The sequence below is a fragment of the Sycon ciliatum genome, chromosome 2 (genome assembly GCF_964019385.1).
Source record: "Sycon ciliatum chromosome 2, ocSycCili1.1, whole genome shotgun sequence".
Taxonomy (NCBI): Eukaryota; Metazoa; Porifera; class Calcarea; order Leucosolenida; family Sycettidae; genus Sycon; species Sycon ciliatum.
In genome coordinates this window covers 35,340,989-35,411,753 of record NC_088644.1, presented here as the reverse complement: position 1 = coordinate 35,411,753, position 70,765 = coordinate 35,340,989, and the positions used below count along the sequence as shown (strand labels likewise).

The following is a 70,765-nucleotide window of genomic DNA, read 5'->3' as shown; positions in this document are numbered from 1 at the left end:
ATGCAAAATCTCACTAAAAGCGCCATTTCGTTCTTATAAAAGCACGGATGACCACGATTGGCCCATATGTTGTAGTCTTCTGGACGCGGAATCGACTGGTTTTGGTCCGAAAAGGCTGCGATGTGGCGTTCAGCCGTTATTCCCAATCGAACATGGCTGGACAAGCGGTCACGTGCTCGTGCGTACACCAGTCACCTGGTTACTGTGCCTGCAGGCTACAACTTACAGCATATTTGGGCGAGTTTCTGTCACTCGAGTTGAATCTTGGTGTGAAATTTGTCGCCTGCTGTCGTGGTGACCAGGTGACTGGTGTACGCAGGAGGATGTGACCGCTTGTTCAACCATGTTCGATTGGGAATAAGCGCCGAACGCTACATCGCAGCCTTTTCGGACCAAAACCAGTCGACTCAGCGTCCAAAAGACTACAACATATGGGCCAATCGCGGTCATCTGTGCTGTTATAAGAACAAAATGGCACTTTTAGTGACATTTTGCATACAAATCCCCATCTAGTAGGGCGCAGTCACCCAGTTTCGGTGGAAGTGCGTGAGTTCGATTGGGAACAAAGGAGGAAGGGAGCGTCTCAGCTTCCTCGGACCAAGACCATTCGACTCAGCACCCCGAAGACTACAACTGGTGAAAATTTGATTTTAGGCTTAACTTCCCCTTTAATAGTGGCGGTCAATTCATCAGCCTTGCAAGCTGTTGAATGGTGTAATCCCAGCACAAGTTGCTATGTCTAACATAGCTGTTCGCTATCATCGCTTCCGCGATGGGCAGGTCTGAGGTCTGAGGTGTGTGTGTGTGTGTGCGTGTATATGTTTGTAGGTGTATGTGTTGCTTGTTGTTTGTTTGTATTCTTAATTTAGAGTGGGAAGTCCAAAACAGGCCCTAGCCTAATAACAATGGTCCCACTAGTGAGGGAATGCTGTATATCTGTGCATAAGGATCAGTGAGTGTAACAGCAACTAGTAGGGAAAGAAAAAGAGAGAAGAAAAACAACTCAAAACAGGAGTTGCAACTTGCATGTGTGTGTGTGTGTATGTGTGTGTGTGCACGCACAGACGCACTCTCGCTTATGTGTGTGTGTGTGTGTGTGCAAAATGCTGCACGGTGGTATTTGAGGGTGATCGTTAACGTTGTTTAGTCCAGGCTCTGTTGCCTGCGTGTTGGTTCGGCAAAACTGCTGAGATTCAGTGGCGTGTTCTGTTGTAAAACTCTGTATGCAGACAAAGCCTTGTCCTGCTGTGTGCAGGGAGAATCTCATCCTGAATGAGCTGATTCGCGAGTACCTGGAGTTCAATCAATATAGCTACACAGCGGTGGTATTGGATGCTGGTGAGCATATCCTCTGTGTTTCCTATTTTTGAAAATTGCAAGAAGTGCTTCCTCTTGCCCTGGGACTCCTTCCAGGTTCATGGTCACTGTCTGCAGGCTCAACACAGCAGCAAGTAGTGACATGTTTAGGGATATCATGAATTGCCAATTATGTTGCTGAAGGGGGAGGGGAGAGGAGGAGGTGGCATGTGTGTGTGTGTGTGTGTATGTGTGTGTATGTGTGTGTGTGTACATGTGTGTGTGTACGCGTGTGTGTGTGTGTGTGTTACATTCAGTTTGTAGGATAGAGCGACCGCATATATGAAATAGTGTTCTCCCCCTGGCCCCCGCCACACAACAACGCAAACTCTTGATTGTATCTTCAATACTGTCTTATATTATATTATACCAACAAATGACGAGGGCGCAGGAGGAGAGAGACAAAAAGACTAGACTGAAAACGACGACGGGAAAAGACACGAAGAAACAACAGAAGAACAAGCAGTCATAAAGCGACGACAAATCCGGACGACCAATCAGGGACTAATACGTACAGAACACATGACCAAGACCAAGACAACCAGACCACGAACGAATCACACATGACTCTCATTCCCAGACCAAACTAGCACTGCCCATGTACAGCATTCACTTGACAGTCACTCTCACACAGACGGAAGCAGATCCTCACACTCTGACAACGCGTACTCTTGCTTGCACCACATGCCATAAACGTCACACATCACACGTACACTTAGACCATATATGACATCAGACACTGGACTCTGCCAGACAAGAACCAAATACAACAACATGCGTAAATCATAATCGAACAGAAATCCGCCACATATAGGCACACATGTAGGCATGATGCCGGGTTGATGCATTTAACTGTGGGTGTACTTGAAAGTGGACATGCAATGTACTCGATCGCTGTCGTAGTGAGTTTACTGTCTATCTGCATGCTGATGCTATGTTTGTGTACTGTCTATCTGCATGCTGATGCTATGAGACAAGAAAGAATGGCTGATGCTTGTGGAAAAATGTGCTGCGCTTGCGTAGTTGTTCTTACTGCGATACGTTCTAACAATAATGAGATGCCTTTTGTCGGCTCTTCTGCCTGGATTTCGTTGACAGATGCGTTAAGCCCATGGATCCTTCCATGAGTGACATGCGAACTGTAACTATTATTATTATTGTTATTATTATTATTATTGATGCTATGTTTGCGTACTGTTTGTCTGCATGCTGATGCTATGTTTGTGTACCGTAGAGAGTGGGCACACTGGGGAAAGGATGCACCGTAAAGTGCTCTGCCGAGAGTTAGGCTACCCTGACGAGATGGCAGAAGCAGAAGGCAATGGTGCATCTACAGCCATGTAAGCAATAAATGTGCTGTGAAAGGTTTCGTAGGAGCGCGCCCTCTATTGCCAACATAGAAGGACGTGGTCTTGGAATAATATTTTGCCGAATTCTGCATGTGTTACTGCAGTAGTTTAGGGTCAATATCTACTTCAGTTGCAAAGTTTACCTGTTCTGGAATCACTGCACATTAATTCAACATCAGAACTTGTATTCTTTTCACCTTGCTCTTGTTTATTAGTTTGCTGGCCGAATTATCACATCGATTGCTGTCATAAACCCAGAAATACAAGTAACCAGCATTGGCCATGAAACTCTCATGCGGCTTTGATTTCCCCCAGACCTCTCCTGTACTCTGTACTGGCAGCGCTACTCCGTGGAAAAGAGGAGAGTAGAGTGCAAGCTGAGCAAGATGCGGAGGCAGAGAAGCGCAGCGAAATCCACGCCGTGGCGAATATCACCGGTAAGTTCTGGCAAACTGGGTGTGACTCTGGACCACAAGCTCTCGGTGTGAGTGTGCTAGCACTGCATTGTAATCCCATATTTCAATGTACAGTTGTGGCAAGTGAAATCCGACACTTGGCATAAGGGACTGCACCATGCAGTCTGCAGCCCCTGCAGCCCTGCATGCGTGCAGTACATGTGTTACATACAACTTTATCCGTCTGATGACAAAACTCGTACTCATCACAGTCAAGGTTCAAAAGGTGCTGACAAAAATGAATGGAGATTGGATACCAATACTCCTTATGTGTACTATATTATTTTGTGAACTGTGTGTATCTACGCTGTGACCTTTCGATCTGTTTGGGATGCATACGGCTCTATAGTACAAATTAGGTGCAGTGCATTACATCATTGGTGTCCATTTGTGGCGCTGTCCCCTATGGCAAGTGTCGGATTTCACTTGCCACAACTGTACTTGAAAAGTAGTCACACGTCTGAGGGAGTAGACTTAGACTGTCCATAGAATGCTTTGCCTATTCCAATGTACTGTGACAAGCTAAGTTACTCGATTATGTCCAGAAGTGCTCGATACTGCAATGGCGGCGCCAAACCATGCAGCACAGAGTTATAGCAAACCTATAGCCTTGTTCCGCTGCTGACTTGTGCACTGGTCATATATGGATACTTGAAGTGCAAGTGCAGTAGTGTTATGGTTCTCACTTGGCTCGAAGCTTGTATATTTATTCAATGTGACCTTGTTCCGCTGCTGACTGGGGTCTGTTCTAATACATGTATTGATAGTTCAGGTGCAAGTGTAGTGCACTGGTTCTCACTGGACTCTGGGCTTGCGTTACTTGTATCCCGTGCAGGTGCAACGTGTCAAGACCCCATTGTACTGCAGAGACCGCAGTGAGCTGTTAACAGTTGGCTGGGCACCGCCGAGGCAGACTCACGGCGAGCAATGTTCAGCCGATGGAAGCCTTTTCCAGTTACTTGCTGCTTCCAAGGATCTTACTAACGCCGAGCTTCAAACAATTTGACGTTCACAATCGTCGAACGTTGCCGCTGCTACCAAACAACGCAATAGCCTGTTACACGTGACGGAACAGTGAGTGCAACGATGGAGACGCTGCTATGTATTATAGAGACAGAAGAATTCCGCTTCATGCAGCGGCCGTGCCCCAGTGTACAGTGTGCAGGGCCATTGCACAGCCTCGGCCATGTATGTAGACACCGTCCTCGCTCCATGGCATTGCTAGGCGAAGTGTTTTGTGCAGTCTATTTTTGTTTCTGTATTTTCATTGACAGCCTGGCAACTGTATACATTTATGCACAATCACACCCTAGGCAGCGATGAGAATTTTCCTGATCATGGGTGCTGCTCCTTATATTATTTTTGTACAAATTTCCACTGTTTCATTTTCCAGCGAGTTGAGTGTGTATTGCTTTCTGTTGTCTGTTATCATTGTCACAGTTAGTTTCATTACCACTTTCAAGAGAACGACTTGTGCTGTGAACATCGTGTTTTTGAGCGCAAGAATATTGCATGAATAAGAGCCTGTTGTCTGCGATGACTCCGTACTTCATTTGAATGCTGTTGTCGGTTTCATAGGGTTGTGATCACGTTAAAAAAAAGTGACCGTGTCGTCAAGGTAACAGAGTGCTCGACAATGTCTACATGCACTGCGTTCCTTTCCAAACTCATGACTGTACATATAGGTCATGGACATCAAGTAGTTCCTTGGCCTGGTTTGTAGATCTACTGGGGCTTGGACCCGCTGGCATGTACATGTACATGACGTACACCAGCCCCTACTCATGTACACCAGCCCCTACTCAGTAGTTGGTAGACTCTATGCTTGTCCTAGTCTCAGTACTATTGTGTTTCAATATTATTTTATTTTCGAGTTGTGTATGTGAAGAATAAGAAAACACACACACACACACATACACGCACATACACACACACACCATTTGACCACTTGACGCCCATCGCCGGAGGCGATGTTAGCGATGCTACAACAGAAGCCATAGCAACTAACTTGTGCTGGGATTTCACCATTCACTAATGCTATTCAGCCTCGTCTACACCACACAGCCATGATTTATATTATGAAGTAAGTATAAATAATAATTATTATGTTGTTTTTCTGCCCAGTAAATCCCCCCGCCCCCCCCCCCCCCCCCCCACACCCACACACCATGGCAGTTCTTCAACTTCTTGCACGGTCTGCCACATGTACACCATTCATTGTAGTTTTTGTACATAGTTCAGCGAGCACTGATCTACAAACCAGGCTACTGGCTAGCGTTAGGCTAGCTAGACAGCCGACTGGGCCTGGGTCACGTTTTTCAGTGCAGGTGCAAGGACGGGTACGGGTAGCAAGGTAAAATACACGTGACCATGGTGACGCCTTGTGACTCTTTTTCGGATTTTCTTCAATCTCTCCTGCCTTTGCCTTCGGCGTTTGGGCCGAAACTGGCAAAAGTAACTAGTTTGGCTTCAGTGGAAACTGAAGAATGCTACATCATACAGAACAATTATTTTTCTCTTTCAGATACTGTTAGTAAAAGTTAGTAATCATGTACCCATAGTCATAATACATGTATTAGCAACCTAGATAAGTTTACTGCTGCTCCATTTCGATAGCACGAATACAAGGTCAGTCGTGTTGAGTGCTGTGGAGAAAGCGGTCATGCGGTGCCATCCAGTGTTTCTGCCTGGCGACGAGCTTGTACACGCCTGCGATCAGCTAGAAGATGTTGAACGGCGCAAAGCTCAATGTGCCGCTAACGCTTCACAGCACAAGTCGGACGAACCGGACGGAGTGGCCGCATCGGGTGGGATTGAGCCACAATGTAAAAGGCGACCGAGCCAGGACAGTACAGATGTGGTGAAACCCCTGTTTGGATTAACCTACACGAATAAATCCAAGTATGGAATGAAGCTCTGGCCAAAAGGGAAGTCTGTAAAAGTGTGTTTTATTGGTAGTCATCCGAAACGTGATCAAGTGCTACACTATGCCAGTGAATGGAGCCGATATTGTAGTATTTCATTCGTTGAAGTGAAAGATCGAAGCGACTCGGAAGTGCGAGTGTCTTTCAAGGAAAACATGGCCTCGTACTCCCTGGTGGGGACGGATGCACTGAGGGTAAGTCATGCCACAGTTCCCCGTGTGCAATAATGATACGTAAAAATGTATGTAACAGTTACACATACAAGTAGGTACAGTCATGTAGAGTACAGTCAGACCTCGCAGTACAGTACAGTCAGACCTCGCAGTACAGTACAGTCAGACCTCGCAGTACAGTACAGTCAGACCTCGCAGTACAGTACAGTCAGACCTCGCAGTACAGTACAGTCAGACCTCGCAGTACAGTACAGTCAGACCTCGCAGTACAGTACAGTTAGACCTCGCAGTACAGTACAGTTAGACCTCGCAGTACAGTACAGTCAGACCTCGCAGTACAGTACAGTCAGACCTCGCAGTACAGTACAGTTAGACCTCGCAGTACAGTACAGTCAGACCTCGCAGTACAGTACAGTCAGACCTCGCAGTACAGTACAGTTAGACCTCGCAGTACAGTACAGTCAGACCTCGCAGTACAGTACAGTCAGACCTCGCAGTACAGTACAGTCAGACCTCACAGTACAGTACAGTCAGACCTCGCAGTACAGTACAGTCAGACCTCGCAGTACAGTAGAGTCAGACCTCGCAGTACAGTACAGTCAGACCTCGCAGTACAGTACAGTTAGACCTCGCAGTACAGTACAGTTAGACCTCGCAGTACAGTAGAGTCAGACCTCGCAGTACAGTACAGTCAGACCTCGCAGTACAGTACAGTTAGACCTCGCAGTACAGTACAGTCAGACCTCGCAGTACAGTACAGTTAGACCTCGCAGTACAGTACAGTCAGACCTCGCAGTACAGTACAGTCAGACCTCGCAGTACAGTACAGTCAGACCTCGCTTAACAGCGCACATCCGTTTTCCACAAAAATATCCGGATCGGCGAGGGAACTGGATGTCGAACACACACACTGTATGTATGCATGGCGTTTGCTGTAAATCGGTAACCAACGATTTTCTTCCGGATGGTGAGGGATCCGGATGGAAGAGGACCGGATAAGCGAGGTCTGCCTGTAGTGCCCAATGAGGGTCCCTATCACTCTCAGATGCCGTCTTTGCTTGCGCTCTTCAACTTCTTCATCCCGTACATTACCCAGTTTCCGACACCCAGTTTGTTTTCAAATAATGTCAAACTTCTCAGAATTCATGGCACATATTTGCGTATCGGTGACGTAAGTTGCTGCAGTGTGTCGACATGTCAGGCCGGAGGGGATGACAAAGATCATACCGGATATCGGTGGCCACTGCCGTTCAAAACGGTTACAAATATCATCACTGATCATTAACATTTGCATTGGCAAACGTTTCTCGTGCTTCATAACTGCACTGCATATAGATTGTGCCAGAGGATGTGATCCTATTGTACCATGTACAGATTTCTGTTGGGCAACTTCTATGATGCACACAGCATAATTATATGACTGTACGTTAATGTATTCTCTCTTTCACTCTCTCTCTCTCTCTCTCTCTCTCTCTCTCTCTCTCTCTCTCTCTCTCTCTCTCTCTCTCTCTCTCTCTCTCTCTCTCCGACATCGCTCACCCCCCCCTCCTCCCCATCTCTCTCACTCACTCTCTCTCTCCCTCTCTCTCTCTCTCTCTCTCTCTCTCTCTCTCTCTCTCTCTCTCTCTCTCTCTCTCTCTCTCTCTCTCTCTCTCTCTCTCTCTCTCTCTCTCTCTCTCTCTCCATCTCTCTCTCTCGACATCGCTCACCCCCCTCCTTCCCATCTCTCTCACCTCTCTCTCTCTCTCTCTCTCTCTCTCTCTCTCTCTCTCTCTCTCTCTCTCTCTCTCTCTCTCTCTCTCTCTTCTCTCTCTCTCTCTCTCTCTCTCCCTCTCTCTCTCTCTCTCTCTCTCTCTCTCTCTCTCTCTCTCTCTCTCTCTGGTCGGAAGATCCACTTTTCTGAGGTACTGTATGTGGGGCTCCGTTTATTGAGGTGCGTTGAAATTTATTCTCTTTATCTTATTATTCTTTTCTATAATTTCCCCATATGAGTTCCTATCAGTTGCTGTGAACCTTGAGTGGAGAGCGCTTGCTCGAGCGTTGAACCGGGTTCTTAATCCACCATACCCAGTTCACAAGGCTGGGCGGTTGTGAGCAGGCTTTCATTTCATCTTTTCTTATTAGTTCTTATTATTTCTGCTTTTCATCTCATTACAAAATTCTGCGCTTTTTCTCCATCTGCGCATAAAATCTAGACTGACAACCTGCTTGTTAATTCATGCACCTGCTTTCAGGCGTAAAAAACCCTGTTGTAGAGGTCTCAGTCCTCATTTGTTAGACTTACCTGTCTTTATAATGTAACTTACCTGTCTTTATAAATGTAACTTACTCTCTCTCTCTCTCTCTCTCTCTCTCTCTCTCTCATTCTCTCTCTCTCTCTCTCTCTCTCTCTCTCTCTCTCTCTCTCTCTCTCTCTCTCTTTCTCTTTCTCTCTCTTCCTCTCTCTCTCTCTCGCTCACCTTCCCCGGCATATTTGTTTTCAGGTTGGTAAAGGTGAGCGCACGATGAACCTTGCTGTGATTGACAAGTCAACTGTACTCCACGAATTTGGTCACGTGCTCGGTCTACTGCACGAACACCAGTCACCCATCAAGGGCATTGTGCGCTGGAACGTGCCCCAGGTGATGGCAGAGTTCAAGGGGCCACCAAACTACTGGGATGAGGAGCAGATCCAGAGTCAAATCCTGGACCGGTACGAGGCTGACGGTGTTACGGGCTCTACATACGATATGCAGTCCATCATGCACTATAGGTAAGTGTCTCCATGTAACTCGATGCTTTACTTTTTATATTAAATAAAAAAAAGAAGTGCTGGACTGTGTATTTCAGTATAAAAAAAAAATAAAGAATGGACTCGGATGGAGAGCCAAGGATACATCTAAATTAAATTAAAAAAATGGACCAAGTAACTACATGTCCAAGTTACGCTATAATGACCACTAACACCACCAGGTACTAAACAATCAGCTCATGCGATGGAATTGCACGACACTGACCGACGGTACTGACGTTCTACAACTAACTAGCTGATTGTTTAGTAATTGGTGGTGTTAGTGGACATTATTTATAGCATAACTTTTATATGTAGTTACTTGGTCCATTTTTATTTAATGTAAATTTATCCTTGGCTCTCCATCCGAGTCAATTCTTTATTTATTTTTTTATTTTATTTTTCTTTCTGAAATACACAGTCCAGCGGGGAACGGAATGGGAAGACTGAACCAATGGGGAGACATGACTATGCAGCGGGAAACCGGCGCAGCGTGTTGGTGAATTGGGCCTACCTCCCCCGACCATGGGTGGTGAATTGGGCCTACCTCCCCCGACCATGGGTCTCGGGATCAGCGGCAGGACCAAGCACCATATAGGCTGGATTATGTTCATGCTGCGAGGTGAAATCATACTAAATATATTGGTACTGAATCTTCGAATAACTAGCTGTTTCAATCGTGTTCTTTATTATCAGCAGGGCTCTTAGTGTCTGGTTGAACAGATTGCGGTGAAGTCAAGTATTAGTAAGTCAAAGCATTTGCCAATCGGCTAAAGGCATCGTAGTGGGAGTTCAGTGCTAAAACCAAGTTCTTGACTCGATGCAAGGATGAACAAATTATATTATATTTATAACATATTAGTAAAACAGAGAGGTTGCAGGCTGTCCAAGAGTGAAAACACTTTTTCCGTTCTCTTATTGTTTTTATAACTTATTAGTAGTTTGATTTCTTGACTTCTGTCCGTGTTCTGTACGTAAACTGTTGGTTGTCGTGCACAGCTTTGCTAAAGAGTTGATATTGAGCATTGATGGGAGGCCGCCACTGGATTCTGATATTCCCGTGATATCAGAGCTTTCACCGACGGACAAACTCGTTGTTGAGAAACTCTACGGTCCTCCTGGCACAAAGCCAGCACCACCAAAGGAAGAACCGCAGACTCTACCTGAAGATGCTGACAAGTCAAAGAGTAAGATTACCCTCCCCTTTAATAAAACTTTCATCTCCATTCCTGAGACAACTAATGGCGACTGCTGGCACTAAGAATAACCCAGTTAACCCAGAGCTCAGATTGATTTGTTGAACTGATCCCTATGCAGTCAAGTCAACAAAAAGGGATGTCTATATCGGCACAAAGCATCCAAGTCAGCGTCTTTTTACTGCGAGACGGGGGCTTTCCACAAAGGCAGATGACTTTGAGGCGAACCAGACAGAATTCTGGCACTCTCTGTATTGCAGTTTATAGCTCTACAGGATGGTCAGGTTCAGCCATTGAGCAGCAGCAGCAGCAGCACTGCTAATTTTTGAAACTTTGACAATAGGCACTGTCTTCAAAATCCTTTGCTTAGCATGAATGAGATCTTACGCACTAGCTGCGCATCGCTCAATGCTGGTTTAGTGCGCTGAGCTGTGAATCATTGATATTTGCAGTAGAAGCACTTTCCGTTGCAATGGCCGTAAATCGTCCCAAGAAGTTTTTGTTTCGCTGGCCTATGAACAGAACATCTTACAAAGGCATTGATGAGGGAAGTGTCCCTATATATACAATTTTGTAATGTGTTTGTGAATTTGCTCCTACGTGCCTGATATTCATGAGTCTATGATGTCACACAGTCCCTGTGCACATGGTAGAACAAAATAGCTGGCTGCATCACCGCGGCTTGATAGAGTATATCAGCTGCTTGCTCAATTCCGTACGTACGATATCAACATGCTGATTGACTGCATCGAACCAGGACTGGAGCTTTGCGAGTGATTCGCACCAGTCTCGGAGAGATGATAAGGCCCAACTTCCTATTATTTTGCACTTTGCTGTTTCCTCTAGATCACATCAGCCCTGGAGAGGAAATGAAATTCACGTTCACAAGTGATCCAAAAGAAGTCAGAAAGTACACAATCGAGGTATGTGTGTGATAGATGTGTGTTTTCATGGGGGGGGGGGGGGGGGAGGGGGAGAGAGAGAGAGAGAGAGAGAGAGAGAGGTAGGGAGGAAGGGAGGGAGAGAAAGAGAGAGAGATGTGCTTCTAGACGTTCTGGGTACTTCCTCCGCGTCATTAAAATTGTCCCTACCCAGAGCGATTTTTCGAATTTAATTTGTCCACTCGAAGGGCAAAGAAATCAGCTAGAAATTGAGGCAGAGCATTGTCGACGGACCAAGCTTTAGTTTGTGACCTCCCGCTTCGCTGCACTTGCAGCTAAGGTTGACGTCTTCATCAGAGTTTGAGGCAGACCCTTCAGCACGGGCGTTCAAATTCAGGTCTAGAAACTTCGTTTTCATGCGATCCATGCCTCCAGGTGGCAGGCGATTAGGGCAAAGTAGCAATTTTTCAAGTACACTGCAACGACCTTCCAGCGAGATAGGGTAAGCAGTTTCGCAACTTCTGTCCTTGGCAAACGCTTTACTGATGTTGTTGGTGTTTTCAGACCTACTACATTCCCAGCAACATGCGCCACACGTAGCGCATTTTAGGAATTTGAGAACACTTTGTCCTTGCCATCGTCAACTTCAGAATTTAGAATTCAGGAGAGATACCAGGATTATTATACCCAAGCTTGCAGTCTTGATATATGCACACGGGAAAAATGTGGGACGGCACTAAAACCAGAAAAAAACGATACGCGCTCTGGGGCGGAATAGTGAGGAGAGCAATGGATTTGTTTGGTGCAGAAGAGAGCTCCGACAAAGTCTGAGACCACCACGGCTTCAGTAAAACGTAGACATTGCGCAGGAAGGGTCGCATTAATGTTCGAACACAGAAAACAGCGATTCTGACTGTCTGACTAAGACGAGAAACTCACAAAAATTGCGATGTGCGAAGCGACAATTTTAATGACGCGGAGGAAGTACAAGTTAATTCCGATAAAAGAGTCCCGTCAGCTTTGAAAACTAGGTTATGGGTGGATAAAACCATGGTTATATGGAGAAGTTCAGCCCGACCTGCACCTACAGTCACTCCTGCCCGGGCAGTTTAACAACCTCATTGAATGACGGGATGCAGCATGCATTTGGGACTGCGGAAATGTACGCTGCCAAGGCGGAATATCGTCATGAATGCGCATGTGGGATATGTACGCTGCCAAGGCGGAAAGTTGTGGTGCGTTCACGTGTCAAACAGGCTGGCCCGGCCAGGAGGTTTCTCGACTGCCTTCACTCAGGGTCCCAGTCAGCTTCTTGGATGTATGTTAACACACTAGGAATGCCCGCGACCCCAGATGGAGGCGGAATAGCTCGCTTTCCGGGTCTCATGCGGGTGAGAAATGAGCATTGCATGTGCAACCGTTGGGGGGGGGGGGGGGGGCGTTAAATGTGTGTTCTGGACGATTTTCCGGTGTTTGTTGTTTTAACTGCTTAGACGACTGGCGATGAAGCTGACCTGGCACTCACCCTGTCTGGTCCTGACATTGAAACACGTTTCATCGCTGCAGCCACTGATGGTGGTGAGGATGGTAACCCGCGTGTTGTGGACCATCTTCAACCCGCCAAGACCTACTATATTGTGATCAGGGCCTTTGCCAAAGGCGGAGCGTTTGCGCTGAGGATATCGCCGGTTTGTCTAAATATCAAAGATTGTACGAACTTAGAAGTTGCGACTTCGGCGGTTATCGTCATGAAGTCAGTCAAGTCAGTCAAGTGTCAAGTTCGGCAAGAAGCGTGTGTTCCTAGAACAATCAACTTCATCAAAGATTGTATTATTTATTTTATGGCTCAAATCTGAGTCAAAGGTTATTCTAGTACTTGAAATAGGTATATTCAAAAAGATTTTTCCAGATCTTTTGTTGACAGTAGACCAAGAGTGCTGTCCAGCGCTGTGGAGATTTTCCTAGTACACCGTTGGTCGTGTAGTTGCAGCATAGCTGAGGTGACCGACTGGGTTTACTGTGTTTGCCTTGACGAATGAGTCTTGCCGCCAGTATGCAGCCTTGCATGTGTCATAGACGAGAATGTGTATGTGGGTAGGTAGACGACTGATCACTGCTGCCAAGGCCAAGGTCAAGGGTTGTCGTCCCCGTGCTACACATGTTACATGTTGGCTCTCTGTTTGTCTTCACCTGGACGCATGTACAGTTATTAAACCTGTCAAGGCGACCACTCGGATAAGGCGACCACCTGTCCCAGGAGATCACTGCAGCCAGGACCAAGGGATGCTATTTCCAGTCAAATGCCACTGGGATAAAGAGACCACCTTGCTACAGAGACCCCACTTTGAAAGTCCCTTGAGCAGTCGACTAGACAAGTTTCACTGTATCATCATCTTCAGCCAATGTTTGGTTTCCTTCTATGTAGATACATGCAGATTAAGCCAGACATCTCACTTACAATAATGTTCCAAGTGCCAGTTGAGTTCTAATACGTTCACCATGCATGCATACCATGACATGAAAATATAAATGTGTCTCCGTGCTCGCCATGTTATTTTATATAGAAAGAAAGCAAACACAGCAATCATGGCAAAGCGGAAAATAGATTTTTTTTACAGAAAGTGATCACAGTACAAGTATACCTGTTGTATAGGGCATGCACAAGGCGTTAGGGCATCGAAGTGGGCTAGCCAAAATCCGCACACACTAAGTAGTTTATTGCTCATTATGTAGCATATACTGTAACACGTGTAGTTTTCCTCACTGTTTATTTCTATTGCATGATTTGCATCAGGAGATCCCCTCGACAGGCCATCGCCTCTGGGAGATCCTTTAAATAAAAATACTTCTTTGAAGTAATTATAAATAAAATAGTTAGTTGATGATAATGTAACTATGGATGTAGCATTCGTAGGCCTTGACGGATTATGCTAGCATAATTTTTCGCATAATTCCTTCCAGAATCGAATAATCGCATAATTCGAGGCAAATTGCATACGAATCGCATAAAATTGTAATAATCCGCCTGTTCGCATCAAATTCCATACAGTTGAACATGTTCTACAAGTACAAGTACAAGTAGATGCACTAGGATAGTAGGAAGTAGGTTTACGACTCCCTTGGCCTTGATGATATGTCCAGTCCACTACAATCAGTGATGGTCGTAGCCAGGTCGGACGATGCATTGACCCCGTTGAACTTTTGCTACTAGTACTACAGTACAACCTACTCTACAAAAAAATTCCCTTGTTATTTTGCACAGAACCATTTTGCATTAGCAGCGTATGTGAGCATAATGCGGCATAATATGGTAACTTTTACCATAAAAACAGCATAATTCTGCAATTTTTTCAGCAATGCGAAAAGCATAATTTCACGAAAATATTAGCATAATCCGTCAACAAGATGGTCAAGGCCTAAGCATTCGACGCATCACCCAGTGCACACTAGTCACAGAGCAGCACGCATCACCGTTGTTACAATAGCTTCACGCCTAAATAGGCAATCATCATACAACTGATAATGGTTCAATAGTGCTCGCGTCCTTAAGGGGGCACATCACCCAAAAATTCGCTGAAAAATCGAATTTGTAAATTCATATTGAGTGCTACGTCAGTTGAAAGAGCATGAATAGCTGCAAATTCTCTGAAAACTGTGTCCCTATCTGACCAGCCGTTCAAGAGTTATGGCCGAAAATGTGCCCTTGCAAGGAAAGATTTTTTTGTCGCATGCTGTCATTTGTCCAAAAAAGTCCAAAAAATCACGTTAAAAAACCACGTATTGGGCTGCACGGCGGCGGGCGAAGCCCGCCGCCGTGCAGCAGGACTTTTGCCAGCACCCTCGTGACGTTCCAGATATGTGGCTTGATTATTGTAGTTGACGTTGATTTAGTGACTTTGGCAAGTTTGAGTCGTGTCAAGAAGTCAGGTAGGATTCAGTACTAGGCAGTAGTGAAACGTTAGTGGCAGTCTTTGCCGGTTTCTGAGGGCATCCTGGATTTGGTGTGCAGCGCTGTGGAAATGGCTTGCTGTGGAGGTCCCAGCACTGGATGTTGTATCAAAGGTACGACCTCGTAGCACGTGCCAAACCTAAAAAAATTCAAAAATTGACTTGGGTCTGTGGGAGTCCGTGAAAGAACGCCCACTCGTTCCGTTGTGACAGATTCCAGGGCCACGTTGAGGGGCCGTACCCCACCACCCATGGCTGCTTCTGGACTTGTTTTAGGTTTGGGTCCCGCGCACGGACAGAATGGGCACGAAAATGTGAAAAAATGTAAATGCATTTGTTTGGCTCCTGGGTGGCTCGCACACCGTAGCACTATGCCGGAAATTTGAGTTTTTCCGGCCTGGAAAGCCTGTCAGTGAGGCGCAAGAACTTGTAAATCATGTCCTGAGGGCCAGCATAGTGGCAGGAGTGTGTGGTCAAAATTTCACTCAAATCCACTGAGAAACACCAAAGTTACGGTCAATTGAATGCCATATGAAATTTTTGGGTGATGTGCCCCCTTAAGGGGGCACATCACCCAAAAATTCGCTGAAAAATCGAATTTGTAAATTCATATTGAGTGCTACGTCAGTTGAAAGAGCATGAATAGCTGCAAATTCTCTGAAAACTGTGTCCCTATCTGACCAGCCGTTCAAGAGTTATGGCCGAAAATGTGCCCTTTTTTTCCGCGAGTTTCCCCTGGGACAGAAAATGTCACTTCATAGCTGTGTGCCACAGTGTGGTGTAGACCAGGCTGAATAGTGCCTAGTCACTAGTGGCGGTCAGGATTCCAAGCTGTTGAATGGTGCGTTAGTTGCCATGGCTTTTGCTACTTTTCACCAGTTGTAGTCTTCGGGGTGCTAAGTCGAATGGTCTTGCGCTAAATCCATCAGCGTTCCCTTTTTTCCCTAAATCCCAGCGTGATTTAACCCTAGTATCTCTGAATTGTCGCTCTGTTGTCAACAAGTTGTCTGAGCTCTGCGTTATTGCCGAATGTGCTAAGCCTGACATAATCTGCCTAACAGAGACGTGGCTCTGTCCCTCGAACCCGCTCTCACTGTCAGGCTATATCTGCATCCGCAGAGATCGACCTCCGGAAGACAATCGGTAAGCACATTGTAGCCGTGGGTATGGGGGTGTTGCCGTACTTGTCCGTTCGGACTCCTTTCCTTACGTCTCCCCTCGTGCCGACCTTCAACGCCCTGGCTGCGAGTCTGTGTGGCTTGAACTTGGCTCCCCCTCTACTCAATCTCAGAATCACATCTTACTATGCTGCATGTATCGACCACCCTCACAGAGCACAATGCAATTGTCGTACTTTTGTGACATGTTTGTTGAGGCATTACAGTCAGTCTGTTTAGATTCTTATGATCTGTTAGTGACTGGCGATTTCAACGCCCACAACTCAAGCTGGTGTCCCACCGAGTCTACCTCGAAGGCTGGTGATCTCCTTAGCACAGTATTTGCTGCTCTTGGGCTCCACCAGATGGTTGACTTCCCCACTCATTCCTCGCCTAATGGCTCTGTTTCGTGTCTGGACTTGGTGATCACCAACCGACCACGCCTCATGCGCTCAATTGATCAAGCACCTCCCTTGGGTATGTCTGACCATATACAGATTGTTTGCACTTTATGTTACGCCCCTATTTCGAACTACTTCCCCAACTCTTCCACTGGTCCTCCCTCTTCACTGTATCGCTTCAAACAAGTACCTTCGCACCTTTGGCAATTAATCAACGCTGATTTAGCTGGCTACAACTGGTCCTCTCTGAACTCGTACACTGATGTTAATGACGCACTTCATCACTTTGATTGTGAGCTCCAGTCCGCCTTCCGTCGTCACCTCACCTCATTCGGAGCCACCCACACTGTGACATCTCCACGACCCCGCATGCAATCTCCACCATGGGTTACTGCTGGGCTCAGGTCTGCTGTAAAACGCAAGCGTGATCTATATAGTGTGTACAAAAAATATCCGACAGCAGTAAATCATGCAGCTTATAACCGACAAAGGAATGCTGTAAAGCACCTGTCTCGGCAAGCACATCGTCAATATATACGCTCCATCCAAGCATCACTAACGTCACCGAATCGACCTACACTCTTTCAGTTTGTGCGAGCACAGCGGCACACTTCCGGCCGTGTCATGCCCCAAACGATGATAGCATCCGACGGTACGGTCGCCACGTCCCCCAAGAGCATAGCTGATATTCTGAACACTCAGTTCACCTCATTTGGGCTGGCTGATGATCCTTCGTGGCGCATTCCCCCTTTTGCCCCAGTCGCCTTTCATATCTGTTCCGTTCCGTACAATCACTGTCCACGGCTGTCAAGAAGCGGCAACTTAGAAAGATGGCGTCGGTTCGAGATGGCATGGTAACCGCGCACGTGCCGTGGTCCATGACTTGCTCATGTATGCACGCAAATGCAAGTCACAAACTCACAAAGATCGTCTTTGCATTTGGAGAAAATATCTTCGACTCTCTTTGGAGGTTGGCGAGGTTTGCCTAATCTTTACTTGATTGCGATGCCGGTATGTCCTCTCAATAATTAGAACAAAGAGAGCTGATGATCGCTTCATTGCTGAGCAGAAGTAACAATCAACTCTCCTCATGTCCTCAGTGCCAAAGGCAGACGGCTGCAATTCCACAACGAGCATTTCACGATGATGGAAACAATAATCGTGTACTAGTACACACTTGGACCATTTGGTCATCCCTATTCTAGCCGCTAGTCCGTCCAGCAAGCAGATATTGACTATTACGATAAGTACAACTGCGTGAACGAGGGCTCACCAAGCAAATTCAATTCAAGACGTGACTCCAGTCAAGAATTAGGGTCTTTACTCGAGAACTTCACAAATACAGGTCAAGGCACCCCACAAAACTGATAGATGGCACGAACGAAAGACAAATAGGCTAGACAAAGTGTCCCAAGTGATTGAAAACAGCAGATCTACCAAATAAGACAGCTACATGTGCCTAAACAACGATTCCCATACAGTCCGAAGTAGTATCAGGCAGAATGAAAGCCTTGGAAGTGCACAAATACAGCCATGACCGCCACAAAAATTGGACGACCGCCACAAAAAAATTCTCATTGCTCTACCTCCTTGAAGGGTGAAAGTTACCAGTTATCCTATAGCGATGTCAGTTTATGCCTGTTGGAACCCCCCACAGCCCGCACGAAATACCTTTCAAATAATTCCAGGATGCAATTGCAGCTCCAGACAGGACGAAGAAGAACACCGTGAAAAATAACGGCAACGATGCCCAAACTCTCGGGAAACGGCTGAAGTCTTCCTGAAGATGTTAACATTGAATAGCCATCGATTACCAGCGTGGTTTGGTGACTTTAGAACTGTTTTGAGACTTAGAACGAAGCGATATCTCAAATTTGATGGAATTGTTACCTGTCAAATGCGTGGGCGAGCAGGCCAGCTGACTGGTTATGCATGAACATGCATGAGCATGCATTGATTTTTCAGGGTTCACGTGCAGAAAACTAAGTTGCCGCGATCCAAGTGCAGCTAACAGCCGTGACATGTCACTACGTTTCAAGTTCGGAAATATCTGAAGCGCCTGAAATGTGGAAAGTCTCCCGGCTCAGATGGGATCCCGAATGAAGTGCTGCAGTCTCTTGCACCATCAATAGCCTATCCTCTCGCCATTATTTTTTTTAAATATGTCATTTCGAACTGGTACATTCCCACAGGATTGGAAATCCGCCATCGTGACACCGCTTTACAAGAATAAAGGCTCCCGTGCTTGCCCGGCAAACTACCGCCCCATCTCTCTGCTGCGCACAGTTTCCAAACTTTGTGAGCGTATTGTATTCGATTCCCTCTACCTGCACATCGCTCCGGCTCTCTCACCAGCTCAGTCGGGATTCTGCCGTGGTGACTCAACTCAATACCAGGTGACTCGACTTGTCCAAGACATAGCGACAAAGAGGAACTGTGGGGAGCACGTGGGAATGGTGTTTTTCGACTTGGCTAAGGCATTCGACACCGTTTGGCATCGTGGCTTACTTGCCAAGTTGGAGGTCACCTTCCGGGTGGAGGATGCTGCCTTGCGTTGGATATCCTCGTATCTGTCTGCTCGTTCTCAGGCTGTTCGCTTGTCCTATTTCTTGTCTGATCCCCTCCCTGTAACGTCTGGAGTGCCCCAAGGTTCCATTCTGGGTCCTTTGTTATTCTTGCTTTACGTTAATGACCTACCTTCAGTTGTCCCCGATGTTAGTTTGTATGCGGATGACACTGGCCTTATCTGTTCTGATTCCTCCCCTGCACAATTACTCTTTACCATGCAGCATCGCATCAACAGCACTGTCATGTGGATGCAAACGTGGAAACTCCAGCCCAATATAGACAAGACAGAAGCCATGTATATTTCTTCATCCCCTCCTGATCAACCATTATACTTCCCTGACTCGACTATGCCTATCCGTGTTGTTACTCAGCACAAACATCTAGGTGTGATGTTTGACTGCAAACTCTCTTGGGCTGCACATGTCAACTGTGTATGCAAGCGAACCAGTTCAGCATAAGGGGTACTACAACCACATTGCACTCATTTGCCCATCCAGCGTAAACTATTATTTTATCAGTGCTATATTCTCCCTATATTCGACTATTGCGATACCGCTTGGTGTGGCCTTTCTGACACAACTCTGAACCAATTAGAAGTCCACCATAGATTTACACTTAAAATTCTTTACAACAAGGATCGATGTTTTCCTTCGGATGCCCTTTATCGACTTGCACACACTTCTCCTCTCTCCGTTCGTCATAAGCACCATCTCTGTACACTGGTTCATAAAATATTTCTTCATAAAACCCCTTCACACATGATGAAGTACAATTGGTTTTCGACAAACTCAACCCGTAACGCGCTCATCCTGCCTCTTGTTAATGGCACAAGGATTCAGAGAATCCTTCAGTAGTCTAGACATTTGTCTTCACCATGCGGTCTGGCCTTTCGGTGTTCTTTTGCAATGAATAATAACAGGGTAGTCTGTGTAGTTTTCCTGTGGATTCCCGGTGGATTTTAGAATTGAGATGTGCTAGACGCATCAGAATTCAGAGATTGTGTAGGTACTGGAACGAATCGAGCAAAAACGGATGGGCTCGTGCGAGAAATTGAGAGTTTGAATGCATGCTTTCAGAGCGTGATGAAGGCAAGTAACTTAGTTACGTAATCATGGTAATGAAGGCGCCTAGGCAGCGCGCCACGCGTACGCATGCACCCATAATCACAGTTGCATACTCTTGCCGTTATGGACTCTTGGTAGTAGTACTAGTAGTCTACAGTCAGTACAGACTAGAATTAGCGCCTTGTGGTGACAAGGTGACTCATTTTCGGATTTTCTTCAATCTCTCCCCACGGCTGTCAAGAAGCGGCAACTTAGAAAGATGGCGTCGGTTCGAGATGGCATGGTAACCGCGCACGTGCCGTGGTCCGTGACTTGCTCATGTATGCACGCAAATGCAAGTCACAAACTCACAAAGATCGTCTTTGCATTTGGAGAAAATATCTTCGACTCTCTTTGGAGGTTGGTGAGGTTTGCCTAATCTTTACTTGATTGCGATGCCGGTATGTCCTCTCAATAATTAGAACAAAGAGAGCTGATGATCGCTTCATTGCTGAGCAGAAGTAACAATCAACTCTCCTCATGTCCTCAGTGCCAAAGGCAGACGACTGCAATTCCACAACGCTCATTTCACGATGATGGAAACAATAATCGTGTACTAGTACACACTTGAACCATTTGGTCATCCCTATTCTAGCCGCTAGTCCGTCCAGCAAGCAGATATTGACTATTACGATAAGGACAACTGCGTGAACGAGGGCTCGCCCAGCAAATACAATTCAAGTCGTGACTCCAGTCAAGAATTAGGGTCTTTACTCGAGAACTTCACAAATACAGGCCAAGGCACCCCACAAAACTGATAGATGGCATGAACGAAAGACAAATAGGCTAGACAAAGTGTCCCAAGTGATTGAAAACAGTAGATCTACCAAATAAGACAGCTACATGTGCCTAAACAACAATTCCCATACAGTAGAGAGTAGTATCAGGCAGAATGAAAGCCTTGGAAGTGCACAAATACAGCCACGACCGCCACAAAAATTGGACGACCGCCACAAAAAAATTCTCATTGCTCTACCTCCTTGAAGGGTGAAAGTTACCAGTTATCCTATAGCGATGTCAGTTTATGCCTGTTGGAACCCCCCACCGCCCGCACGAAATACCTTTCAAATAATTCCAGGATGCAATTGCAGCTCCAGACAGGAGGAAGAAGAACACCGTGAAAAATAACAGCAACGATGCCCAAACTCTCGGGAAACGGCTGAAGTCTTCCTGAAGATGTTAACATTGAATAGCCATCGATTACCAGCGTGGTTTGGTGACTTTAGAACTGTTTTGAGACTTAGAACGAAGCGATATCTCAAATTTGATGGAATTGTTACCTGTCAAATGCGTGGGCGAGCAGGCCAGCTGACTGGTTATGCATGAACATGCATGAGCATGCATTGATTTTTCATGGTTCACGTGCAGAAAACTAAGTTGCCGCGATTCAAGTGCAGCTAACAGCCGTGTCCCGATCCCGGCCCTGCCTTTGGCCCTTTGGCGTTTGTAAAAATAATGTAGTTCAATTAGTCATGTACATGATCACTGTAGAAACAGTTTTTTTCTCTTTCAGATACTGATAGTAAAAGCAAGTATTCATTTTACCCATAGTATTAGCGACCTAGATAAGTTTACTGCTGCTCCATTTCGATAGCACGGATACAACGTCAGTCGTGTTGAGTGCTGTGAAGAAAGCGGTCATGTGGTGCCGCAATCCAGTGTTTCTACCTAGCGACGAGGTTGGCGATGAACGCGATCAGCTACAAGATGTTGAACAGCGCAAAGCTGAATGTGCCGCTAACTCTTCAAAGCAAGAGTCGGACGAACAGGACGAAGTGGCCGCATCGGGTGGGACTGAGCCCCAAGCTGAAAGGCGACCGAGTCAGGACAGTACGAATGTGGTGAAACCCCAGTTTGCATTGGCCAACAAGGATAGAAAGAACCTCTGGGCGAAAAAGAAGTCCGAGGCTATAAAAGTGTACTTTACTGAAGATCATCCGAAACGTGATCGAGTGCTACCCATTGCCAGCGAATGGAGCCAACATTGTAGTATTTCATTCGTTGAAGTGACAGATCGAAGCGACTCGGAAGTGCGAGTGTCTTTCAAGGAAAAGGAGGGCTCGTACTCCCGTGTGGGGACGGATGCACTGAGGGTAAGTCATGCCACAGTTCCCGTGTGCAATAATGATACGTGATCATGTATGCATACATACAAGCAGGTACAGTCACAGTGTTACCAAGTGCCCTCTACCCCCATCCGTATTGCCCAGTGCCATTTTGCGGAATTTTTCAGCGTTTTCCGTACTCGTTTTTTCAGGTCAATATTCTCACTGATTATTAGTGTAATTTGGAAAAAAAACAATACACACAGACTTGCACATGCATGTCCATTGTCACACCGGCTGCACTTGCTGAATTTCCTGTAATTTCTCACCTGTATACTTCCTCCGCTAAGCAAAACTTCGTTGCATTTTTACACTTCAGTCCAAACTCCAAAGCATTCTATGACTACCAAAACACTTCGCCGAGTGGAAAACAAAAACGCTTTTTCCGGCATAATTCGATTGAAATCCGTACTGCGGACAAAACATCTTTTTTCCGTAAAAATACGGACAAATACGGGCAGTGGTAACACTGCAGTCATGTAGAGTTGTGCCCAATGAGGGACGCTATCACCCTCAGATGTCTTCTTTGCTTGTGCTCTTTGAACTCTTCATCAGGCGCGTGCACCGGGTCAAAAAAAGGTGGTTTCCAAAAAGTTCCGACCCCCATTTTGCAATAAGCTACTGACTGGATAAGGGAAGGACTTGGTGGGTGTCCAGTGTTGATTGGCGATCGCCACCTTTGTTTTATAAAGGGGCAGTGCGTGGACAGAGTTTCCACCGACAATTCTCGTCATCATAGAGTGTGCCAACGTCGGAAAAGTCATAATCTTCACCAAAAGTCAATCTTTTTGCAGCGGGCTCGTCATCAGTTTCGTCCTCTATTGTGAAACTTGGCTCGTCACAGTCTTGAACTTCAACTTGGCTGCTGCCTTCAGCAGTGCCGGTGGCGGAAGAATCCGACTCTCCGTCAGAAATTTCACGCTGTTTTTTTCCCAGAGAGCCGACAAAGTCTTCTGCTGAAAACTCATTGCCTTTGTCCTCAAAACCACAAACCTGAACAGTAATTTTACTAACAACACAAACAGCCGCTCGTACTCCAGTCCAAGACCAAAGCACCCACTTCAAGACCAAGATGAAAACACTGGTTTCCACTTTGGACATACATACATGTACAGGCGCGTGCTCGGCGATGGGCACGGGGGGGCACGTGCACCCCCCAAACATTTTCAATCTGGGTAATTGCAATTGTAATGTATGCAAATATGCTCTAAAATTCAAGAAAGGTTGCAAACAAATTGCAGAAAATTGCCGAGGGGGGGGGGGGGGGCTCCCCTCGGCTCCCGTGCACCCCCCTAGTTGGGGGGCCGAGCACGCCCCTGATGTACATGTATGCGACATGCCTACTGTCCACGCTTTGTCTTTGATGTCCTTGCACAAGCACAGTACACTGACAGTCTGTACAGCGTAGTCGAGTCCAGCAAAAAATACTGTATTTTCATCGCGCGTGAGTGGACATGTCACTAGCGCCGGTACCGTAGACTAGTGGCTGTGCCTGAACGCAACGTTACGTATAGCTCAGTTAGCTACGTACTGTCATGGACATGGAAATCCGGTCGATTGACCGGGGCCGGCGCCCTCAGCGCGTACAGAACGCTGCGTGAAGGGCACATGTTGATTCGATGCGACTATCACGCTGCAGCGCATAAATTGCATGTGTGTACCGCTTATCCACGGCTGCATGGCCAGCACCCTGGGGCCGCTAGACGTGCGACCGGATTTCCATGTCCACAACAGTAGGTCGAGCGCCAGTCACGTAGATGCATGCATTACGCACACTGTGACACTCTCTCTGTCTCTCTCTCTCTCTCTCTCTCTCTCTCTCTCTCTCTCTCTCTCGTTCACCTTCCCCGGCATGCGCGTTTTCAGATTCCTAAAGATGAGTGCACGATGAACCTTGCTGTGATTGACAAGTCAACTGTACTCCACGAATTTGGTCACGTGCTTGGTCTACTGCACGAACACCAGTCACCCATCAAGGGCATTGTGCTCTGGAACGTGCCCAAGGTGATGGCAGAGTTCACGGGGTCACCAAACTACTGGGATGAGGAGCAGATCCAGAGACAAATCCTGGAACCGTTCAAGGCGGATGATGTTACAGGCTCTACATACGACATGCAGTCCATCATGCACTATAGGTAAGTGTCTCCATGTAACTCAATGCTTTACTTTTTATATTTCAGGTGTAATCCTGATAATTCGAATCTCCAAATGCCAGGAAAAATCTTCTGATTATCCGGACATTCTAATTATCCAAACATGAACCCACAACACAATATGTATGTCAAAATGCTCCCATGTTCACGTAGAGTTGCGCTATGGACCTTAGATACAGATTTCACGGATACTGAACTGACCAGCACAGCCTGCTCATGCAAACTGAACTGATCATTACAGTGTATAGTGAACTTCGAATTACACTTTGCTTACTTCGAATTATCAGCACAAATCCCACACATTTTCTATGAAAGTGAAATCCGTGGAACTTCGAATTAACCGGACATGTCCGGTTCGAGGTTCGAATTATCAGAAAACTTTATGTGGGAATCGAATTGACAGAAATCAATCCTGGAAACACTTCTAATTAAGCGGTATGTTCGAATTAAGCCATATTCGAATTATCAGGATTCCACCTGTAAATAAAAAAATGAAGTGCTGCACTGTGTATTTCAGTATAAAAAATAAAATAAAGAATGGACTTGGATGGAGAGCCAAGGATAAATTTATATTAAATATAAAATGGACCAAGTAACTACGAGTTACGCTATAATTATAATGTCCACTAACACCACCAGGTACGAAACAATCAGCTCACGACACTGACCGACGGTACTGACGTCCTACAACTAACTAGCCGTTTAGTAACTGGTGGTGTTAGTGGACATTATAGCGTAACTTTTACATGTAGTTCCTTGGTCCATTTTTTATTTAATATATATTTATCCTTGGCTCTCCATCCGAGTCCATTCTTTATTTATTTTTTTATTTTATTTTTCTTTCTGAAATACACAGTCCAGCGGGGAACGGAATGGGAAGACTGAACCAATGGGGAGACATGACTATAGAGCGGGAAACCGGCGCAGCGTGTTGGTGAATTGGGCCTACCTCCTCCGACCATGGGTGGTGATTTGGGCCTACCTCCCCCGACCATGGGTCTCGGGATCAGCGGCAGGACCAAGCACCATATAGGCTGGATTAAGTTCATGCTTCGAGGTGAAATCATACTAAATATATTGGTACTGAATCTTCGAACAACTAGCTGTTTCAATCGTGTTCTTTATTATCAGCAGGGCTCTTAGTGTCTGGTTGAACAGATTGCGGTGAAGTCAAGTATTAGTAAGTGAAAGCATTTGCCAATCGGCTAAAGGCATCGTAGTGGGAGTCCAGTGCTAAAACCAAGTTCTTGACTCGATGCAAGGATGAACATATTATTATATTTATAACATATTAGTAAAACAGAGAGGTTTCAGGCTGTCCAAGAGTTTAAAAAAACACTTTTTCAGTTCTCTTATTGTTTGTTTAACTTATTAGTAGTTTGATTTCTTGACTTCTGTCCGTGTTCTGTACGTAAACTGTTGGTTGTCGTGCACAGATTTCCTAAAGGGTTGATATTGAGCATTGATGGGAGGCCGACACAGGATTCTGATTTTCCCGTGATATCAGAGCTTTCACCGACGGACAAACTCGTTGTGAGGAAACTCTACGGTCCTCCTGGCACAAAGCCAGCACCACCAAAGGAAGAACCGCAGACTCTGCCTGAAGATGCTGACAAGTCAAAGAGTAAGATTACCCTCCCTTTTAATAAAACATTCATCTCCATTCCTGAGACAACTGCTGGCGACTGCTGGCACTAAGAATAACCCAGTTAACCCAGAGCTCAGATTGATTGGCTGAACTGATCCCTATGCGGTCAAGTCAACAACAAGGCATGTCTATATCGGCACAAAGCATCCAAGGCAGCGTCTTTTAACTGCGAGACGGGGGCTTTCCACAAAGGCAGATGACTTTGAGGCAAACCAGACAGAATTCTGGCACTCTCTGTTTTGCAGTTTATAGCACTACAGGATGGTCAGGTTCAGCCATTGAGCAGCAGCAGCAGCAGCACTGCTATTTTTTGAAACTTTGACAATAGGCACTGTCTTCAAAATCCCTTGCTTAGCATGAATGAGATCTTACGCACTAGCTGCGCATCGCTCAATGCTGGTTTAGTGCGCTGAGCTGTGAATCATTGATATTTGCAGTAGAAGCACTTTCCGTTGCAATGGCCGTAAATCGTCCCAAGAAGTTTTTGTTTCGCTGGCCTATGAACTGAACATCTTACAAAGGCATTGATGGGGGAAGTGTCCCTATATATACAATTTTGTAATGTGTTTGTGAATTTGCTCCTACGTGCCTGATATTCATGAGTCTATGATGTCACACAGTCCCTGTGCACATGGTAGAACAAAACAGCTGGCTGCATCACCGCGGCTTGATAGAGTATATCAGCTGCTTGCTCAATTCCGTACGTACGATATCAACATGCTGATTGACTGCATCGAACCAGGACTGGAGCTTTGCGAGTGATTCGCACCAGTCTCGGAGAGATGCCATAAGGCCCAACTTCCTATTATTTTGCACTTTGCTGTTTCCTCTAGATCACATCAGCCCTGGAGAGGAAATGAAATTCACGTTCACAAGTGATCCAAAAGAAAAAAGAAAGTACACAATCGAGGTATGTGTGTGATAGATGTGTGTTTTCATGGGGGGGGGGGGGGGGGAGGGGGAGAGAGAGAGAGAGAGGTAGGGAGGAAGGGAGGGAGAGAAAGAGAGAGAGATGTGCTTCTAGACGTTCTGGGTACTTCCTCCGCGTCATTAAAATTGTCCCTACCCAGAGCGATTTTTCGAATTTAATTTGTCCACTCGAAGGGCAAAGAAATCAGCTAGAAATTGAGGCAGAGCATTGTCGACGGACCAAGCTTTAGTTTGTGACCTCCCGCTTCGCTGCACTTGCAGCTAAGGTTGACGTCTTCATCAGAGTTTGAGGCAGACCCTTCAGCACGGGCGTTCAAATTCAGGTCTAGAAACTTCGTTTTCATGCGATCCATGCCTCCAGGTGGCAGGCGATTAGGGCAAAGTAGCAATTTTTCAAGTACACTGCAACGACCTTCCAGCGAGATAGGGTAAGCAGTTTCGCAACTTCTGTCCTTGGCAAACGCTTTACTGATGTTGTTGGTGTTTTCAGACCTACAGTCAAACCTCGTTAGGACGAACACTGATAAGGCGAACTTTCCATTAGTACGAACTAAGGCCAATCCTATGGTTGGCCAGGCATCAATTCAAGTCAAAATTATTCGTTTACGACGAACTTCTGTACAGCGAACTTTCGCGAAGACGAACTATTTTCAAGTGTGATTTGAACAAAATCAGTGTGGTCATGTACATGTAGTACAAACTTTCGGTCCACGAGCGTGCGCGTGCGCTGGCTGCCTTTTTTCTTCTTTGTTTTCAATAGTCGAGGTCATATTGTACGTACAGTGCAAATTGTTTTCAAGCGTGTTTTTAACAAAATAATCAGTGCGTTGTACGAACTTTCGACACAGTCGTGATTCATTGCACTTTGTCATTGTACTTACCTGTTTCTGGCTTATGCTAAGAATAACATGCTTCCCATGTACACCAGCATGCACCTTCACGTACATGTAAATACAATCCATATGATATGCATATCGATTTTTTGTCAGATCTGGATAAGAAGAACTCCCGATAAGACAAACAAATGTGTTCAGTCCCTTGAAGTTCGTCCTAACGAGGTTTGACTGTACTACATTCCCAGCAACATGCGCCACACGTAGCGCATTTTAGGAATTTGAGAACACTTTGTCCTTGCCATCGTCAACTTCAGAATTTAGAATTCAGGAGAGATACCAGGATTATTATACCCAAGCTTGCAGTCTTGATATATGCACACGGGAAAAATGTGGGACGGCACTAAAACCAGAAAAAAACGATACGCGCTCTGGGGCGGAATAGTGAGGAGAGCAATGGATTTGTTTGGTGCAGAAGAGAGCTCCGACAAAGTCTGAGACCACCACGGCTTCAGTAAAACGTAGACATTGCGCAGGAAGGGTCGCATTAATGTTCGAACACAGAAAACAGCGATTCTGACTGTCTGACTAAGACGAGAAACTCACAAACATTGCGATGTGCGAAGCGACAATTTTAATGACGCGGAGGTAGTACAAGTTAATTCCGATAAAAGAGTCCCGTCAGCTTTGAAAACTAGGTTATGGGTGGATAAAACCATGGTTATATGGAGAAGTTCAGCCCGACCTGCACCTACAGTCACTCCTGCCCGGACAGTTTAACAACCTCATTGAATGACGGGATGCAGCATGCATTTGGGACTGCGGAAATGTACGCTGCCAAGGCGGAATATCGTCATGAATGCGCATGTGGGATATGTACGCTGCCAAGGCGGAAAGTTGTGGTGCGTTCACGTGTCAAACAGGCTGGCCCGGCCAGGAGGTTTCTCGACTGCCTTCACTCAGGGTCCCAGTCAGTTTCTTGGATGTATGTAAACACACTAGGAATGCCCGCGACCCCAGATGGAGGCGGAATAGCTCGCTTTCCGGGTCTCATGCGGGTGAGAAATGAGCATTGCATGTGCAACCGTTGGGGGGGGGGGGGGGGGGGGGCGTTAAAGGTGTGTTCTGGACGATTTTCCGGTGTTTGTTGTTTTAACTGCTTAGACGACTGGCGATGAAGCTGACCTGGCACTCACCCTGTATGGTCCTGACATTGAAACACGTTTCATCGCTGCAGCCACTGATGGTGGTGAGGATGGTAACCCGCGTGTTGTGCACCCTCTTCTCCCCGCCAAGACCTACTATATTGTGATCAGGGCCTTTGCCAAAGGCGGAGCGTTTGCGCTGAGGATATCGACGGTTTTTCTAAATATCAAAGATTGTACGAACTTAGACGTTGCGACTTCGGCGGCTATCAACATGAAGTCAGTCAAGTCAGTCAAGTGTCAAGTTCGGCAAGAAGCGTGTGTTTCTAGTTGGAACAATCAACTTCATCAAATATTGTATTATTTATTTTATGGCTCAAATCTGAGTCAAAGGTTATTCTAGTACTTGAAATAGGTATATTCAAAAAGATTTTTCCAGATCTTTTGTTGACAGTAGACCAAGAGTGCTGTCCAGCGCTGTGGAGATTTTCCTAGTACACCGTTGGTCGTGTAGTTGCAGCATAGCTGAGGTGACCGACTGGGTTTACTGTGTTTGCCTTGACGAATGAGTCTTGCCGCCAGTATGCAGCCTTGCATGTGTCATAGACGAGAATGTGTATGTGGGTAGGTAGACGACTGATCACTGCTGCCAAGGCCAAGGTCAAGGGTTGTCGTCCCCGTGCTACACATGTTACATGTTGGCTCTCTGTTTGTCTTCACCTGGACGCATGTACAGTTATTAAACCTGTCAAGGCGACCACTCGGATAAGGCGACCACCTGTCCCAGGAGATCACTGCAGCCAGGACCAAGGGATGCTATTTCCAGTCAAATGCCACTGGGATAAAGAGACCACCTTGCTACAGAGACCCCACTTTGAAAGTCCCTTGAGCAGTCGACTAGACAAGTTTCACTGTATCATCATCTTCAGCCAATGTTTGGTTTCCTTCTATGTAGATACATGCAGATTAAGCCAGACATCTCACTTACAATAATGTTCCAAGTGCCAGTTGAGTTCTAATACGTTCACCATGCATGCATACCATGACATGAAAATATAAATGTGTCTCCGTGCTCGCCATGTTATTTTATATAGAAAGAAAGCAAACACAGCAATCATGGCAAAGCGGAAAATAGATTTTTTTTACAGAAAGTGATCACAGTACAAGTATACCTGTTGTATAGGGCATGCACAAGGCGTTAGGGCATCGAAGTGGGCTAGCCAAAATCCGCACACACTAAGTAGTTTATTGCTCATTATGTAGCATATACTGTAACACGTGTAGTTTTCCTCACTGTTTATTTCTATTGCATGATTTGCATCAGGAGATCCCCTCGACAGGCCATCGCCTCTGGGAGATCCTTTAAATAAAAATACTTCTTTGAAGTAATTATAAATAAAATAGTTAGTTGATGATAATGTAACTATGGATGTAGCATTCGTAGGCCTTGACGGATTATGCTAGCATAATTTTTCGCATAATTCCTTCCAGAATCGAATAATCGCATAATTCGAGGCAAATTGCATACGAATCGCATAAAATTGTAATAATCCGCCTGTTCGCATCAAATTCCATACAGTTGAACATGTTCTACAAGTACAAGTACAAGTAGATGCACTAGGATAGTAGGAAGTAGGTTTACGACTCCCTTGGCCTTGATGATATGTCCAGTCCACTACAATCAGTGATGGTCGTAGCCAGGTCGGACGATGCATTGACCCCGTTGAACTTTTGCTACTAGTACTACAGTACAACCTACTCTACAAAAAAATTCCCTTGTTATTTTGCACAGAACCATTTTGCATTAGCAGCGTATGTGAGCATAATGCGGCATAATATGGTAACTTTTACCATAAAAACAGCATAATTCTGCAATTTTTTCAGCAATGCGAAAAGCATAATTTCACGAAAATATTAGCATAATCCGTCAACAAGATGGTCAAGGCCTAAGCATTCGACGCATCACCCAGTGCACACTAGTCACAGAGCAGCACGCATCACCGTTGTTACAATAGCTTCACGCCTAAATAGGCAATCATCATACAACTGATAATGGTTCAATAGTGCTCGCGTCCTTAAGGGGGCACATCACCCAAAAATTCGCTGAAAAATCGAATTTGTAAATTATTCATATTGAGTGCTACGTCAGTTGAAAGAGCATGAATAGCTGCAAATTCTCTGAAAACTGTGTCCCTATCACGGCTGTCAAGAAGCGGCAACTTAGAAAGATGGCGTCGGTTCGAGATGGCATGGTAACCGCGCACGTGCCGTGGTCCGTGACTTGCTCATGTATGCACGCAAATGCAAGTCATAAACTCACAAAGATCGTCTTTGCATTTGGAGAAAGTATCTTCGACTCTCTTTGGAGGTTGGCGAGGTTCGCCTAATCTTTACTTGATTGCGATGCTGGTATGTCCTCTCAATAATTAGAACAAAGAGAGCTGATGATCGCTTCATTGCTGAGCAGAAGTAACAATCAACTCTCCTCATGTCCTCAGTGCCAAAGGCAGACGACTGTAATTCCACAACGCTGATTTCACGATGATGGAAACAATAATCGTGTATTAGTACACACTTGGACCATTTGGTCATCCCTATTCTAGCCGCTAGTCCGTCCAGCAAGCAGATATTGACTATTACGATAAGTACAACTGCGTGAACGAGGGCTCACCCAGCAAATTCAATTCAAGACGTGACTCCAGTCAAGAATTAGGGTCTTTACTCGAGAACTTCACAAATACAGGTCAAGGCACCCCACAAAACTGATAGATGGCACGAACGAAAGACAAATAGGCTAGACAAAGTGTCCCAAGCGATTGAAAACAGCAGATCTACCAAATAAGACAGCTACATGTGCCTAAACAACGATTCCCATACAGTAGAGAGTAGTATCAGGCAGAATGAAAGCCTTGGAAGTGCACAAATACAGCCACGACCGCCACAAAAATTGGACGACCGCCACAAAAAAATTCTCATTGCTCTACCTCCTTGAAGGGTGAAAGTTACCAGTTATCCTATAGCGATGTCAGTTTATGCCTGTTGGAACCCCCCACAGCCCGCACGAAATACCTTTCAAATAATTCCAGGATGCAATTGCTGCTCCAGACAGGACGAAGAAGAACACCGTGAAAAATAACGGCAACGATGCCCAAACTCTCGGGAAACGGCTGAAGTCTTCCTGAAGATGTTAACATTGAATAGCCATCGATTACCAGCGTGGTTTGGTGACTTTAGAACTGTTTTGAGACTTAGAACGAAGCGATATCTCAAATTTGATGGAATTGTTACCTGTCAAATGCGTGGGCGAGCAGGCCAGCTGACTGGTTATGCATGAACATGCATGAGCATGCATTGATTTTTCATGGTTCACGTGCAGAAAACTAAGTTGCCGCGATCCAAGTGCAGCTAACAGCCGTGCTATCTGACCAGCCGTTCAAGAGTTATGGCCGAAAATGTGCCCTTGCAAGGAAAGATTTTTTTGTCGCATGCTGTCATTTGTCCAAAAAAGTCCAAAAAATCACGTTAAAAAACCACGATTGGGCTGCACGGCGGCGGGCGAAGCCCGCCGCCGTGCAGCAGGACTTTTGCCAGCACCCTCGTGACGTTCCAGATATGTGGCTTGATTATTGTAGTTGACGTTGATTTAGTGACTTTGGCAAGTTTGAGTCGTGTCAAGAAGTCAGGTAGGATTCAGTACTAGGCAGTAGTGAAACGTTAGTGGCAGTCTTTGCCGGTTTCTGAGGGCATCCTGGATTTGGTGTGCAGCGCTGTGGAAATGGCTTGCTGTGGAGGTCCCAGCACTGGATGTTGTATCAAAGGTACGACCTCGTAGCACGTGCCAAACCTAAAAAAATTCAAAAATTGACTTGGGTCTGTGGGAGTCCGTGAAAGAACGCCCACTCGTTCCGTTGTGACAGATTCCAGGGCCACGTTGAGGGGCCGTACCCCACCACCCATGGCTGCTTCTGGACTTGTTTTAGGTTTGGGTCCCGCGCACGGACAGAATGGGCACGAAAATGTGAAAAAAATGTAAATGCATTTGTTTGGCTCCTGGGTGGCTCGCACACCGTAGCACTATGCCGGAAATTTGAGTTTTTCCGGCCTGGAAAGCCTGTCAGTGAGGCGCAAGAACTTGTAAATCATGTCCTGAGGGCCAGCATAGTGGCAGGAGTGTGTGGTCAAAATTTCACTCAAATCCACTGAGAAACACCAAAGTTACGGTCAATTGAATGCCATATGAAATTTTTGGGTGATGTGCCCCCTTAAGGGGGCACATCACCCAAAAATTCGCTGAAAAATCGAATTTGTAAATTCATATTGAGTGCTACGTCAGTTGAAAGAGCATGAATAGCTGCAAATTCTCTGAAAACTGTGTCCCTATCTGACCAGCCGTTCAAGAGTTATGGCCGAAAATGTGCCCTTTTTTTCCGCGAGTTTCCCCTGGGACAGAAAATGTCACTTCATAGCTGTGTGCCACAGTGTGGTGTAGACCAGGCTGAATAGTGCCTAGTCACTAGTGGCGGTCAGGATTCCAAGCTGTTGAATGGTGCGTTAGTTGCCATGGCTTTTGCTACTTTTCACCAGTTGTAGTCTTCGGGGTGCTAAGTCGAATGGTCTTGCGCTAAATCCATCAGCGTTCCCTTTTTTCCCTAAATCCCAGCGTGATTTAACCCTAGTATCTCTGAATTGTCGCTCTGTTGTCAACAAGTTGTCTGAGCTCTGCGTTATTGCCGAATGTGCTAAGCCTGACATAATCTGCCTAACAGAGACGTGGCTCTGTCCCTCGAACCCGCTCTCACTGTCAGGCTATATCTGCATCCGCAGAGATCGACCTCCGGAAGACAATCGGTAAGCACATTGTAGCCGTGGGTATGGGGGTGTTGCCGTACTTGTCCGTTCGGACTCCTTTCCTTACGTCTCCCCTCGTGCCGACCTTCAACGCCCTGGCTGCGAGTCTGTGTGGCTTGAACTTGGCTCCCCCTCTACTCAATCTCAGAATCACATCTTACTATGCTGCATGTATCGACCACCCTCACAGAGCACAATGCAATTGTCGTACTTTTGTGACATGTTTGTTGAGGCATTACAGTCAGTCTGTTTAGATTCTTATGATCTGTTAGTGACTGGCGATTTCAACGCCCACAACTCAAGCTGGTGTCCCACCGAGTCTACCTCGAAGGCTGGTGATCTCCTTAGCACAGTATTTGCTGCTCTTGGGCTCCACCAGATGGTTGACTTCCCCACTCATTCCTCGCCTAATGGCTCTGTTTCGTGTCTGGACTTGGTGATCACCAACCGACCACGCCTCATGCGCTCAATTGATCAAGCACCTCCCTTGGGTATGTCTGACCATATACAGATTGTTTGCACTTTATGTTACGCCCCTATTTCGAACTACTTCCCCAACTCTTCCACTGGTCCTCCCTCTTCACTGTATCGCTTCAAACAAGTACCTTCGCACCTTTGGCAATTAATCAACGCTGATTTAGCTGGCTACAACTGGTCCTCTCTGAACTCGTACACTGATGTTAATGACGCACTTCATCACTTTGATTGTGAGCTCCAGTCCGCCTTCCGTCGTCACCTCACCTCATTCGGAGCCACCCACACTGTGACATCTCCACGACCCCGCATGCAATCTCCACCATGGGTTACTGCTGGGCTCAGGTCTGCTGTAAAACGCAAGCGTGATCTATATAGTGTGTACAAAAAATATCCGACAGCAGTAAATCATGCAGCTTATAACCGACAAAGGAATGCTGTAAAGCACCTGTCTCGGCAAGCACATCGTCAATATATACGCTCCATCCAAGCATCACTAACGTCACCGAATCGACCTACACTCTTTCAGTTTGTGCGAGCACAGCGGCACACTTCCGGCCGTGTCATGCCCCAAACGATGATAGCATCCGACGGTACGGTCGCCACGTCCCCCAAGAGCATAGCTGATATTCTGAACACTCAGTTCACCTCATTTGGGCTGGCTGATGATCCTTCGTGGCGCATTCCCCCTTTTGCCCCAGTCGCCTTTCATATCTGTTCCGTTCCGTACAATCACTGTCCACGGCTGTCAAGAAGCGGCAACTTAGAAAGATGGCGTCGGTTCGAGATGGCATGGTAACCGCGCACGTGCCGTGGTCCATGACTTGCTCATGTATGCACGCAAATGCAAGTCACAAACTCACAAAGATCGTCTTTGCATTTGGAGAAAATATCTTCGACTCTCTTTGGAGGTTGGCGAGGTTTGCCTAATCTTTACTTGATTGCGATGCCGGTATGTCCTCTCAATAATTAGAACAAAGAGAGCTGATGATCGCTTCATTGCTGAGCAGAAGTAACAATCAACTCTCCTCATGTCCTCAGTGCCAAAGGCAGACGGCTGCAATTCCACAACGAGCATTTCACGATGATGGAAACAATAATCGTGTACTAGTACACACTTGGACCATTTGGTCATCCCTATTCTAGCCGCTAGTCCGTCCAGCAAGCAGATATTGACTATTACGATAAGTACAACTGCGTGAACGAGGGCTCACCAAGCAAATTCAATTCAAGACGTGACTCCAGTCAAGAATTAGGGTCTTTACTCGAGAACTTCACAAATACAGGTCAAGGCACCCCACAAAACTGATAGATGGCACGAACGAAAGACAAATAGGCTAGACAAAGTGTCCCAAGTGATTGAAAACAGCAGATCTACCAAATAAGACAGCTACATGTGCCTAAACAACGATTCCCATACAGTCCGAAGTAGTATCAGGCAGAATGAAAGCCTTGGAAGTGCACAAATACAGCCATGACCGCCACAAAAATTGGACGACCGCCACAAAAAAATTCTCATTGCTCTACCTCCTTGAAGGGTGAAAGTTACCAGTTATCCTATAGCGATGTCAGTTTATGCCTGTTGGAACCCCCCACAGCCCGCACGAAATACCTTTCAAATAATTCCAGGATGCAATTGCAGCTCCAGACAGGACGAAGAAGAACACCGTGAAAAATAACGGCAACGATGCCCAAACTCTCGGGAAACGGCTGAAGTCTTCCTGAAGATGTTAACATTGAATAGCCATCGATTACCAGCGTGGTTTGGTGACTTTAGAACTGTTTTGAGACTTAGAACGAAGCGATATCTCAAATTTGATGGAATTGTTACCTGTCAAATGCGTGGGCGAGCAGGCCAGCTGACTGGTTATGCATGAACATGCATGAGCATGCATTGATTTTTCAGGGTTCACGTGCAGAAAACTAAGTTGCCGCGATCCAAGTGCAGCTAACAGCCGTGACATGTCACTACGTTTCAAGTTCGGAAATATCTGAAGCGCCTGAAATGTGGAAAGTCTCCCGGCTCAGATGGGATCCCGAATGAAGTGCTGCAGTCTCTTGCACCATCAATAGCCTATCCTCTCGCCATTATTTTTTTTAAATATGTCATTTCGAACTGGTACATTCCCACAGGATTGGAAATCCGCCATCGTGACACCGCTTTACAAGAATAAAGGCTCCCGTGCTTGCCCGGCAAACTACCGCCCCATCTCTCTGCTGCGCACAGTTTCCAAACTTTGTGAGCGTATTGTATTCGATTCCCTCTACCTGCACATCGCTCCGGCTCTCTCACCAGCTCAGTCGGGATTCTGCCGTGGTGACTCAACTCAATACCAGGTGACTCGACTTGTCCAAGACATAGCGACAAAGAGGAACTGTGGGGAGCACGTGGGAATGGTGTTTTTCGACTTGGCTAAGGCATTCGACACCGTTTGGCATCGTGGCTTACTTGCCAAGTTGGAGGTCACCTTCCGGGTGGAGGATGCTGCCTTGCGTTGGATATCCTCGTATCTGTCTGCTCGTTCTCAGGCTGTTCGCTTGTCCTATTTCTTGTCTGATCCCCTCCCTGTAACGTCTGGAGTGCCCCAAGGTTCCATTCTGGGTCCTTTGTTATTCTTGCTTTACGTTAATGACCTACCTTCAGTTGTCCCCGATGTTAGTTTGTATGCGGATGACACTGGCCTTATCTGTTCTGATTCCTCCCCTGCACAATTACTCTTTACCATGCAGCATCGCATCAACAGCACTGTCATGTGGATGCAAACGTGGAAACTCCAGCCCAATATAGACAAGACAGAAGCCATGTATATTTCTTCATCCCCTCCTGATCAACCATTATACTTCCCTGACTCGACTATGCCTATCCGTGTTGTTACTCAGCACAAACATCTAGGTGTGATGTTTGACTGCAAACTCTCTTGGGCTGCACATGTCAACTGTGTATGCAAGCGAACCAGTTCAGCATAAGGGGTACTACAACCACATTGCACTCATTTGCCCATCCAGCGTAAACTATTATTTTATCAGTGCTATATTCTCCCTATATTCGACTATTGCGATACCGCTTGGTGTGGCCTTTCTGACACAACTCTGAACCAATTAGAAGTCCACCATAGATTTACACTTAAAATTCTTTACAACAAGGATCGATGTTTTCCTTCGGATGCCCTTTATCGACTTGCACACACTTCTCCTCTCTCCGTTCGTCATAAGCACCATCTCTGTACACTGGTTCATAAAATATTTCTTCATAAAACCCCTTCACACATGATGAAGTACAATTGGTTTTCGACAAACTCAACCCGTAACGCGCTCATCCTGCCTCTTGTTAATGGCACAAGGATTCAGAGAATCCTTCAGTAGTCTAGACATTTGTCTTCACCATGCGGTCTGGCCTTTCGGTGTTCTTTTGCAATGAATAATAACAGGGTAGTCTGTGTAGTTTTCCTGTGGATTCCCGGTGGATTTTAGAATTGAGATGTGCTAGACGCATCAGAATTCAGAGATTGTGTAGGTACTGGAACGAATCGAGCAAAAACGGATGGGCTCGTGCGAGAAATTGAGAGTTTGAATGCATGCTTTCAGAGCGTGATGAAGGCAAGTAACTTAGTTACGTAATCATGGTAATGAAGGCGCCTAGGCAGCGCGCCACGCGTACGCATGCACCCATAATCACAGTTGCATACTCTTGCCGTTATGGACTCTTGGTAGTAGTACTAGTAGTCTACAGTCAGTACAGACTAGAATTAGCGCCTTGTGGTGACAAGGTGACTCATTTTCGGATTTTCTTCAATCTCTCCCGGCCCTGCCTTTGGCCCTTTGGCGTTTGTAAAAATAATGTAGTTCAATTAGTCATGTACATGATCACTGTAGAAACAGTTTTTTTCTCTTTCAGATACTGATAGTAAAAGCAAGTATTCATTTTACCCATAGTATTAGCGACCTAGATAAGTTTACTGCTGCTCCATTTCGATAGCACGGATACAACGTCAGTCGTGTTGAGTGCTGTGAAGAAAGCGGTCATGTGGTGCCGCAATCCAGTGTTTCTACCTAGCGACGAGGTTGGCGATGAACGCGATCAGCTACAAGATGTTGAACAGCGCAAAGCTGAATGTGCCGCTAACTCTTCAAAGCAAGAGTCGGACGAACAGGACGAAGTGGCCGCATCGGGTGGGACTGAGCCCCAAGCTGAAAGGCGACCGAGTCAGGACAGTACGAATGTGGTGAAACCCCAGTTTGCATTGGCCAACAAGGATAGAAAGAACCTCTGGGCGAAAAAGAAGTCCGAGGCTATAAAAGTGTACTTTACTGAAGATCATCCGAAACGTGATCGAGTGCTACCCATTGCCAGCGAATGGAGCCAACATTGTAGTATTTCATTCGTTGAAGTGACAGATCGAAGCGACTCGGAAGTGCGAGTGTCTTTCAAGGAAAAGGAGGGCTCGTACTCCCGTGTGGGGACGGATGCACTGAGGGTAAGTCATGCCACAGTTCCCGTGTGCAATAATGATACGTGATCATGTATGCATACATACAAGCAGGTACAGTCACAGTGTTACCAAGTGCCCTCTACCCCCATCCGTATTGCCCAGTGCCATTTTGCGGAATTTTTCAGCGTTTTCCGTACTCGTTTTTTCAGGTCAATATTCTCACTGATTATTAGTGTAATTTGGAAAAAAAACAATACACACAGACTTGCACATGCATGTCCATTGTCACACCGGCTGCACTTGCTGAATTTCCTGTAATTTCTCACCTGTATACTTCCTCCGCTAAGCAAAACTTCGTTGCATTTTTACACTTCAGTCCAAACTCCAAAGCATTCTATGACTACCAAAACACTTCGCCGAGTGGAAAACAAAAACGCTTTTTCCGGCATAATTCGATTGAAATCCGTACTGCGGACAAAACATCTTTTTTCCGTAAAAATACGGACAAATACGGGCAGTGGTAACACTGCAGTCATGTAGAGTTGTGCCCAATGAGGGACGCTATCACCCTCAGATGTCTTCTTTGCTTGTGCTCTTTGAACTCTTCATCAGGCGCGTGCACCGGGTCAAAAAAAGGTGGTTTCCAAAAAGTTCCGACCCCCATTTTGCAATAAGCTACTGACTGGATAAGGGAAGGACTTGGTGGGTGTCCAGTGTTGATTGGCGATCGCCACCTTTGTTTTATAAAGGGGCAGTGCGTGGACAGAGTTTCCACCGACAATTCTCGTCATCATAGAGTGTGCCAACGTCGGAAAAGTCATAATCTTCACCAAAAGTCAATCTTTTTGCAGCGGGCTCGTCATCAGTTTCGTCCTCTATTGTGAAACTTGGCTCGTCACAGTCTTGAACTTCAACTTGGCTGCTGCCTTCAGCAGTGCCGGTGGCGGAAGAATCCGACTCTCCGTCAGAAATTTCACGCTGTTTTTTTCCCAGAGAGCCGACAAAGTCTTCTGCTGAAAACTCATTGCCTTTGTCCTCAAAACCACAAACCTGAACAGTAATTTTACTAACAACACAAACAGCCGCTCGTACTCCAGTCCAAGACCAAAGCACCCACTTCAAGACCAAGATGAAAACACTGGTTTCCACTTTGGACATACATACATGTACAGGCGCGTGCTCGGCGATGGGCACGGGGGGGCACGTGCACCCCCCAAACATTTTCAATCTGGGTAATTGCAATTGTAATGTATGCAAATATGCTCTAAAATTCAAGAAAGGTTGCAAACAAATTGCAGAAAATTGCCGAGGGGGGGGGGGGGCTCCCCTCGGCTCCCGTGCACCCCCCTAGTTGGGGGGCCGAGCACGCCCCTGATGTACATGTATGCGACATGCCTACTGTCCACGCTTTGTCTTTGATGTCCTTGCACAAGCACAGTACACTGACAGTCTGTACAGCGTAGTCGAGTCCAGCAAAAAATACTGTATTTTCATCGCGCGTGAGTGGACATGTCACTAGCGCCGGTACCGTAGACTAGTGGCTGTGCCTGAACGCAACGTTACGTATAGCTCAGTTAGCTACGTACTGTCATGGACATGGAAATCCGGTCGATTGACCGGGGCCGGCGCCCTCAGCGCGTACAGAACGCTGCGTGAAGGGCACATGTTGATTCGATGCGACTATCACGCTGCAGCGCATAAATTGCATGTGTGTACCGCTTATCCACGGCTGCATGGCCAGCACCCTGGGGCCGCTAGACGTGCGACCGGATTTCCATGTCCACAACAGTAGGTCGAGCGCCAGTCACGTAGATGCATGCATTACGCACACTGTGACACTCTCTCTGTCTCTCTCTCTCTCTCTCTCTCTCTCTCTCTCTCTCTCTCTCTCTCTCTCTCTCTCTCTCTCTCTCTCTCTCTCTCTCTCTGTACAGCGTAGTCGAGTCCAGCAAAAAATACTGTATTTTCATCGCGCGTGAGTGGACATGTCACTAGCGCCGGTACCGTAGACTAGTGGCTGTGCCTGAACGCAACGTTACGTATAGCTCAGTTAGCTACGTACTGTCATGGACATGGAAATCCGGTCGATTGACCGGGGCCGGCGCCCTCAGCGCGTACAGAACGCTGCGTGAAGGGCACATGTTGATTCGATGCGACTATCACGCTGCAGCGCATAAATTGCATGTGTGTACCGCTTATCCACGGCTGCATGGCCAGCACCCTGGGGCCGCTAGACGTGCGACCGGATTTCCATGTCCACAACAGTAGGTCGAGCGCCAGTCACGTAGATGCATGCATTACGCACACTGTGACACTCTCTCTGTCTCTCTCTCTCTCTCTCTCTCTCTCTCTCTCTCTCTCTCTCTCTCTCTCTCTCTCTCTCTCGTTCACCTTCCCCGGCATGCGCGTTTTCAGATTCCTAAAGATGAGTGCACGATGAACCTTGCTGTGATTGACAAGTCAACTGTACTCCACGAATTTGGTCACGTGCTTGGTCTACTGCACGAACACCAGTCACCCATCAAGGGCATTGTGCTCTGGAACGTGCCCAAGGTGATGGCAGAGTTCACGGGGTCACCAAACTACTGGGATGAGGAGCAGATCCAGAGACAAATCCTGGAACCGTTCAAGGCGGATGATGTTACAGGCTCTACATACGACATGCAGTCCATCATGCACTATAGGTAAGTGTCTCCATGTAACTCAATGCTTTACTTTTTATATTTCAGGTGTAATCCTGATAATTCGAATCTCCAAATGCCAGGAAAAATCTTCTGATTATCCGGACATTCTAATTATCCAAACATGAACCCACAACACAATATGTATGTCAAAATGCTCCCATGTTCACGTAGAGTTGCGCTATGGACCTTAGATACAGATTTCACGGATACTGAACTGACCAGCACAGCCTGCTCATGCAAACTGAACTGATCATTACAGTGTATAGTGAACTTCGAATTACACTTTGCTTACTTCGAATTATCAGCACAAATCCCACACATTTTCTATGAAAGTGAAATCCGTGGAACTTCGAATTAACCGGACATGTCCGGTTCGAGGTTCGAATTATCAGAAAACTTTATGTGGGAATCGAATTGACAGAAATCAATCCTGGAAACACTTCTAATTAAGCGGTATGTTCGAATTAAGCCATATTCGAATTATCAGGATTCCACCTGTAAATAAAAAAATGAAGTGCTGCACTGTGTATTTCAGTATAAAAAATAAAATAAAGAATGGACTTGGATGGAGAGCCAAGGATAAATTTATATTAAATATAAAATGGACCAAGTAACTACGAGTTACGCTATAATTATAATGTCCACTAACACCACCAGGTACGAAACAATCAGCTCACGACACTGACCGACGGTACTGACGTCCTACAACTAACTAGCCGTTTAGTAACTGGTGGTGTTAGTGGACATTATAGCGTAACTTTTACATGTAGTTCCTTGGTCCATTTTTTATTTAATATATATTTATCCTTGGCTCTCCATCCGAGTCCATTCTTTATTTATTTTTTTATTTTATTTTTCTTTCTGAAATACACAGTCCAGCGGGGAACGGAATGGGAAGACTGAACCAATGGGGAGACATGACTATAGAGCGGGAAACCGGCGCAGCGTGTTGGTGAATTGGGCCTACCTCCTCCGACCATGGGTGGTGATTTGGGCCTACCTCCCCCGACCATGGGTCTCGGGATCAGCGGCAGGACCAAGCACCATATAGGCTGGATTAAGTTCATGCTTCGAGGTGAAATCATACTAAATATATTGGTACTGAATCTTCGAACAACTAGCTGTTTCAATCGTGTTCTTTATTATCAGCAGGGCTCTTAGTGTCTGGTTGAACAGATTGCGGTGAAGTCAAGTATTAGTAAGTGAAAGCATTTGCCAATCGGCTAAAGGCATCGTAGTGGGAGTTCAGTGCTAAAACCAAGTTCTTGACTCGATGCAAGGATGAACATATTATTATATTTATAACATATTAGTAAAACAGAGAGGTTTCAGGCTGTCCAAGAGTTTAAAAAAACACTTTTTCAGTTCTCTTATTGTTTGTTTAACTTATTAGTAGTTTGATTTCTTGACTTCTGTCCGTGTTCTGTACGTAAACTGTTGGTTGTCGTGCACAGATTTCCTAAAGGGTTGATATTGAGCATTGATGGGAGGCCGACACAGGATTCTGATTTTCCCGTGATATCAGAGCTTTCACCGACGGACAAACTCGTTGTGAGGAAACTCTACGGTCCTCCTGGCACAAAGCCAGCACCACCAAAGGAAGAACCGCAGACTCTGCCTGAAGATGCTGACAAGTCAAAGAGTAAGATTACCCTCCCTTTTAATAAAACATTCATCTCCATTCCTGAGACAACTGCTGGCGACTGCTGGCACTAAGAATAACCCAGTTAACCCAGAGCTCAGATTGATTGGCTGAACTGATCCCTATGCGGTCAAGTCAACAACAAGGCATGTCTATATCGGCACAAAGCATCCAAGGCAGCGTCTTTTAACTGCGAGACGGGGGCTTTCCACAAAGGCAGATGACTTTGAGGCAAACCAGACAGAATTCTGGCACTCTCTGTTTTGCAGTTTATAGCACTACAGGATGGTCAGGTTCAGCCATTGAGCAGCAGCAGCAGCAGCACTGCTATTTTTTGAAACTTTGACAATAGGCACTGTCTTCAAAATCCCTTGCTTAGCATGAATGAGATCTTACGCACTAGCTGCGCATCGCTCAATGCTGGTTTAGTGCGCTGAGCTGTGAATCATTGATATTTGCAGTAGAAGCACTTTCCGTTGCAATGGCCGTAAATCGTCCCAAGAAGTTTTTGTTTCGCTGGCCTATGAACTGAACATCTTACAAAGGCATTGATGGGGGAAGTGTCCCTATATATACAATTTTGTAATGTGTTTGTGAATTTGCTCCTACGTGCCTGATATTCATGAGTCTATGATGTCACACAGTCCCTGTGCACATGGTAGAACAAAACAGCTGGCTGCATCACCGCGGCTTGATAGAGTATATCAGCTGCTTGCTCAATTCCGTACGTACGATATCAACATGCTGATTGACTGCATCGAACCAGGACTGGAGCTTTGCGAGTGATTCGCACCAGTCTCGGAGAGATGCCATAAGGCCCAACTTCCTATTATTTTGCACTTTGCTGTTTCCTCTAGATCACATCAGCCCTGGAGAGGAAATGAAATTCACGTTCACAAGTGATCCAAAAGAAAAAAGAAAGTACACAATCGAGGTATGTGTGTGATAGATGTGTGTTTTCATGGGGGGGGGGGGGGGAGGGGGAGAGAGAGAGAGAGAGGTAGGGAGGAAGGGAGGGAGAGAAAGAGAGAGAGATGTGCTTCTAGACGTTCTGGGTACTTCCTCCGCGTCATTAAAATTGTCCCTACCCAGAGCGATTTTTCGAATTTAATTTGTCCACTCGAAGGGCAAAGAAATCAGCTAGAAATTGAGGCAGAGCATTGTCGACGGACCAAGCTTTAGTTTGTGACCTCCCGCTTCGCTGCACTTGCAGCTAAGGTTGACGTCTTCATCAGAGTTTGAGGCAGACCCTTCAGCACGGGCGTTCAAATTCAGGTCTAGAAACTTCGTTTTCATGCGATCCATGCCTCCAGGTGGCAGGCGATTAGGGCAAAGTAGCAATTTTTCAAGTACACTGCAACGACCTTCCAGCGAGATAGGGTAAGCAGTTTCGCAACTTCTGTCCTTGGCAAACGCTTTACTGATGTTGTTGGTGTTTTCAGACCTACTACATTCCCAGCAACATGCGCCACACGTAGCGCATTTTAGGAATTTGAGAACACTTTGTCCTTGCCATCGTCAACTTCAGAATTTAGAATTCAGGAGAGATACCAGGATTATTATACCCAAGCTTGCAGTCTTGATATATGCACACGGGAAAAATGTGGGACGGCACTAAAACCAGAAAAAAACGATACGCGCTCTGGGGCGGAATAGTGAGGAGAGCAATGGATTTGTTTGGTGCAGAAGAGAGCTCCGACAAAGTCTGAGACCACCACGGCTTCAGTAAAACGTAGACATTGCGCAGGAAGGGTCGCATTAATGTTCGAACACAGAAAACAGCGATTCTGACTGTCTGACTAAGACGAGAAACTCACAAACATTGCGATGTGCGAAGCGACAATTTTAATGACGCGGAGGTAGTACAAGTTAATTCCGATAAAAGAGTCCCGTCAGCTTTGAAAACTAGGTTATGGGTGGATAAAACCATGGTTATATGGAGAAGTTCAGCCCGACCTGCACCTACAGTCACTCCTGCCCGGACAGTTTAACAACCTCATTGAATGACGGGATGCAGCATGCATTTGGGACTGCGGAAATGTACGCTGCCAAGGCGGAATATCGTCATGAATGCGCATGTGGGATATGTACGCTGCCAAGGCGGAAAGTTGTGGTGCGTTCACGTGTCAAACAGGCTGGCCCGGCCAGGAGGTTTCTCGACTGCCTTCACTCAGGGTCCCAGTCAGTTTCTTGGATGTATGTAAACACACTAGGAATGCCCGCGACCCCAGATGGAGGCGGAATAGCTCGCTTTCCGGGTCTCATGCGGGTGAGAAATGAGCATTGCATGTGCAACCGTTGGGGGGGGGGGGGGGGGCGTTAAAGGTGTGTTCTGGACGATTTTCCGGTGTTTGTTGTTTTAACTGCTTAGACGACTGGCGATGAAGCTGACCTGGCACTCACCCTGTATGGTCCTGACATTGAAACACGTTTCATCGCTGCAGCCACTGATGGTGGTGAGGATGGTAACCCGCGTGTTGTGCACCCTCTTCTCCCCGCCAAGACCTACTATATTGTGATCAGGGCCTTTGCCAAAGGCGGAGCGTTTGCGCTGAGGATATCGACGGTTTTTCTAAATATCAAAGATTGTACGAACTTAGACGTTGCGACTTCGGCGGCTATCAACATGAAGTCAGTCAAGTCAGTCAAGTGTCAAGTTCGGCAAGAAGCGTGTGTTTCTAGTTGGAACAATCAACTTCATCAAATATTGTATTATTTATTTTATGGCTCAAATCTGAGTCAAAGGTTATTCTAGTACTTGAAATAGGTATATTCAAAAAGATTTTTCCAGATCTTTTGTTGACAGTAGACCAAGAGTGCTGTCCAGCGCTGTGGAGATTTTCCTAGTACACCGTTGGTCGTGTAGTTGCAGCATAGCTGAGGTGACCGACTGGGTTTACTGTGTTTGCCTTGACGAATGAGTCTTGCCGCCAGTATGCAGCCTTGCATGTGTCATAGACGAGAATGTGTATGTGGGTAGGTAGACGACTGATCACTGCTGCCAAGGCCAAGGTCAAGGGTTGTCGTCCCCGTGCTACACATGTTACATGTTGGCTCTCTGTTTGTCTTCACCTGGACGCATGTACAGTTATTAAACCTGTCAAGGCGACCACTCGGATAAGGCGACCACCTGTCCCAGGAGATCACTGCAGCCAGGACCAAGGGATGCTATTTCCAGTCAAATGCCACTGGGATAAAGAGACCACCTTGCTACAGAGACCCCACTTTGAAAGTCCCTTGAGCAGTCGACTAGACAAGTTTCACTGTATCATCATCTTCAGCCAATGTTTGGTTTCCTTCTATGTAGATACATGCAGATTAAGCCAGACATCTCACTTACAATAATGTTCCAAGTGCCAGTTGAGTTCTAATACGTTCACCATGCATGCATACCATGACATGAAAATATAAATGTGTCTCCGTGCTCGCCATGTTATTTTATATAGAAAGAAAGCAAACACAGCAATCATGGCAAAGCGGAAAATAGATTTTTTTTACAGAAAGTGATCACAGTACAAGTATACCTGTTGTATAGGGCATGCACAAGGCGTTAGGGCATCGAAGTGGGCTAGCCAAAATCCGCACACACTAAGTAGTTTATTGCTCATTATGTAGCATATACTGTAACACGTGTAGTTTTCCTCACTGTTTATTTCTATTGCATGATTTGCATCAGGAGATCCCCTCGACAGGCCATCGCCTCTGGGAGATCCTTTAAATAAAAATACTTCTTTGAAGTAATTATAAATAAAATAGTTAGTTGATGATAATGTAACTATGGATGTAGCATTCGTAGGCCTTGACGGATTATGCTAGCATAATTTTTCGCATAATTCCTTCCAGAATCGAATAATCGCATAATTCGAGGCAAATTGCATACGAATCGCATAAAATTGTAATAATCCGCCTGTTCGCATCAAATTCCATACAGTTGAACATGTTCTACAAGTACAAGTACAAGTAGATGCACTAGGATAGTAGGAAGTAGGTTTACGACTCCCTTGGCCTTGATGATATGTCCAGTCCACTACAATCAGTGATGGTCGTAGCCAGGTCGGACGATGCATTGACCCCGTTGAACTTTTGCTACTAGTACTACAGTACAACCTACTCTACAAAAAAATTCCCTTGTTATTTTGCACAGAACCATTTTGCATTAGCAGCGTATGTGAGCATAATGCGGCATAATATGGTAACTTTTACCATAAAAACAGCATAATTCTGCAATTTTTTCAGCAATGCGAAAAGCATAATTTCACGAAAATATTAGCATAATCCGTCAACAAGATGGTCAAGGCCTAAGCATTCGACGCATCACCCAGTGCACACTAGTCACAGAGCAGCACGCATCACCGTTGTTACAATAGCTTCACGCCTAAATAGGCAATCATCATACAACTGATAATGGTTCAATAGTGCTCGCGTCCTTAAGGGGGCACATCACCCAAAAATTCGCTGAAAAATCGAATTTGTAAATTCATATTGAGTGCTACGTCAGTTGAAAGAGCATGAATAGCTGCAAATTCTCTGAAAACTGTGTCCCTATCTGACCAGCCGTTCAAGAGTTATGGCCGAAAATGTGCCCTTGCAAGGAAAGATTTTTTTGTCGCATGCTGTCATTTGTCCAAAAAAGTCCAAAAAATCACGTTAAAAAACCACGTATTGGGCTGCACGGCGGCGGGCGAAGCCCGCCGCCGTGCAGTAGGACTTTTGCCAGCACCCTCGTGACGTTCCAGATATGTGGCTTGATTATTGTAGTTGACGTTGATTTAGTGACTTTGGCAAGTTTGAGTCGTGTCAAGAAGTCAGGTAGGATTCAGTACTAGGCAGTAGTGAAACGTTAGTGGCAGTCTTTGCCGGTTTCTGAGGGCATCCTGGATTTGGTGTGCAGCGCTGTGGAAATGGCTTGCTGTGGAGGTCCCAGCACTGGATGTTGTATCAAAGGTACGACCTCGTAGCACGTGCCAAACCTAAAAAAATTCAAAAATTGACTTGGGTCTGTGGGAGTCCGTGAAAGAACGCCCACTCGTTCCGTTGTGACAGATTCCAGGGCCACGTTGAGGGGCCGTACCCCACCACCCATGGCTGCTTCTGGACTTGTTTTAGGTTTGGGTCCCGCGCACGGACAGAATGGGCACGAAAATGTGAAAAAAATGTAAATGCATTTGTTTGGCTCCTGGGTGGCTCGCACACCGTAGCACTATGCCGGAAATTTGAGTTTTTCCGGCCTGGAAAGCCTGTCAGTGAGGCGCAAGAACTTGTAAATCATGTCCTGAGGGCCAGCATAGTGGCAGGAGTGTGTGGTCAAAATTTCACTCAAATCCACTGAGAAACACCAAAGTTACGGTCAATTGAATGCCATATGAAATTTTTGGGTGATGTGCCCCCTTAAGGGGGCACATCACCCAAAAATTCGCTGAAAAATCGAATTTGTAAATTCATATTGAGTGCTACGTCAGTTGAAAGAGCATGAATAGCTGCAAATTCTCTGAAAACTGTGTCCCTATCTGACCAGCCGTTCAAGAGTTATGGCCGAAAATGTGCCCTTTTTTCCGCGAGTTTCCCCTGGGACAGAAAATGTCACTTCATAGCTGTGTGCCACAGTGTGGTGTAGACCAGGCTGAATAGTGCCTAGTCACTAGTGGCGGTCAGGATTCCAAGCTGTTGAATGGTGCGTTAGTTGCCATGGCTTTTGCTACTTTTCACCAGTTGTAGTCTTCGGGGTGCTAAGTCGAATGGTCTTGCGCTAAATCCATCAGCGTTCCCTTTTTTCCCTAAATCCCAGCGTGATTTAACCCTAGTATCTCTGAATTGTCGCTCTGTTGTCAACAAGTTGTCTGAGCTCTGCGTTATTGCCGAATGTGCTAAGCCTGACATAATCTGCCTAACAGAGACGTGGCTCTGTCCCTCGAACCCGCTCTCACTGTCAGGCTATATCTGCATCCGCAGAGATCGACCTCCGGAAGACAATCGGTAAGCACATTGTAGCCGTGGGTATGGGGGTGTTGCCGTACTTGTCCGTTCGGACTCCTTTCCTTACGTCTCCCCTCGTGCCGACCTTCAACGCCCTGGCTGCGAGTCTGTGTGGCTTGAACTTGGCTCCCCCTCTACTCAATCTCAGAATCACATCTTACTATGCTGCATGTATCGACCACCCTCACAGAGCACAATGCAATTGTCGTACTTTTGTGACATGTTTGTTGAGGCATTACAGTCAGTCTGTTTAGATTCTTATGATCTGTTAGTGACTGGCGATTTCAACGCCCACAACTCAAGCTGGTGTCCCACCGAGTCTACCTCGAAGGCTGGTGATCTCCTTAGCACAGTATTTGCTGCTCTTGGGCTCCACCAGATGGTTGACTTCCCCACTCATTCCTCGCCTAATGGCTCTGTTTCGTGTCTGGACTTGGTGATCACCAACCGACCACGCCTCATGCGCTCAATTGATCAAGCACCTCCCTTGGGTATGTCTGACCATATACAGATTGTTTGCACTTTATGTTACGCCCCTATTTCGAACTACTTCCCCAACTCTTCCACTGGTCCTCCCTCTTCACTGTATCGCTTCAAACAAGTACCTTCGCACCTTTGGCAATTAATCAACGCTGATTTAGCTGGCTACAACTGGTCCTCTCTGAACTCGTACACTGATGTTAATGACGCACTTCATCACTTTGATTGTGAGCTCCAGTCCGCCTTCCGTCGTCACCTCACCTCATTCGGAGCCACCCACACTGTGACATCTCCACGACCCCGCATGCAATCTCCACCATGGGTTACTGCTGGGCTCAGGTCTGCTGTAAAACGCAAGCGTGATCTATATAGTGTGTACAAAAAATATCCGACAGCAGTAAATCATGCAGCTTATAACCGACAAAGGAATGCTGTAAAGCACCTGTCTCGGCAAGCACATCGTCAATATATACGCTCCATCCAAGCATCACTAACGTCACCGAATCGACCTACACTCTTTCAGTTTGTGCGAGCACAGCGGCACACTTCCGGCCGTGTCATGCCCCAAACGATGATAGCATCCGACGGTACGGTCGCCACGTCCCCCAAGAGCATAGCTGATATTCTGAACACTCAGTTCACCTCATTTGGGCTGGCTGATGATCCTTCGTGGCGCATTCCCCCTTTGCCCCAGTCGCCTTTCATATCTGTTCCGTTCCGTACAATCACTGTCGACATGTCACTACGTTTCAAGTTCGGAAATATCCGAAGCGCCTGAAATGTGGAAAGTCTCCCGGCTCAGATGGGATCCCGAATGAAGTGCTGCAGTCTCTTGCACCATCAATAGCCTATCCTCTCGCCATTATTTTTTTAAATATGTCATTTCGAACTGGTACATTCCCACAGGATTGGAAATCCGCCATCGTGACACCGCTTTACAAGAATAAAGGCTCCCGTGCTTGCCCGGCAAACTACCGCCCCATCTCTCTGCTGCGCACAGTTTCCAAACTTTGTGAGCGTATTGTATTCGATTCCCTCTACCTGCACATCGCTCCGGCTCTCTCACCAGCTCAGTCGGGATTCTGCCGTGGTGACTCAACTCAATACCAGGTGACTCGACTTGTCCAAGACATAGCGACAAAGAGGAACTGTGGGGAGCACGTGGGAATGGTGTTTTTCGACTTGGCTAAGGCATTCGACACCGTTTGGCATCGTGGCTTACTTGCCAAGTTGGAGGTCACCTTCCGGGTGGAGGATGCTGCCTTGCGTTGGATATCCTCGTATCTGTCTGCTCGTTCTCAGGCTGTTCGCTTGTCCTATTTCTTGTCTGATCCCCTCCCTGTAACGTCTGGAGTGCCCCAAGGTTCCATTCTGGGTCCTTTGTTATTCTTGCTTTACGTTAATGACCTACCTTCAGTTGTCCCCGATGTTAGTTTGTATGCGGATGACACTGGCCTTATCTGTTCTGATTCCTCCCCTGCACAATTACTCTTTACCATGCAGCATCGCATCAACAGCACTGTCATGTGGATGCAAACGTGGAAACTCCAGCCCAATATAGACAAGACAGAAGCCATGTATATTTCTTCATCCCCTCCTGATCAACCATTATACTTCCCTGACTCGACTATGCCTATCCGTGTTGTTACTCAGCACAAACATCTAGGTGTGATGTTTGACTGCAAACTCTCTTGGGCTGCACATGTCAACTGTGTATGCAAGCGAACCAGTTCAGCATAAGGGGTACTACAACCACATTGCACTCATTTGCCCATCCAGCGTAAACTATTATTTTATCAGTGCTATATTCTCCCTATATTCGACTATTGCGATACCGCTTGGTGTGGCCTTTCTGACACAACTCTGAACCAATTAGAAGTCCACCATAGATTTACACTTAAAATTCTTTACAACAAGGATCGATGTTTTCCTTCGGATGCCCTTTATCGACTCGCACACACTTCTCCTCTCTCCGTTCGTCATAAGCACCATCTCTGTACACTGGTTCATAAAATATTTCTTCATAAAACCCCTTCACACATGATGAAGTACAATTGGTTTTCGACAAACTCAACCCGTAACGCGCTCATCCTGCCTCTTGTTAATGGCACAAGGATTCAGAGAATCCTTCAGTAGTCTAGACATTTGTCTTCACCATGCGGTCTGGCCTTTCGGTGTTCTTTTGCAATGAATAATAACAGGGTAGTCTGTGTAGTTTTCCTGTGGATTCCCGGTGGATTTTAGAATTGAGATGTGCTAGACGCATCAGAATTCAGAGATTGTGTAGGTACTGGAACGAATCGAGCAAAAACGGATGGGCTCGTGCGAGAAATTGAGAGTTTGAATGCATGCTTTCAGAGCGTGATGAAGGCAAGTAACTTAGTTACGTAATCATGGTAATGAAGGCGCCTAGGCAGCGCGCCACGCGTACGCATGCACCCATAATCACAGTTGCATACTCTTGCCGTTATGGACTCTTGGTAGTAGTACTAGTAGTCTACAGTCAGTACAGACTAGAATTAGCGCCTTGTGGTGACAAGGTGACTCATTTTCGGATTTTCTTCAATCTCTCCCGGCCCTGCCTTTGGCCCTTTGGCGTTTGTAAAAATAATGTAGTTCAATTAGTCATGTACATGATCACTGTAGAAACAGTTTTTTTCTCTTTCAGATACTGATAGTAAAAGCAAGTAATCATTTTACTAGATAAGTTTACTGCTGCTCCATTTCGATAGCACGGATACAACGTCAGTCGTGTTGAGTGCTGTGAAGAAAGCGGTCATGTGGTGCCGCAATCAAGTGTTTCTACCTGGCGACGAGGTTGGCGATGAACGCGCCTGCGATCAGCTACAAGATGTTGAACAGCGCAAAGCTGAATGTGCCGCTAACTCTTCAAAGCAAGAGTCGGACGAACAGGACGAAGTGGCCGCATCGGGTGGGACTGAGCCCCAAGCTGAAAGGCGACCGAGTCAGGACAGTACAAATGTGGTGAAACCCCAGTTTGCATTGACCAACAAGGATAGAAAGAAGCTCTGGGAGAAAAAGAAGTCCGAGGCTATAAAAGTGTACTTTACTGAAGATCATCCGAAACGTGATCAAGTGCTACCCATTGCCAGCGAATGGAGCCAACATTGTAGTATTTCATTCGTTGAAGTGACAGATCGAAGCGACTCGGAAGTGCGAGTGTCTTTCAAGGAAAAGGAGGGCTCGTACTCCCATGTGGGGACGGATGCACTGCCGGTAAGTCATGCCACAGTTCCCGTGTGCAATAATGATACGTGATCATGTATGCATACATACAAGTAGGTACAGTCATGTAGAGTTGTGCCCAATGAGGGACGCTATCACCCTCAGATGTCTTCTTTGCTTGTGCTCTTTGAACTCTTCATCAGGCGCGTGCACCGAGTCAAAAAAAGGTGGTTTCCAAAAGGTTCCGACCCCCATTTTGCAATAAGCTACTGACTGGATAAGGGAAGGACTTGGTGGGTGTCCAGTGTTGATTGGCGATCGCCACCTTTGTTTTATAAAGGGGCAGTGCGTGGACAGAGTTTCCACCGACAATTCTCGTCATCATAGAGTGTGCCAACGTCGGAAAAGTCATAATCTTCACCAAAAGTCAATCTTTTTGCAGCGGGCTCGTCATCAGTTTCGTCCTCTATTGTGAAACTTGGCTCGTCACAGTCTTGAACTTCAACTTGGCTGCTGCCTTCAGCAGTGCCGGTGGCGGAAGAATCCGACTCTCCGTCAGAAATTTCACGCTGTTTTTTTTCCCCAGAGAGCGGACAAAGTCTTCTGCTGAAAACTCATTGCCTTTGTCCTCAAAACCACAAACCTGAACAGTAATTTTACTAACAACACAAACAGCCGCTCGTACTCCAGTCCAAGACCAAAGCACCCACTTCAAGACCAAGATGAAAACACTGGTTTCCACTTTGGACATACATACATGTACAGGCGCGTGCTCGGCGATGGGCACGGGGGGGCACGTGCACCCCCCAAACATTTTCAATCTGGGTAATTGCAATTGTAATGTATGCAAATATGCTCTAAAATTCAAGAAAGGTTGCAAACAAATTGCAGAAAATTGCCGAGGGGGGGGGGGGGCTCCCCTCGGCTCCCGTGCACCCCCCTAGTTGGGGGGCCGAGCACGCCCCTGATGTACATGTATGCGACATGCCTACTGTCCACGCTTTGTCTTTGATGTCCTTGCACAAGCACAGTACACTGACAGTCTGTACAGCGTAGTCGAGTCCAGCAAAAAATACTGTATTTTCATCGCGCGTGAGTGGACATGTCACTAGCGCCGGTACCGTAGACTAGTGGCTGTGCCTGAACGCAACGTTACGTATAGCTCAGTTAGCTACGTACTGTCATGGACATGGAAATCCGGTCGATTGACCGGGGCCGGCGCCCTCAGCGCGTACAGAACGCTGCGTGAAGGGCACATGTTGATTCGATGCGACTATCACGCTGCAGCGCATAAATTGCATGTGTGTACCGCTTATCCACGGCTGCATGGCCAGCACCCTGGGGCCGCTAGACGTGCGACCGGATTTCCATGTCCACAACAGTAGGTCGAGCGCCAGTCACGTAGATGCATGCATTACGCACACTGTGACACTCTCTCTGTCTCTCTCTCTCTCTCTCTCTCTCTCTCTCTCTCTCTCTCTCTCTCTCTCTCTCGTTCACCTTCCCCGGCATGCGCGTTTTCAGATTCCTAAAGATGAGTGCACGATGAACCTTGCTGTGATTGACAAGTCAACTGTACTCCACGAATTTGGTCACGTGCTTGGTCTACTGCACGAACACCAGTCACCCATCAAGGGCATTGTGCTCTGGAACGTGCCCAAGGTGATGGCAGAGTTCACGGGGTCACCAAACTACTGGGATGAGGAGCAGATCCAGAGACAAATCCTGGAACCGTTCAAGGCGGATGATGTTACAGGCTCTACATACGACATGCAGTCCATCATGCACTATAGGTAAGTGTCTCCATGTAACTCAATGCTTTACTTTTTATATTTCAGGTGTAATCCTGATAATTCGAATCTCCAAATGCCAGGAAAAATCTTCTGATTATCCGGACATTCTAATTATCCAAACATGAACCCACAACACAATATGTATGTCAAAATGCTCCCATGTTCACGTAGAGTTGCGCTATGGACCTTAGATACAGATTTCACGGATACTGAACTGACCAGCACAGCCTGCTCATGCAAACTGAACTGATCATTACAGTGTATAGTGAACTTCGAATTACACTTTGCTTACTTCGAATTATCAGCACAAATCCCACACATTTTCTATGAAAGTGAAATCCGTGGAACTTCGAATTAACCGGACATGTCCGGTTCGAGGTTCGAATTATCAGAAAACTTTATGTGGGAATCGAATTGACAGAAATCAATCCTGGAAACACTTCTAATTAAGCGGTATGTTCGAATTAAGCCATATTCGAATTATCAGGATTCCACCTGTAAATAAAAAAATGAAGTGCTGCACTGTGTATTTCAGTATAAAAAATAAAATAAAGAATGGACTTGGATGGAGAGCCAAGGATAAATTTATATTAAATATAAAATGGACCAAGTAACTACGAGTTACGCTATAATTATAATGTCCACTAACACCACCAGGTACGAAACAATCAGCTCACGACACTGACCGACGGTACTGACGTCCTACAACTAACTAGCCGTTTAGTAACTGGTGGTGTTAGTGGACATTATAGCGTAACTTTTACATGTAGTTCCTTGGTCCATTTTATATTTAATATATATTTATCCTTGGCTCTCCATCCGAGTCCATTCTTTATTTATTTATTTTTTTATTTTTCTTTCTGAAATACACAGTCCAGCGGGGAACGGAATGGGAAGACTGAACCAATGGGGAGACATGACTATAGAGCGGGAAACCGGCGCAGCGTGTTGGTGAATTGGGCCTACCTCCTCCGACCATGGGTGGTGATTTGGGCCTACCTCCCCCGACCATGGGTCTCGGGATCAGCGGCAGGACCAAGCACCATATAGGCTGGATTAAGTTCATGCTTCGAGGTGAAATCATACTAAATATATTGGTACTGAATCTTCGAACAACTAGCTGTTTCAATCGTGTTCTTTATTATCAGCAGGGCTCTTAGTGTCTGGTTGAACAGATTGCGGTGAAGTCAAGTATTAGTAAGTGAAAGCATTTGCCAATCGGCTAAAGGCATCGTAGTGGGAGTTCAGTGCTAAAACCAAGTTCTTGACTCGATGCAAGGATGAACATATTATTATATTTATAACATATTAGTAAAACAGAGAGGTTTCAGGCTGTCCAAGAGTTTAAAAAAACACTTTTTCAGTTCTCTTATTGTTTGTTTAACTTATTAGTAGTTTGATTTCTTGACTTCTGTCCGTGTTCTGTACGTAAACTGTTGGTTGTCGTGCACAGCTTTGCTAAAGGGTTGATATTGAGCATTGATGGGAGGCCGACACTGGATTCTGATTTTCCCGTGATATCAGAGCTTTCACCGACGGACAAACTCGTTGTTGGGAAACTCTACGGTCCTCCTGGCACAAAGCCAGCACCACCAAAGGAAGAACCGCAGACTCTGCCTGAAGATGCTGACAAGTCAAAGAGTAAGATTACCCTCCCCTTTAATAAAACATTCATCTCCATTCCTGAGACAACTGCTGGCGACTGCTGGCACTAAGAATAACCCAGTTAACCCAGAGCTCAGATTGATTGGCTGAACTGATCCCTATGCGGTCAAGTCAACAACAAGGCATGTCTATATCGGCACAAAGCATCCAAGGCAGCGTCTTTTAACTGCGAGACGGGGGCTTTCCACAAAGGCAGATGACTTTGAGGCAAACCAGACAGAATTCTGGCACTCTCTGTTTTGCAGTTTATAGCACTACAGGATGGTCAGGTTCAGCCATTGAGCAGCAGCAGCAGCACTGCTATTTTTTGAAACTTTGACAATAGGCACTGTCTTCAAAATCCCTTGCTTAGCATGAATGAGATCTTACGCACTAGCTGCGCATCGCTCAATGCTGGTTTAGTGCGCTGAGCTGTGAATCATTGATATTTGCAGTAGAAGCACTTTCCGTTGCAATGGCCGTAAATCGTCCCAAGAAGTTTTTGTTTCGCTGGCCTATGAACTGAACATCTTACAAAGGCATTGATGGGGGAAGTGTCCCTATATATACAATTTTGTAATGTGTTTGTGAATTTGCTCCTACGTGCCTGATATTCATGAGTCTATGATGTCACACAGTCCCTGTGCACATGGTAGAACAAAACAGCTGGCTGCATCACCGCGGCTTGATAGAGTATATCAGCTGCTTGCTCAATTCCGTACGTACGATATCAACATGCTGATTGACTGCATCGAACCAGGACTGGAGCTTTGCGAGTGATTCGCACCAGTCTCGGAGAGATGCCATAAGGCCCAACTTCCTATTATTTTGCACTTTGCTGTTTCCTCTAGATCACATCAGCCCTGGAGAGGAAATGAAATTCACGTTCACAAGTGATCCAAAAGAAAAAAGAAAGTACACAATCGAGGTATGTGTGTGATAGATGTGTGTTTTCATGGGGGGGGGGGGGGAGGGGGAGAGAGAGAGAGAGAGAGAGAGAGAGAGAGAGAGAGAGAGAGAGAGGTAGGGAGGAAGGGAGGGAGAGAAAGAGAGAGAGATGTGCTTCTAGACGTTCTGGGTACTTCCTCCGCGTCATTAAAATTGTCCCTACCCAGAGCGATTTTTCGAATTTAATTTGTCCACTCGAAGGGCAAAGAAATCAGCTAGAAATTGAGGCAGAGCATTGTCGACGGACCAAGCTTTAGTTTGTGACCTCCCGCTTCGCTGCACTTGCAGCTAAGGTTGACGTCTTCATCAGAGTTTGAGGCAGACCCTTCAGCACGGGCGTTCAAATTCAGGTCTAGAAACTTCGTTTTCATGCGATCCATGCCTCCAGGTGGCAGGCGATTAGGGCAAAGTAGCAATTTTTCAAGTACACTGCAACGACCTTCCAGCGAGATAGGGTAAGCAGTTTCGCAACTTCTGTCCTTGGCAAACGCTTTACTGATGTTGTTGGTGTTTTCAGACCTACTACATTCCCAGCAACATGCGCCACACGTAGCGCATTTTAGGAATTTGAGAACACTTTGTCCTTGCCATCGTCAACTTCAGAATTTAGAATTCAGGAGAGATACCAGGATTATTATACCCAAGCTTGCAGTCTTGATATATGCACACGGGAAAAATGTGGGACGGCACTAAAACCAGAAAAAAACGATACGCGCTCTGGGGCGGAATAGTGAGGAGAGCAATGGATTTGTTTGGTGCAGAAGAGAGCTCCGACAAAGTCTGAGACCACCACGGCTTCAGTAAAACGTAGACATTGCGCAGGAAGGGTCGCATTAATGTTCGAACACAGAAAACAGCGATTCTGACTGTCTGACTAAGACGAGAAACTCACAAAAATTGCGATGTGCGAAGCGACAATTTTAATGACGCGGAGGAAGTACAAGTTAATTCCGATAAAAGAGTCCCGTCAGCTTTGAAAACTAGGTTATGGGTGGATAAAACCATGGTTATATGGAGAAGTTCAGCCCGACCTGCACCTACAGTCACTCCTGCCCGGGCAGTTTAACAACCTCATTGAATGACGGGATGCAGCATGCATTTGGGACTGCGGAAATGTACGCTGCCAAGGCGGAATATCGTCATGAATGCGCATGTGGGATATGTACGCTGCCAAGGCGGAAAGTTGTGGTGCGTTCACGTGTCAAACAGGCTGGCCCGGCCAGGAGGTTTCTCGACTGCCTTCACTCAGGGTCCCAGTCAGCTTCTTGGATGTATGTTAACACACTAGGAATGCCCGCGACCCCAGATGGAGGCGGAATAGCTCGCTTTCCGGGTCTCATGCGGGTGAGAAATGAGCATTGCATGTGCAACCGTTGGGGGGGGGGGGGGCGTTAAATGTGTGTTCTGGACGATTTTCCGGTGTTTGTTGTTTTAACTGCTTAGACGACTGGCGATGAACCTGACCTGGCACTCACCCTGTCTGGTCCTGACATTGAAACACGTTTCATCGCTGCAGCCACTGATGGTGGTGAGGATGGTAACCCGCGTGTTGTGGACCATCTTCAACCCGCCAAGACCTACTATATTGTGATCAGGGCCTTTGCCAAAGGCGGAGCGTTTGCGCTGAGGATATCGCCGGTTTGTCTAAATATCAAAGATTGTACGAACTTAGAAGTTGCGACTTCGGCGGTTATCGTCATGAAGTCAGTCAAGTCAGTCAAGTGTCAAGTTCGGCAAGAAGCGTGTGTTCCTAGAACAATCAACTTCATCAAAGATTGTATTATTTATTTTATGGCTCAAATCTGAGTCAAAGGTTATTCTAGTACTTGAAATAGGTATATTCAAAAAGATTTTTCCAGATCTTTTGTTGACAGTAGACCAAGAGTGCTGTCCAGCGCTGTGGAGATTTTCCTAGTACACCGTTGGTCGTGTAGTTGCAGCATAGCTGAGGTGACCGACTGGGTTTACTGTGTTTGCCTTGACGAATGAGTCTTGCCGCCAGTATGCAGCCTTGCATGTGTCATAGACGAGAATGTGTATGTGGGTAGGTAGACGACTGATCACTGCTGCCAAGGCCAAGGTCAAGGGTTGTCGTCCCCGTGCTACACATGTTACATGTTGGCTCTCTGTTTGTCTTCACCTGGACGCATGTACAGTTATTAAACCTGTCAAGGCGACCACTCGGATAAGGCGACCACCTGTCCCAGGAGATCACTGCAGCCAGGACCAAGGGATGCTATTTCCAGTCAAATGCCACTGGGATAAAGAGACCACCTTGCTACAGAGACCCCACTTTGAAAGTCCCTTGAGCAGTCGACTAGACAAGTTTCACTGTATCATCATCTTCAGCCAATGTTTGGTTTCCTTCTATGTAGATACATGCAGATTAAGCCAGACATCTCACTTACAATAATGTTCCAAGTGCCAGTTGAGTTCTAATACGTTCACCATGCATGCATACCATGACATGAAAATATAAATGTGTCTCCGTGCTCGCCATGTTATTTTATATAGAAAGAAAGCAAACACAGCAATCATGGCAAAGCGGAAAATAGATTTTTTTTACAGAAAGTGATCACAGTACAAGTATACCTGTTGTATAGGGCATGCACAAGGCGTTAGGGCATCGAAGTGGGCTAGCCAAAATCCGCACACACTAAGTAGTTTATTGCTCATTATGTAGCATATACTGTAACACGTGTAGTTTTCCTCACTGTTTATTTCTATTGCATGATTTGCATCAGGAGATCCCCTCGACAGGCCATCGCCTCTGGGAGATCCTTTAAATAAAAATACTTCTTTGAAGTAATTATAAATAAAATAGTTAGTTGATGATAATGTAACTATGGATGTAGCATTCGTAGGCCTTGACGGATTATGCTAGCATAATTTTTCGCATAATTCCTTCCAGAATCGAATAATCGCATAATTCGAGGCAAATTGCATACGAATCGCATAAAATTGTAATAATCCGCCTGTTCGCATCAAATTCCATACAGTTGAACATGTTCTACAAGTACAAGTACAAGTAGATGCACTAGGATAGTAGGAAGTAGGTTTACGACTCCCTTGGCCTTGATGATATGTCCAGTCCACTACAATCAGTGATGGTCGTAGCCAGGTCGGACGATGCATTGACCCCGTTGAACTTTTGCTACTAGTACTACAGTACAACCTACTCTACAAAAAAATTCCCTTGTTATTTTGCACAGAACCATTTTGCATTAGCAGCGTATGTGAGCATAATGCGGCATAATATGGTAACTTTTACCATAAAAACAGCATAATTCTGCAATTTTTTCAGCAATGCGAAAAGCATAATTTCACGAAAATATTAGCATAATCCGTCAACAAGATGGTCAAGGCCTAAGCATTCGACGCATCACCCAGTGCACACTAGTCACAGAGCAGCACGCATCACCGTTGTTACAATAGCTTCACGCCTAAATAGGCAATCATCATACAACTGATAATGGTTCAATAGTGCTCGCGTCCTTAAGGGGGCACATCACCCAAAAATTCGCTGAAAAATCGAATTTGTAAATTATTCATATTGAGTGCTACGTCAGTTGAAAGAGCATGAATAGCTGCAAATTCTCTGAAAACTGTGTCCCTATCTGACCAGCCGTTCAAGAGTTAGGCCACCCTTTCTTTTTTCGTTGTTTAACGTCCGCGCCCGCGTACCTTTTTGCCTCCGACCGGAAAAAAAAACAAGAAAGTAGTAGTACCAATAATATGCGAAGTTGTAAATACATGATTGTGTAGTTTCACAGTGTGCCGATCATGACCTTAAACTTATAATCTTGCCTCCCGGGCGCCGGCATGCCTTTGTCTTGTGTTCTTTTTCTTTTTTTTGTTGGCTTTTAAATATCGTACGGTGTGCGTCCTAGTAAAACTCCAGATGTAATGAATTCATTACATGCTAACTCCATGCTATGTACCTGTTTTGTTGGATTCATCAGGCATGTGCTCCAATGTACCATCAAAGAGTGTTGTTCTATGCCTGCAAGTGCCGTTAGACCCAGAAATATTGTATATATCACATGCTTTACTGGTCAAAATGTTTGATTGGGGTTTCTAGTTTTTGGAATGGGCTTTTGTTTTTTTTCCGCCCTCCCGCGTACCTTTTCGCGAAAAAAAGGACGTTAAACAATGAATTAACAAAGGATGGCCTTATGGCCGAAAATGTGCCCTTGCAAGGAAAGATTTTTTTGTCGCATGCTGTCATTTGTCCAAAAAAGTCCAAAAAATCACGTTAAAAAAACCACGTATTGGGCTGCACGGCGGCGGGCGAAGCCCGCCGCCGTGCAGCAGGACTTTTGCCAGCACCCTCGTGACGTTCCAGATATGTGGCTTGATTATTGTAGTTGACGTTGATTTAGTGACTTTGGCAAGTTTGAGTCGTGTCAAGAAGTCAGGTAGGATTCAGTACTAGGCAGTAGTGAAACGTTAGTGGCAGTCTTTGCCGGTTTCTGAGGGCATCCTGGATTTGGTGTGCAGCGCTGTGGAAATGGCTTGCTGTGGAGGTCCCAGCACTGGATGTTGTATCAAAGGTACGACCTCGTAGCACGTGCCAAACCTAAAAAAATTCAAAAATTGACTTGGGTCTGTGGGAGTCCGTGAAAGAACGCCCACTCGTTCCGTTGTGACAGATTCCAGGGCCACGTTGAGGGGCCGTACCCCACCACCCATGGCTGCTTCTGGACTTGTTTTAGGTTTGGGTCCCGCGCACGGACAGAATGGGCACGAAAATGTGAAAAAAATGTAAATGCATTTGTTTGGCTCCTGGGTGGCTCGCACACCGTAGCACTATGCCGGAAATTTGAGTTTTTCCGGCCTGGAAAGCCTGTCAGTGAGGCGCAAGAACTTGTAAATCATGTCCTGAGGGCCAGCATAGTGGCAGGAGTGTGTGGTCAAAATTTCACTCAAATCCACTGAGAAACACCAAAGTTACGGTCAATTGAATGCCATATGAAATTTTTGGGTGATGTGCCCCCTTAAGGGGGCACATCACCCAAAAATTCGCTGAAAAATCGAATTTGTAAATTCATATTGAGTGCTACGTCAGTTGAAAGAGCATGAATAGCTGCAAATTCTCTGAAAACTGTGTCCCTATCTGACCAGCCGTTCAAGAGTTATGGCCGAAAATGTGCCCTTTTTTTCCGCGAGTTTCCCCTGGGACAGAAAATGTCACTTCATAGCTGTGTGCCACAGTGTGGTGTAGACCAGGCTGAATAGTGCCTAGTCACTAGTGGCGGTCAGGATTCCAAGCTGTTGAATGGTGCGTTAGTTGCCATGGCTTTTGCTACTTTTCACCAGTTGTAGTCTTCGGGGTGCTAAGTCGAATGGTCTTGCGCTAAATCCATCAGCGTTCCCTTTTTTCCCTAAATCCCAGCGTGATTTAACCCTAGTATCTCTGAATTGTCGCTCTGTTGTCAACAAGTTGTCTGAGCTCTGCGTTATTGCCGAATGTGCTAAGCCTGACATAATCTGCCTAACAGAGACGTGGCTCTGTCCCTCGAACCCGCTCTCACTGTCAGGCTATATCTGCATCCGCAGAGATCGACCTCCGGAAGACAATCGGTAAGCACATTGTAGCCGTGGGTATGGGGGTGTTGCCGTACTTGTCCGTTCGGACTCCTTTCCTTACGTCTCCCCTCGTGCCGACCTTCAACGCCCTGGCTGCGAGTCTGTGTGGCTTGAACTTGGCTCCCCCTCTACTCAATCTCAGAATCACATCTTACTATGCTGCATGTATCGACCACCCTCACAGAGCACAATGCAATTGTCGTACTTTTGTGACATGTTTGTTGAGGCATTACAGTCAGTCTGTTTAGATTCTTATGATCTGTTAGTGACTGGCGATTTCAACGCCCACAACTCAAGCTGGTGTCCCACCGAGTCTACCTCGAAGGCTGGTGATCTCCTTAGCACAGTATTTGCTGCTCTTGGGCTCCACCAGATGGTTGACTTCCCCACTCATTCCTCGCCTAATGGCTCTGTTTCGTGTCTGGACTTGGTGATCACCAACCGACCACGCCTCATGCGCTCAATTGATCAAGCACCTCCCTTGGGTATGTCTGACCATATACAGATTGTTTGCACTTTATGTTACGCCCCTATTTCGAACTACTTCCCCAACTCTTCCACTGGTCCTCCCTCTTCACTGTATCGCTTCAAACAAGTACCTTCGCACCTTTGGCAATTAATCAACGCTGATTTAGCTGGCTACAACTGGTCCTCTCTGAACTCGTACACTGATGTTAATGACGCACTTCATCACTTTGATTGTGAGCTCCAGTCCGCCTTCCGTCGTCACCTCACCTCATTCGGAGCCACCCACACTGTGACATCTCCACGACCCCGCATGCAATCTCCACCATGGGTTACTGCTGGGCTCAGGTCTGCTGTAAAACGCAAGCGTGATCTATATAGTGTGTACAAAAAATATCCGACAGCAGTAAATCATGCAGCTTATAACCGACAAAGGAATGCTGTAAAGCACCTGTCTCGGCAAGCACATCGTCAATATATACGCTCCATCCAAGCATCACTAACGTCACCGAATCGACCTACACTCTTTCAGTTTGTGCGAGCACAGCGGCACACTTCCGGCCGTGTCATGCCCCAAACGATGATAGCATCCGACGGTACGGTCGCCACGTCCCCCAAGAGCATAGCTGATATTCTGAACACTCAGTTCACCTCATTTGGGCTGGCTGATGATCCTTCGTGGCGCATTCCCCCTTTTGCCCCAGTCGCCTTTCATATCTGTTCCGTTCCGTACAATCACTGTCCACGGCTGTCAAGAAGCGGCAACTTAGAAAGATGGCGTCGGTTCGAGATGGCATGGTAACCGCGCACGTGCCGTGGTCCATGACTTGCTCATGTATGCACGCAAATGCAAGTCACAAACTCACAAAGATCGTCTTTGCATTTGGAGAAAATATCTTCGACTCTCTTTGGAGGTTGGCGAGGTTTGCCTAATCTTTACTTGATTGCGATGCCGGTATGTCCTCTCAATAATTAGAACAAAGAGAGCTGATGATCGCTTCATTGCTGAGCAGAAGTAACAATCAACTCTCCTCATGTCCTCAGTGCCAAAGGCAGACGGCTGCAATTCCACAACGAGCATTTCACGATGATGGAAACAATAATCGTGTACTAGTACACACTTGGACCATTTGGTCATCCCTATTCTAGCCGCTAGTCCGTCCAGCAAGCAGATATTGACTATTACGATAAGTACAACTGCGTGAACGAGGGCTCACCAAGCAAATTCAATTCAAGACGTGACTCCAGTCAAGAATTAGGGTCTTTACTCGAGAACTTCACAAATACAGGTCAAGGCACCCCACAAAACTGATAGATGGCACGAACGAAAGACAAATAGGCTAGACAAAGTGTCCCAAGTGATTGAAAACAGCAGATCTACCAAATAAGACAGCTACATGTGCCTAAACAACGATTCCCATACAGTCCGAAGTAGTATCAGGCAGAATGAAAGCCTTGGAAGTGCACAAATACAGCCATGACCGCCACAAAAATTGGACGACCGCCACAAAAAAATTCTCATTGCTCTACCTCCTTGAAGGGTGAAAGTTACCAGTTATCCTATAGCGATGTCAGTTTATGCCTGTTGGAACCCCCCACAGCCCGCACGAAATACCTTTCAAATAATTCCAGGATGCAATTGCAGCTCCAGACAGGACGAAGAAGAACACCGTGAAAAATAACGGCAACGATGCCCAAACTCTCGGGAAACGGCTGAAGTCTTCCTGAAGATGTTAACATTGAATAGCCATCGATTACCAGCGTGGTTTGGTGACTTTAGAACTGTTTTGAGACTTAGAACGAAGCGATATCTCAAATTTGATGGAATTGTTACCTGTCAAATGCGTGGGCGAGCAGGCCAGCTGACTGGTTATGCATGAACATGCATGAGCATGCATTGATTTTTCAGGGTTCACGTGCAGAAAACTAAGTTGCCGCGATCCAAGTGCAGCTAACAGCCGTGACATGTCACTACGTTTCAAGTTCGGAAATATCTGAAGCGCCTGAAATGTGGAAAGTCTCCCGGCTCAGATGGGATCCCGAATGAAGTGCTGCAGTCTCTTGCACCATCAATAGCCTATCCTCTCGCCATTATTTTTTTTAAATATGTCATTTCGAACTGGTACATTCCCACAGGATTGGAAATCCGCCATCGTGACACCGCTTTACAAGAATAAAGGCTCCCGTGCTTGCCCGGCAAACTACCGCCCCATCTCTCTGCTGCGCACAGTTTCCAAACTTTGTGAGCGTATTGTATTCGATTCCCTCTACCTGCACATCGCTCCGGCTCTCTCACCAGCTCAGTCGGGATTCTGCCGTGGTGACTCAACTCAATACCAGGTGACTCGACTTGTCCAAGACATAGCGACAAAGAGGAACTGTGGGGAGCACGTGGGAATGGTGTTTTTCGACTTGGCTAAGGCATTCGACACCGTTTGGCATCGTGGCTTACTTGCCAAGTTGGAGGTCACCTTCCGGGTGGAGGATGCTGCCTTGCGTTGGATATCCTCGTATCTGTCTGCTCGTTCTCAGGCTGTTCGCTTGTCCTATTTCTTGTCTGATCCCCTCCCTGTAACGTCTGGAGTGCCCCAAGGTTCCATTCTGGGTCCTTTGTTATTCTTGCTTTACGTTAATGACCTACCTTCAGTTGTCCCCGATGTTAGTTTGTATGCGGATGACACTGGCCTTATCTGTTCTGATTCCTCCCCTGCACAATTACTCTTTACCATGCAGCATCGCATCAACAGCACTGTCATGTGGATGCAAACGTGGAAACTCCAGCCCAATATAGACAAGACAGAAGCCATGTATATTTCTTCATCCCCTCCTGATCAACCATTATACTTCCCTGACTCGACTATGCCTATCCGTGTTGTTACTCAGCACAAACATCTAGGTGTGATGTTTGACTGCAAACTCTCTTGGGCTGCACATGTCAACTGTGTATGCAAGCGAACCAGTTCAGCATAAGGGGTACTACAACCACATTGCACTCATTTGCCCATCCAGCGTAAACTATTATTTTATCAGTGCTATATTCTCCCTATATTCGACTATTGCGATACCGCTTGGTGTGGCCTTTCTGACACAACTCTGAACCAATTAGAAGTCCACCATAGATTTACACTTAAAATTCTTTACAACAAGGATCGATGTTTTCCTTCGGATGCCCTTTATCGACTTGCACACACTTCTCCTCTCTCCGTTCGTCATAAGCACCATCTCTGTACACTGGTTCATAAAATATTTCTTCATAAAACCCCTTCACACATGATGAAGTACAATTGGTTTTCGACAAACTCAACCCGTAACGCGCTCATCCTGCCTCTTGTTAATGGCACAAGGATTCAGAGAATCCTTCAGTAGTCTAGACATTTGTCTTCACCATGCGGTCTGGCCTTTCGGTGTTCTTTTGCAATGAATAATAACAGGGTAGTCTGTGTAGTTTTCCTGTGGATTCCCGGTGGATTTTAGAATTGAGATGTGCTAGACGCATCAGAATTCAGAGATTGTGTAGGTACTGGAACGAATCGAGCAAAAACGGATGGGCTCGTGCGAGAAATTGAGAGTTTGAATGCATGCTTTCAGAGCGTGATGAAGGCAAGTAACTTAGTTACGTAATCATGGTAATGAAGGCGCCTAGGCAGCGCGCCACGCGTACGCATGCACCCATAATCACAGTTGCATACTCTTGCCGTTATGGACTCTTGGTAGTAGTACTAGTAGTCTACAGTCAGTACAGACTAGAATTAGCGCCTTGTGGTGACAAGGTGACTCATTTTCGGATTTTCTTCAATCTCTCCCGGCCCTGCCTTTGGCCCTTTGGCGTTTGTAAAAATAATGTAGTTCAATTAGTCATGTACATGATCACTGTAGAGACAGTTTTTTTCTCTTTCAGATACTGATAGTAAAAGCAAGTATTCATTTTACCCATAGTATTAGCGACCTAGATAAGTTTACTGCTGCTCCATTTCGATAGCACGGATACAACGTCAGTCGTGTTGAGTGCTGTGAAGAAAGCGGTCATGTGGTGCCGCAATCCAGTGTTTCTACCTAGCGACGAGGTTGGCGATGAACGCGATCAGCTACAAGATGTTGAACAGCGCAAAGCTGAATGTGCCGCTAACTCTTCAAAGCAAGAGTCGGACGAACAGGACGAAGTGGCCGCATCGGGTGGGACTGAGCCCCAAGCTGAAAGGCGACCGAGTCAGGACAGTACGAATGTGGTGAAACCCCAGTTTGCATTGGCCAACAAGGATACAAAGAACCTCTGGGCGAAAAAGAAGTCCGAGGCTATAAAAGTGTACTTTACTGAAGATCATCCGAAACGTGATCGAGTGCTACCCATTGCCAGCGAATGGAGCCAACATTGTAGTATTTCATTCGTTGAAGTGACAGATCGAAGCGACTCGGAAGTGCGAGTGTCTTTCAAGGAAAAGGAGGGCTCGTACTCCCGTGTGGGGACGGATGCACTGAGGGTAAGTCATGCCACAGTTCCCGTGTGCAATAATGATACGTGATCATGTATGCATACATACAAGCAGGTACAGTCACAGTGTTACCAAGTGCCCTCTACCCCCATCCGTATTGCCCAGTGCCATTTTGCGGAATTTTTCAGCGTTTTCCGTACTCGTTTTTTCAGGTCAATATTCTCACTGATTATTAGTGTAATTTGGAAAAAAAACAATACACACAGACTTGCACATGCATGTCCATTGTCACACCGGCTGCACTTGCTGAATTTCCTGTAATTTCTCACCTGTATACTTCCTCCGCTAAGCAAAACTTCGTTGCATTTTTACACTTCAGTCCAAACTCCAAAGCATTCTATGACTACCAAAACACTTCGCCGAGTGGAAAACAAAAACGCTTTTTCCGGCATAATTCGATTGAAATCCGTACTGCGGACAAAACATCTTTTTTCCGTAAAAATACGGACAAATACGGGCAGTGGTAACACTGCAGTCATGTAGAGTTGTGCCCAATGAGGGACGCTATCACCCTCAGATGTCTTCTTTGCTTGTGCTCTTTGAACTCTTCATCAGGCGCGTGCACCGGGTCAAAAAAAGGTGGTTTCCAAAAAGTTCCGACCCCCATTTTGCAATAAGCTACTGACTGGATAAGGGAAGGACTTGGTGGGTGTCCAGTGTTGATTGGCGATCGCCACCTTTGTTTTATAAAGGGGCAGTGCGTGGACAGAGTTTCCACCGACAATTCTCGTCATCATAGAGTGTGCCAACGTCGGAAAAGTCATAATCTTCACCAAAAGTCAATCTTTTTGCAGCGGGCTCGTCATCAGTTTCGTCCTCTATTGTGAAACTTGGCTCGTCACAGTCTTGAACTTCAACTTGGCTGCTGCCTTCAGCAGTGCCGGTGGCGGAAGAATCCGACTCTCCGTCAGAAATTTCACGCTGTTTTTTTCCCAGAGAGCCGACAAAGTCTTCTGCTGAAAACTCATTGCCTTTGTCCTCAAAACCACAAACCTGAACAGTAATTTTACTAACAACACAAACAGCCGCTCGTACTCCAGTCCAAGACCAAAGCACCCACTTCAAGACCAAGATGAAAACACTGGTTTCCACTTTGGACATACATACATGTACAGGCGCGTGCTCGGCGATGGGCACGGGGGGGGCACGTGCACCCCCCAAACATTTTCAATCTGGGTAATTGCAATTGTAATGTATGCAAATATGCTCTAAAATTCAAGAAAGGTTGCAAACAAATTGCAGAAAATTGCCGAGGGGGGGGGGGGCTCCCCTCGGCTCCCGTGCACCCCCCTAGTTGGGGGGCCGAGCACGCCCCTGATGTACATGTATGCGACATGCCTACTGTCCACGCTTTGTCTTTGATGTCCTTGCACAAGCACAGTACACTGACAGTCTGTACAGCGTAGTCGAGTCCAGCAAAAAATACTGTATTTTCATCGCGCGTGAGTGGACATGTCACTAGCGCCGGTACCGTAGACTAGTGGCTGTGCCTGAACGCAACGTTACGTATAGCTCAGTTAGCTACGTACTGTCATGGACATGGAAATCCGGTCGATTGACCGGGGCCGGCGCCCTCAGCGCGTACAGAACGCTGCGTGAAGGGCACATGTTGATTCGATGCGACTATCACGCTGCAGCGCATAAATTGCATGTGTGTACCGCTTATCCACGGCTGCATGGCCAGCACCCTGGGGCCGCTAGACGTGCGACCGGATTTCCATGTCCACAACAGTAGGTCGAGCGCCAGTCACGTAGATGCATGCATTACGCACACTGTGACACTCTCTCTGTCTCTCTCTCTCTCTCTCTCTCTCTCTCTCTCTCTCTCGTTCACCTTCCCCGGCATGCGCGTTTTCAGATTCCTAAAGATGAGTGCACGATGAACCTTGCTGTGATTGACAAGTCAACTGTACTCCACGAATTTGGTCACGTGCTTGGTCTACTGCACGAACACCAGTCACCCATCAAGGGCATTGTGCTCTGGAACGTGCCCAAGGTGATGGCAGAGTTCACGGGGTCACCAAACTACTGGGATGAGGAGCAGATCCAGAGACAAATCCTGGAACCGTTCAAGGCGGATGATGTTACAGGCTCTACATACGACATGCAGTCCATCATGCACTATAGGTAAGTGTCTCCATGTAACTCAATGCTTTACTTTTTATATTTCAGGTGTAATCCTGATAATTCGAATCTCCAAATGCCAGGAAAAATCTTCTGATTATCCGGACATTCTAATTATCCAAACATGAACCCACAACACAATATGTATGTCAAAATGCTCCCATGTTCACGTAGAGTTGCGCTATGGACCTTAGATACAGATTTCACGGATACTGAACTGACCAGCACAGCCTGCTCATGCAAACTGAACTGATCATTACAGTGTATAGTGAACTTCGAATTACACTTTGCTTACTTCGAATTATCAGCACAAATCCCACACATTTTCTATGAAAGTGAAATCCGTGGAACTTCGAATTAACCGGACATGTCCGGTTCGAGGTTCGAATTATCAGAAAACTTTATGTGGGAATCGAATTGACAGAAATCAATCCTGGAAACACTTCTAATTAAGCGGTATGTTCGAATTAAGCCATATTCGAATTATCAGGATTCCACCTGTAAATAAAAAAATGAAGTGCTGCACTGTGTATTTCAGTATAAAAAATAAAATAAAGAATGGACTTGGATGGAGAGCCAAGGATAAATTTATATTAAATATAAAATGGACCAAGTAACTACGAGTTACGCTATAATTATAATGTCCACTAACACCACCAGGTACGAAACAATCAGCTCACGACACTGACCGACGGTACTGACGTCCTACAACTAACTAGCCGTTTAGTAACTGGTGGTGTTAGTGGACATTATAGCGTAACTTTTACATGTAGTTCCTTGGTCCATTTTTTATTTAATATATATTTATCCTTGGCTCTCCATCCGAGTCCATTCTTTATTTATTTTTTTATTTTATTTTTCTTTCTGAAATACACAGTCCAGCGGGGAACGGAATGGGAA

At 46.1% G+C, this 70,765-nt stretch overlaps 6 protein-coding genes across 6 annotated transcripts in view; all 6 read left to right on the top strand.

Annotated features, from left to right (window-relative positions):
• LOC135809829 (centrosomal protein 20-like) overlaps window positions 1-4,673 on the top strand; it is a 10,073-nt gene extending 5,400 nt beyond the window's left edge. Inside the window, exons 3-6 of the mRNA XM_065323258.1 lie at window positions 1,230-1,338; window positions 2,591-2,696; window positions 3,021-3,142; window positions 3,996-4,673. Of these exons, the coding sequence (XP_065179330.1) occupies window positions 1,230-1,338; window positions 2,591-2,696; window positions 3,021-3,142; window positions 3,996-4,039 (381 nt within the window). The 3' untranslated portion in view covers window positions 4,040-4,673. The remainder of the gene's footprint in view (window positions 1-1,229; window positions 1,339-2,590; window positions 2,697-3,020; window positions 3,143-3,995) is intronic.
• Window positions 4,674-5,600: 927 nt separating this feature from the next.
• Window positions 5,601-13,136, top strand: LOC135809828 (bone morphogenetic protein 1-like). The gene is made up of 5 exons (XM_065323257.1): window positions 5,601-6,278; window positions 8,741-9,009; window positions 10,027-10,214; window positions 11,070-11,146; window positions 12,598-13,136. The coding sequence occupies exons 1-5, from the start codon at window positions 5,823-5,825 to the stop codon at window positions 12,958-12,960; spliced, it is 1,353 nt and encodes a 450-aa protein (XP_065179329.1). The 5' UTR covers window positions 5,601-5,822; the 3' UTR covers window positions 12,961-13,136.
• Window positions 13,137-21,720: 8,584 nt separating this feature from the next.
• LOC135809827 (uncharacterized) lies at window positions 21,721-29,679 on the top strand. Its single transcript, XM_065323256.1, has 5 exons — window positions 21,721-22,374; window positions 24,253-24,521; window positions 25,976-26,163; window positions 27,021-27,097; window positions 29,115-29,679. Exons 1-5 carry the CDS (start codon window positions 21,922-21,924, stop codon window positions 29,496-29,498), a joined length of 1,371 nt encoding a protein of 456 aa, XP_065179328.1. The 5' UTR covers window positions 21,721-21,921; the 3' UTR covers window positions 29,499-29,679.
• A 5,784-nt stretch (window positions 29,680-35,463) lies between these two features.
• On the top strand, window positions 35,464-46,109 carry LOC135809826 (uncharacterized). The gene is made up of 5 exons (XM_065323255.1): window positions 35,464-38,892; window positions 41,263-41,531; window positions 42,986-43,173; window positions 44,031-44,107; window positions 45,545-46,109. Exons 1-5 carry the CDS (start codon window positions 38,440-38,442, stop codon window positions 45,926-45,928), a joined length of 1,371 nt encoding a protein of 456 aa, XP_065179327.1. The 5' UTR covers window positions 35,464-38,439; the 3' UTR covers window positions 45,929-46,109.
• A 2,696-nt stretch (window positions 46,110-48,805) lies between these two features.
• On the top strand, window positions 48,806-59,179 carry LOC135809825 (uncharacterized). Its single transcript, XM_065323254.1, has 5 exons — window positions 48,806-52,863; window positions 54,337-54,605; window positions 56,059-56,246; window positions 57,101-57,177; window positions 58,641-59,179. Exons 1-5 carry the CDS (start codon window positions 52,405-52,407, stop codon window positions 59,001-59,003), a joined length of 1,356 nt encoding a protein of 451 aa, XP_065179326.1. The 5' UTR covers window positions 48,806-52,404; the 3' UTR covers window positions 59,004-59,179.
• Window positions 59,180-67,140: 7,961 nt separating this feature from the next.
• LOC135809823 (uncharacterized) overlaps window positions 67,141-70,765 on the top strand; it is a 7,308-nt gene continuing 3,683 nt past the window's right edge. The window contains exons 1-2 of the mRNA XM_065323253.1: window positions 67,141-67,729; window positions 69,600-69,868. Coding sequence (XP_065179325.1) covers window positions 67,277-67,729; window positions 69,600-69,868 — 722 coding nt within the window. The 5' untranslated portion in view covers window positions 67,141-67,276. The remainder of the gene's footprint in view (window positions 67,730-69,599; window positions 69,869-70,765) is intronic.

Excerpts from the sequence above, each read along its gene's own strand:
- LOC135809828 (XM_065323257.1), top strand. The coding sequence starts at position 5,823 with ATGCGGTGCCATCCAGTGTTTCTGCCTGGCGACGAGCTTGTACACGCC. Across the intron at positions 6,279-8,740 it reads TGGGGACGGATGCACTGAGG|GTTGGTAAAGGTGAGCGCAC; the intron begins GTAAGTCATGCC and ends ATTTGTTTTCAG. Across the intron at positions 9,010-10,026 it reads CAGTCCATCATGCACTATAG|CTTTGCTAAAGAGTTGATAT; the intron begins GTAAGTGTCTCC and ends TGTCGTGCACAG.
- LOC135809827 (XM_065323256.1), top strand. The coding sequence starts at position 21,922 with ATGTGGTGCCGCAATCCAGTGTTTCTACCTAGCGACGAGGTTGGCGAT. Across the intron at positions 22,375-24,252 it reads TGGGGACGGATGCACTGAGG|ATTCCTAAAGATGAGTGCAC; the intron begins GTAAGTCATGCC and ends GCGCGTTTTCAG. Across the intron at positions 24,522-25,975 it reads CAGTCCATCATGCACTATAG|ATTTCCTAAAGGGTTGATAT; the intron begins GTAAGTGTCTCC and ends TGTCGTGCACAG.
- LOC135809826 (XM_065323255.1), top strand. The coding sequence starts at position 38,440 with ATGTGGTGCCGCAATCCAGTGTTTCTACCTAGCGACGAGGTTGGCGAT. Across the intron at positions 38,893-41,262 it reads TGGGGACGGATGCACTGAGG|ATTCCTAAAGATGAGTGCAC; the intron begins GTAAGTCATGCC and ends GCGCGTTTTCAG. Across the intron at positions 44,108-45,544 it reads AAAGAAAGTACACAATCGAG|ACGACTGGCGATGAAGCTGA; the intron begins GTATGTGTGTGA and ends TTAACTGCTTAG.
- LOC135809825 (XM_065323254.1), top strand. The coding sequence starts at position 52,405 with ATGTGGTGCCGCAATCAAGTGTTTCTACCTGGCGACGAGGTTGGCGAT. Across the intron at positions 52,864-54,336 it reads TGGGGACGGATGCACTGCCG|ATTCCTAAAGATGAGTGCAC; the intron begins GTAAGTCATGCC and ends GCGCGTTTTCAG. Across the intron at positions 54,606-56,058 it reads CAGTCCATCATGCACTATAG|CTTTGCTAAAGGGTTGATAT; the intron begins GTAAGTGTCTCC and ends TGTCGTGCACAG.